General features: G+C 45.0%; 1 pseudogene; it reads left to right on the plus strand.

Annotated features, from left to right (window-relative positions):
* Positions 1-2765: 2765 nt before the first annotated feature.
* Positions 2766-39026, plus strand: LOC124076174 (E3 ubiquitin-protein ligase RNF213-like; annotated as a pseudogene).
* Positions 39027-72089: the final 33063 nt, after the last annotated feature.

Raw genomic sequence — 72089 nt, forward strand, 5'->3', positions numbered from 1 at the left:
GATACACCCTATTCCCAGCAGGGTACACTCTAAACCTGGACCCACCCTAATCCAGCAGGATCCTCCCTAAACCCGGATCCACCCTGGTCCTTGAGCTTAGGTTGATACCTTAGGTCCTTGTCTTAGGTTGATACCACTGCAATTGGATCATACCCGTCACTGACTACCGGTCCAGCATACAGCCATACTTGTGGATAGGCCTATGTACCAGTGGGGGGGTGAGGTTCTTTCCCTCACCTCTGTTGGCCCCCAAATTTTAGACCATCACTAGCAGAAGGGAGGAGGATACAGAAATGCCACGACACCAAGCCAATTGACAGCTCCTTTGGAAAAATTTCATCACTGGTGACACCATCAGCAAAGATATGCCAGCACTACCACAATTCGCTGCACCAAACGATAGTTCACAATGCATACAAGTGATACATTGTGAACATCTAGAGCATTTGGGCCCCTGGGTAAGGGTCGCAAAATAACCAGGACACAGGGGATGCAGAGCAAAGGCAGCAATTGCAACTGCATGCTGAGGTTTATTTGCAAGTTCCTTTTATCTACTTCTTCTAACAAAGCAAGCAATTCTTCAATATCACATTACCCACATTGCCCAAATATCATGCCTCAGCGGATACACAGAGCTAAATTCAGATCGTTCCTGTTTATTTGATAAGTACCCTCTTAAAGTTCTTTGTAGACATTATCTAGTCCCCTGAGGATGCATTTGTTTCTTTAGAATGTACTGTTCCCAGGATAAGTATGCAGGAAGCTTCTTCCTCTTGGTCAAACCATGCAGAACTTGTGACTTGCAATAAGGGGAAGAGAACTTTTCCTCCTCCTAATTGAGGTTTGCCTCAGCTGATCTAAATCACAACCACAGCTCTTGCAAAATGTCAGGCCTGAGGGAGCTAAACTCTGCACACTCAAACCCTAACAATTCCTTCCTTTTTCTTTTGTTTTTCTAAAACAGTTTTCCACAAAGTTAATATAGCATTTTGAGATGGTCTTATGCACATGCAATATATAATTACAAACAGGATAATAACTAAGCATAACACTATTCCCACTCCTCCAGCCATATAGGTAAGACTTTGAGCAATTCCTTTGGGATCTAATCCCTCTAACTGTTTTAAAAACAATTCAGCTCTGTGTGCAGCATCATCATGTTGAAACCCTTTTCCAAAAATTTCAAATATATCCTTTTGTAAAGCATCAATCATTAATTGAGCTGTTTCATTACCATCGAGATAATTTTGTATGGTACTCCATTCGTGTAAGCTTTGATTATATCGTACATTAGTTATACAGAAAGAAGTTGAATTCCAGTCACATTTTAATCTAATTTCCTGTTCTAAGGTGAGTATCTTTTTTCCTAACCAATTAACTCTCTGTTTTAAAATATCTATTTGAGTCTGAAGTCTAGAATCAATTTGAGCCTGGGATAGCCATAACTCATGCGAATCTTTATGCCATTCCTCAACAAAATGTTTTGTTTGTAAAGAAGTATGTAAAGCTATCCCTGAAACTGTAGCAACTGTAGTCACTGCAATAAGACTTAGAATTACAGCAACAACAACTCCCACAAACCGTTTAGTATGTTTTAACAATTGTCTAAAAAATTCCAAAACCAGAATATTTACAGGATCTTGGGACCATGGTCTTTGTAAATTTACAGGAAGCCAAATGTGAGAGTGCTGTTGTAACAGCACAATGGAATAACCAGAAGGAATAGAAACAGATGTATTAATACAGGTATACAATTTACAATTAAAGCATAAAATTCCCTCATCAAAAGTAACATTTCCAATTAAGAACAGGTATGGCATGGGCACACATATGGTTATATTATATTCTTTAAATACAGTAAAATTATAAGAAGCAGCAGATTGACTAGTCCCAGAGAAAGAGCCATTAGACAAAATTACAGGTTTAGTTGCAGCAGCAATTTTCCATAAATGTGTTTGTAAATGATGAGGGTACTGCACTGAAGCCAAGCGTGGATCAGCAATTCCGCCATCACCCCAGGCCATCAATTTGTCGTTCCGAATGGTGTCATTCCATCTCTCTTTCGGCGGGATTCTGTATGTAGAAGATAAATCACAAACAGTAATATTCCATTCTGAACAGTTTTTTAAGAACATCCTGTAAGGACCCCACATGATAATATTCTGAAATATGTTCCCAAATTTGCCTAAACATTCCTGCCATATGAAAGGGGAGTATCTCAAGTCCTGATAAGTAAAATCGTGGCACTCGGGGAACATAGGGCATTTTTGTTCAGTTATATCATCCCAGGTCATATTGACGGACCATGCAGACAACCGTAGTAAACGGGTTCGAGAACTATTACTCCAATTTCCAACTAGTATCCAATGTTGCCAATCTAATTGTAAGCAAGGAGGAACACCCAAGCATATAGGTTTACTGTTATTATTCTTATAAGTGAAATTAAATGATGTTACATCATAAATATTCATATATGTTAAATTGTTCCAAGGGGGAGATAAAAGAGCAGGAGAAGTATATAAGGTAATATCCATGTCACCCCAAGTAACAGGTTCCAGCAAAGGTGGATTGGGAATATAGGCCCAATAGTGAGTATTATTATTTTGTACCTCAGAAGCAGAAGACACTGTCAATAATGCACACATGGCCAGAAATAAATTTTCTCGGGTGCAACTCTTCCCTGTTCATTGCAGCACCTTTTGCCCTTCCCCACTCAGCTTTTTAATTTGACCCCACGTAGGTAAGGGAGAGAAATTAGGACGTCGATGACGTCAGGCCCCAAGATGAAGATGGCCATGCTGCCACCGGAACATCAAGCTCAGGATCTTGATTCCTCGGCTGGGGTAGTGGATAGGGTGCCCCCCTTGGTGCCGTTCTGATTGTGACGGGTCTGGATCCACCGCCCTGGGAGCCACTGCCGGTGTCCATTTTCTGTTGTAACATAAGCATAGCCCTTTCCTCTATAAAGTAAAATCTCTGGCTGCCATTCAGCATCTGCCACAATTTTTATCCAAATTGGTTCATGAACAATTTCTAAGGTTTTTTGCTCAAAATGCCATTCTGCTCTTGTCAATATTTCTCCTTGTGGAAGATTAAGGAAATTTAAAATAAATAAGGCTTGATGTAACAATGCTTTAGGTTGATTTTGTAAATGTCTAAACAAGTGCATATTTAAATCTGTCATTTTCCTCCTTTTTAATTTTTTTAATTTGTGTTTTAAGCGTAGCATGTACACGTGCTACTAAAGCTTGTCCTTGTGGATTATATTCTATTCCGGTTAGATGAACAATATCATATAATTTGCAAAAATCTTTAAAATTTTTACTAGTATAAGACGGACCATTATCAGTTTTAATCATAGCGGGAATTCCCATAATAGCAAATGTTTCCACTAAGTGTTGAATAACATGAAGGGTGGTTTCTCCAATTTGAGCGGTAGCCCACAAAAATTTAGAGTATGTGTCAATAGTAACATGAACACGAGAATATCGTCCAAACAAGGGAACATGTGTAACATCCATTTGCCATAATTCATTAGGTTGAATCCCTCTAGGATTTAATCCGGAAGGTACAATCCTAAGATGTAAAGGTCGACAAACTGGGCAATTTTTAATAATTTGTTTTGCTTGTTTATATGGAATCTTATATTTAATGTGTAAATGTCTGGCATTAGAATGAAACAGATTATGTTCTTCTTGAGGAGTTTTGAACATCACTAATTTGTCTACCTGAGCATTACCATATGTCAAAAATCGTGGTAATTTAGAGTGTGATCTAATATGATCTATAAATATGTGAGCATTACGAGCTTGTAAAAGTTTTTGTAAAGTAAGAAAAAGATTTTGTAGAGTAGGTTTATTAGAATAGACTACTGCAGTAAATATATTTTTAACTACTCCCATCGTGTATGCAGAGTCAGTAAGAATGTTAATATCTTGATTATCAAAATCATTTAAAACTTGAATGACTGCAAATAATTCATTTTGTTGGACAGATTGATAGTTTGTTATTTGAACCCAATATTGATTCTCTGTCCAATAAGCACTTTTAGTTTTTGATCCATCAGTAAACACAGTAACAACATTGTCTAAAGGATATTCACTAATAATATTATTGATTACAAATTGTTGACGTTTTAGCATGTCCCATAATTTGCCCTTGGGGAAATGATAGGAAATACCTTCGGTATATTCAGCCAACGCTATTTGTAGCATTTCAGTCATTTGTACCAAGTGAGTCCATTGGTCTTTAGGTAATGGGGTAATTATGTGAGAAATGTCATTGCCCGTCAAAGTTATACTTCTCTGTCTTCCTTGTTCAATTAATAATGCGATCTGGTCAGCATATGGCATAATATTTTTGGAGAATCTATGTTTTGTATAAATGTATTCTAAAGGAAGCTCATGCTGTCCCAGAACTGCAGTAGGTTATTGAAATGCATTTAAGATATAAAGAGAAATAGGGGCTTGCAAATCTATTCTCTGAAGGAATGCATTTTTAATGCGTTGTTCTACAAAGGTCAATTCATCAGAGGCTTCTTTAGTGATTATACTAGAGCTATTAAGTGCAGAATCTCCTTGTATCAATGAAAACAGAGGACCTAATTGATAAGTAGGTATCCCCAAAGAAGGTCATAACCAATTAATATCCCCCAATAATTTTTGAAAATCATTAAGTGTTTTTAAATTGTCTCTCCTGATTGATAATTTTTGAGGAATTATCTTTTGTCTAGTAACTGTATATCCCAAGTAATTGATGACATCCTCCTTCTGTATCTTTTCAGGGGCAATTATTAACCCATGAGGTTGAAAATAAATTGGCAATTTTTGTAATAAGTCATCAAGTTCCTGTTTATCAGGTCCTGAAAAGAGAATATCATCCATATAATGAGAAATATATAACTGAGGCCAATTTTTACGGATAGGTTTTAATGCTGCATCGACATAAATTTGACACATCGTAGGGGAATTCATCCTAAAGTGGACTGGGGCCAATTTTGGAGTTGGTGGAATGCCTGAGGCCTAGAACAAGGGAAATGCATGCCCCGCTGAGGCATCCAGATTGTCCTGGGAGGTGCTGTGCTGTTCAATGACATTGTGCAAGGGCCCTTGTTTCAGTTTCTCTTGAGACCCCTCAGTGCTCTTCTGCCCTGCCTCTGTGACCTGTGTTCTAGTTACCCTGCCTGGAGCCTTGTTGGTGGTATGTCTCCCCAGATCCTTGTGTTTCTCCATCTTGGTGCTTACTGTGGCTGAGGACCATGTTGTTCCTGCTGTCTGAATGGGTCATATCTTCCACTCTGGTTGGTTCCTTACTGCAGGAATGGCATCTGCTTGGTCACCTCATCACTTTGCCCAGATGGAGGCCCCAGGGTGGTTCTGTGAGCCTCGATGGGGGCAGGAATTGGCAGACCCAGGTTTTGTGGGTTCTGTAAAAGCACAAGTTGTGCAGCCCTCAGGGGCTCAGGAGAGGCCTCTCTAAAGAGGGGCCTGAACTGGAGTTACATGTGGTCCCTGGCAGATACCTCTGGAGTGCAAAGAGGGGCTGAGAGATGGTCAGGTCACCAGAGGCCTTGAGCCCCCAAAGGGGGTGGTTCGTCTTTGTGGTGGTGGAGGAGAGGAGGAGAGAAAGTGGCTGTCTGCACAGAGTTGCCAAGGGAAGAGGACTGGCTGGCCTTCAGGCCACATCCCTGAGGAGAGGGTGCCAGGAGTTTGCATTGCACCCTGGCTCAGGGTTCTCTGGAAGGTCTCTGCTCATGGGTCCGTTCTTCTCAACTGTACTTGACTGTTGAACTGTTTTCCATCTCCAGGACTGGGCACAGGCAGGTCTCTGTCAGCTGGAGATCTAGACTTAGAGCTCTAGGGAGTTCTCATGAATTCTTTTATTGTGGTTTCCTTCTTGCTGGGTTCACATCAGCAGCTGATGGGCCTCCTGGAATGGTTGTCTGATTTTCATAACATCTCTCCTGTTTAGGCTCTGCTTTCTGAGCCTTCTCAAACTTCTTGTGCAGCCTGGGCATTGAACTCTTCATTTCATCTCTCACATATATTTAATTTGAAGGCACTCTTTTTTCCTGTTTTTCCTTCTCCTTCTCCTTCTCCTTCTTTTTTGTAACAGGTATTGATACCAAAACGCTCTGAACTCTGAACTCAAGTGCACTTAAACACCGAGCCACATCCCCAGCCCTGTTTTATATTTTATTTATTTAGAAATAAAGAAATAAAAAATAAAATAAATAAAATATTTCTTTTTTATTGGTTCTTTTTAGTTATACATAGAAATAGAATATGCTGGCATAATTATAAAAGCATGGAATATAATTTATTCTAATTCAATCCCCAGTAATTTTCTTTACCTTAATTTTCTCCCACTCCCTGTTTCTTTCCCTCTACACTACTGATCATTTTGCTATTTACTTAAGAGTTTTTTAAAATTAGTATCTTGTGGATATACAGAATGGTGAGATTCAGTGTGGTACATTCATGGAATATTCACACAGGTATATAGGAAAGTTAAGTTGCATTCATTATACTGACTTTTCCTATCCCTTCCCCCTCCCTTATATTCATACACTTTTGTCTACTCTTCTGATCTTACTTTGATTATTTTTAATGCCCCCCTTATTTTGAATTAGTTTCCACATGTCAGACATAATATTCAACCTTTAACTTTTGGGCTGTAGCTTATTTAACTTATGATAGTCTCCATTTCTGTCCATTAACCAAAAAAAACATAAAATATTTTTTCATTATAACTGAGTAATTGTAACAGTCCATTGTGTACATTTACCACATTTTCTTTATTCCTTTGTCCAAGGGCACTGAGGTTGGCTCCATTGCTTATCTATTGTGAATTGAGCTGCTATAAACATTGATGTGGTTGAATCACTGTAGTATGTTGAATTTTTTGAGATTGCATTTTTTTTGGTTCTTTTTAGTTACAAATGACAGTAGAATTCAATTTGATGTAATTGTATAAGCATGGATTATATCTTTTTTTGGTGGACTGAGTAATTTCTTTTTTATTATTATATTTATTTTTTATTTGTTCTACTTAGTAGTACATGATAGGAGAATGCATTTCAATTTATCATACACAACTGGAGCACAACATTTCAATTATCTGGTTGTACATTGTGTAGAGATGCATCATTTGTGCAATCATATATGTACCTAGGGTAATGATTTCCATCTCATTCCACCATCTTTTCTACCCTCATAACCCCTACCCAACCTCCCCTTTGCCCAATCCAAAGATCCTTCATTCTTCCCGTCCTCCCCCCATCATAGATCAGAATCCACTAAAGGGAGAAAACATTCCACCTTTAGTTTTTTGGGATTGGCATACTTAGCTTAGCATTTTATTCTTAAACTCTAACCATTTACATACAAATGTTACAATTTTATTCTCTTTTAATGCTGAGTAATATTCCATTGTGTGTGTATGTGTGTGTTTGTGTGTGTGTGTGTGTGTGTGTTTGTGTATACATGTATACCACAGCTTCTTTATTCACTCATCTTTTGATGGACCTCTAGGTTGGTTCCACAGTTTAGCTATTGTGACTTCAGCTGCTATAAACATTTGTGTGGCTATGTCACTATACTATGCTGATTCTAAGTCCTTTGAGTATAGACTGAGGAATAGAATAGCTGGGTCAAATGGTGGTTACATTCCCAATTTTCAAAGAAAACTCCTTACTGCTTTCCAAAGTGGACACACCAATTTTTAGTCTCACCAGCAATGTATGAGTGTAGCTTTTTCCCCACATCCTTGCCAATACTCATTATTGCTTTTATTCTTGATAACTGTCATTCTGATTGGGGTAAGATGAAATCTTAGAGTAGTATTGATTTGCATTTTTCTAATTACTAAAGATGTTGGATATATATATATATATATATATATATATATATATATATATATATATATATATATATATATATTTGTTGATTTATTGTATATCTTCTTCTAAGAAGTGTCTGTTCAGTTCCTTATCCCATTTGTTGACTGGGTTGTTTAGGTTTTTTTTTTTTTTTTTTGGTATTTTTTTTTTTTTTTTTTTTTAATTCTTTCTATATCCTGGAAATTAGCACTCTATCTGACGAGTGTGTGGTAAAATTTTGCTCCCATATCTCACTGATTGTTTCTTTTGCTGAGAACAAGCTTTTCAGTTTGAATCCATTTCATTTATTGATTCTTGATTTTCTTTCTCATACCTTAAGGGTCTTGTTAAGAAATTCGGGGACTAATCTGACATGATGAAGATTTGGACCTACTTTTTATTCTGTTAGGTACAGTGTCTCTGGTATAATTTCTAGGTCCTTTATCCACTATGAGTTGAGTTTTGTGCATGGTAAGAAATAGAAGTTTAATTTCATTTTTCTACAGAGGATTTCCAGCTTTCCCAGCACCATTTGTCGAAGAGGCTATCCTTTCTCCAGTGTATGTTTTTGGCACCTTTGTCTAGTATGAAAAACCTGTATTTATGTGGGTTGGTCTCTGTATCTTCTATTCTGTACCATTGGTCTGCATGTCTATTTTGGTGCCAATACTAAACTGTCTTTGTTATTATTGTTCTGCAGTAAAGTTTAAGGTCTGGTATAGTGATGCCCCCCACTTGACTTTTCTTGCCAAGGATTGCTTTGGCTATTCTGGGTCTCTTATTTTTTCAAATGAATTTTATGATAATTTTTTTAGTTCTATGAAGAATTTTATTGGGATTTTAATAGAAAGTGCATTAAAACTGTGCAACAATTTGAGTAGTATGTCCTTTTGATAATATTAACTCTGTCTATCCAAGAGCATGGGAGATCTATCCATCTTCTAAGGTCTTTTTCAGTTTCCTTCTTTAGTGTCCTGTAGTTTTCAGGTATTTCACCTCTTTTGTTAGGTCAATTCCCAAATATTTTATATTTTTGAGGCTATTTTGAATGGGGTAGTTTTTCAAATTTCTCTTTAAGTGGATTAATCACTTATGTATAGAAATGCATTTGATTTATGGGTATTGATTTTATATCCTGATACTTTGCTGAATTAATTTATTAGCGCTAGAAGTTTTCTGGTGGAATTTTTTGGATATTCTATATATAGAATCATGTTGTCAGCAAATAGTGATAGTTTACGTTCTTTTTTTCTTGTGCATATCCCTTTAATTTCCTCTGTTTTTCTGATTGTTCTGGCTAGAATTTCGAGGACTATGTTGAATAGAAGTGGTAAAAGAGGGCATCCCTGTCCTGGTTCAGTTTTTAGAGGTAATGATTTGAGTATTTTTTTCATTTAAAATGATGCTGGCCTTGGAATTAACATACATAGCTTTTACAATGTTGAGGTCTGATCCTAATATTCCCAGTTTTTCTAGTGTTTTGAACATGAAGGTGTGCTGTATTTTGTCAAATGCTTTTTCTGCATCTATTGAGATGATCATATGATTCTTGTCTTTAAGTCTATTGATGTGATGTATTACATTTACTGATTCCATAATGTTGAACCAACCTTACATCCCTGGGGTGAATCCCATTTGATCGTCTTGTACTCTTTTTAATATGTTTTTATATGTGATTGGCCAGGATTTTATTGAGAATTTTTGTGTCTGTTCATTAAGGATATTTGTCTGAAGCTTTCTTTCCTTGATGTGTCTTTGTCTGGTTTTGGTATTAGGGTGATGTTAGCCTCATAGAATGAGGTTTCCTCCCTTTCTGTTTCATGGAATAATTTGAGGAGTACTAGTATTAGTTCTTCTTAGAAAGTATTGTAGAACTCAACTGAAAATTCATCTGGTCCTGGGATTTTCTTTGTTGGTAGGCTTTTGATGGTGTCTTCTATTTCCTTGATTGAAATTGATTTAAAATGTGTAAGTCCTCCTGATTCAGAGAGAATAGAACATATGTTTCTAGAAATTTGTTGAGGTCATCGAGATCTTCTGTTTACTGGAGTATAAATTTCAAAACACTTTCTAATAATCTTCTGTATTTTAGTAATGTCCATCATGATATTTCCTTTTTCATCATGAATTTTAGTAATTTGAATTTTCTCTCTCCTTCTCTTTGTTAGCCTGGCTAAAGTTTATTAATTTTATTTATATTTAAAAAAAACATTTTATTTTGTCAACTTTCTGAATTGTCTCTTTGTTTTAATTTTATTGTTTTCAGCTCTGATTTTAATTATTTCATGTCTTCTACTAGTTTTGGTGTTGATTTGTTCTTCTTTTTTAATGGCTTGAGATGTAATTTGAGGTCATATATTTGTTGACTTTTTATTCTTTTAATGAATGAGCTTACTGCAATCAACTTTCCTCTTAGCACTGCCTTCATAGTGTCCCAGAGATTTTATATGATGTGTTGATATTCTCATTTACCTCTAGGGATGCTTTTAAATGCTCCTTCATGTCTTCTGCTACCCATTTCTCTTCTAATATCATATTATTTAGTCTCCAGCTATTGGAGAAGCTTTTTTTTTAAAATTTTATCATTGATTTCTACTTTCATTTCATTATGCTATGATAGAATACAGGGTAGTATCTCTATTTTTTGTATTTGCTGAGAGTTGCTTTGTGGCCTAATATATGGTCTATTTTAGAGAAGGATCCATGTGTTCCTGAGAAGAAGATGTATTTACTCAATGATAGATAAAATACTCTTTATGCCTGTTATGTATAAATCATTAATTATATTATTGAGTTCTGTAGTTTCTTTGTTTAGTTTTTGTTGGTGAAACAGGTGTGCTGAAGTCATGCAGTATGATTGTGTTGTGATCAATTTCTTCTTGAAATTGAGAAGGTTTTTTTTCATATACATAGAACTTCCATTGTTTGGGGCATAGATATTTATGATTGTTATGTTTTGTTGATGTATGGTTCCCTTAAGCTATATCAAATGTCCTCTTTACCTCTTCTTAGTAACTTTGATTTGATGTCTATTTTATCCATTAGTACACGGAAACTCCTGCTTGTTTACCTGGCCTATGTGAGTGGTATGTTTTTCCCCCATCCTTTCACTTTCACCTTCAGTATGTGAATGTCTTTTCCTATGAGATGAGTCTCTTGAAAGCAGCATGTTTTTGGATTTTTTAAAAATCCAATCTGTAAATCTATATCTTTTGAATGATGAGTTTAGACCATTCACACTCAGGATTATTATTGATACATTGTTTGTATTCCTGGTGATTTTGGTTTATTTTTGGTTTTTAACTTGACTTGGTTTCTCATTTGAGTGGATTTTCCTTTAATGTAGTTCCTCCTTTTACTGATTTTCATTGTTATTTTTTATTTCCTCCTCATGGAACATTTTGTCAAGAATATTCTGTAGTGCAGGCTTTTTCATTGTAAATTCTTTAATTTTTATCATGGAAGATTTTTATTCTGTCATCAAATCTGAGGCTTAATTTTGGTGGGTACAAGATTCTTGGTTGGCATCCATATTCTTTCAGAGCTTGATATATGTTGTTCCAGGATCTCCTAGCTTTGAAGGTCTCAGCTGAGAAATCTACTAAGATACGAATTCTTCTCTCCCTATATGTAATCTAAAAATTTAATCTTGTGGTTTTTAAAATTCTATCCTTTATCTATATGCTAGACATTTTCATTGTAATGTGGCTTGTTGTGGATTTCTTGTAATTTTGTATATTTGCTTTCCTGAAAGCCTTTTGTTTTTAATTTTCCAATTCATTCTTCATGCTTGGGAGATTTCCTATTATTACTTCATTGAAGATATTGTGCATTCATTTGGTTTGTATCTCAGTGTGTTCCCCTATCCCAGTAATTCTTATATTTGGTCTTTTTCATGTTTTCCCATCATTCTTGAAAGTTCTGTTTACAGTTTCTCACCATCTTCACTGTGTGATCAACTTTATTTTCAAGATTAAATATTTTGTCTTCATTGCCTAAGGTTCTGTTTTCCAAGTATCTAGTGTACTGTTGGTGCTTTCTACTAATTTTTTTATTTGGTTTATTGTTTCCTTCACTTCAAGGATTTCTGTTTGTTTGTTTTTTTCCCACAGTCTCCATGTTTTTCTTGAAGCAAACTTTTGTTACCTGTATTTCCTCTCATATCTCTTTGGTGGAACAGTAAACTGTTGTCTGTATTTGCTCCTTTAATTCATTCTTTGCTCTGCAGATCATTTTAATTATGTACATTTGGAATGGAATGTCAATGGAATCTATTATTGTATCAGCTTGGTGTGTTTCAAGCACTTTCCTCCCTTGTTTCTTCATGTCATCCATGTGTCTTCCTCTCTGGCAGTGTGGATTTGAGGTATTATAGTTTCTAAATTATAATCATGTAGTGACCCTGCCTACTACCAATACATTGCCTGTAGGAACCTGGAAGATGGTCTTGTTGGTCCTGCCTGTTGTCACTAAATGGAAGCCAGGGGAAAGCCACCCCATGCATTGGTAGATGGGGCCATAGAATGGTCACACTCCTCCTTCCGTGGAGTGGGCTGAGATCACTGTTGTCTGCTCCACCTCCTTCTGTGTGGCAGGAAGGCTGAAGTCACTGTCATCTGCTCCTTGTATTTTATTTAGAGAGAGAGTCTCACTGAGTTGTTTGGAATCTCGCTTTTGTTGAAGCTGAGTTTGAACTTGTGATCCTCCTGCCTCAGCCTCTAAAGCTAATGGAATTACAGGCATATGCCACCACACCAGCACCTTTCTTTCTATTTTTTTTTTAGTTGTAAATGAACACAATACCTTTATTCAATTATCTTTATGTGTCGCGACCCCTAGCCCGCAAGGAAGACACAACTCAGGAATCTTCTTTCAGCAGTTTATTCAGGCCCTTGATATTTCTTCTTCTCTCTCTCGGATGCCCCTCCCAGCCTTAATAAAGCATCTCAAGCCCCAATGCGAAGCTGCCATGTGGAGCTTTCTCATAGGGTGGTGAAAAACCACGTGCCAACTCTCCCAAATAAGGAGTTGTTTGTCACAGACCACAGCAGAGCCAGCGCCATCTTGTAATGGCGACCATAGTCTGCAGAAATGGCAGAAGTGGCTCACCACAGTTCCCCCTTTCTGTTTTCTTAAAACAATACAGGCGAGGGTAGAGGTCCTATCCCACTGTGCAGAAGTGGCTGCATAGTATGGCTCAGTCCTAAGGAGGGCCCTTCCCCAGATCTGAGGCCATATCAGCCGACGCCTTTTTTCGTGGGGCGGGGCGTGGACGCTTCTAACCCACATGCAATAGGACATGCTCTCCTTGAGGTCCACGTCAAGGATCACACAAGTGCAGTGCCTTGCCTCGCATCCTGTATCGTGATGATGGTGGACGAAGGGGATAGCTGAGGCTGAACTGTGGCTGTTTATAATGACAAACAAGTTGACAGCATCCTGAAAGAAAGGCATGGACTTTAAGGCGATAGAAAAGCACTAGTGTGGAAACCCATCTGCGTGCAATGGCAGTAAGACCGGCAGAGTGCAAGGGCTTTCCAACACTAAGAGAATAACAAGGAAAGTCATGTCGATCCCAGTGCAATGTTATAATAACTTGGGGTGTAACGACCATGTCAAAGGTTTACTGTTTAAGATGCGCAAGCCAGACTTGAGGTGAGTTGCCATTTTCTAAAGCTGCAAGAGCTTGTATGATCATAGCCTTATCGTGAGCACTGTGGGCCTTAAGGCGACAGAGAAACCACAAACAGAGGAACATACCGAAGCAACACACTGCACCAAAAATGCCTACCCCCACCCACTCTTTGAAGAAGGAAAAAGCAGAAGATATCCAATCGGTGAATTGACCCAAAGTCACGGGATCGACACGGGTACTGTTCAAGACAGCTATCTGGGTTAGTTGAGACTGGATCATGTCTTCCGCTGCCATGGACCAATTTCAGGCCAAATATTCGCCAATGATGCAGGAGGCATTCCTGGAATCATTAAATCTGACAGAGGTTATGCATAAATGTGCACGTTGGTCAACACAACCCAAAAGCACCAAGTCAGCCAATTCTTCTACCTGAGCTTGGAGTAAATCTATTCTTTGGTTGGCAGCTAAAATCCCTGACAAAATATGTTGATTAATTGTATTTTGGGATTCAAGTATGGTGGAAGTTTGTTGAACAACTTGATTTATGGTGGCAGCAGTTTTTACTTTACTGGCCATGGCCACTCCGGCCGTAACTGCTGCAGCAGCAGACACTGCCACAGCTGTCACTATAGTTGCCATAATTCCAAAATCCCTGCGGACTCTAAGTAGCTCAACAATGGGGAATTTATCTGGGTCCGCAGTGACTGGGATTGGGACAAAAGTTGGAATTTTCATAACCACTGCTACAGTCCAAGAACCATTCCAACACTCAGATAAGAGACAGGTAACATTAGAACAATCCAGCATCCCCAACGAGGTGTCATTAGCCAAAAAGAACAGGAACGGAGATTGGAGACAGACTGCTGTGGAGGGTAATGTAGCATTAGATAATTGTGAATTATTTGCAGAAATTTTAAGCCTCCTACCTCGCTCTGAGTCTTGGGTACTGCCAGAAACATTAAACAGCCACCTTTGGACTCCTAATATTTCCCTGGGGAAACACAAGCACGGACTAGACTAGCCCAATCTGAGGGAGTCATGCAAAATCTAGTAAGTCCCTCCACCTGAGTGAGAGTGAAAGCGGCATCTATGCCATAAGTGTGGACAGATTCTGCCAAGGTTTTAATTATCTTAAAGTCTAAAGGCTCATGATATCTTCCCCTGTTATTGTCCTGAAATACAGGGTATGCAAGTCCCATATCTGTATTAACTGTCCTCCAAACTTGTGCATGAAAAGATCTCCCGGAACCTTGGCTCCCCCCCACATACGGAGGTGGGGCAATCGGCACCATATCTTCTTCTAGATATTCTACCTCCTCCTCCTCAGAGTTTTGTTGACCGATGTTAACTCCCTTCCCCTTCTTACAGCAGGCCTGTGTGCCCTGTGTCTCCTTTTTCTTCTTTTTCATTTTTATCTTATGTAGTTGTTGTAACAATATATCAAGGTCCTCAGAACTCTCTGAGTCGCTTGTGTTCTCAGGCGTTTTTAATTTGGTCAAGTCTGGGTAGAGCCTTCTCCTATTTTTATCTTCAGGCTCTTTTGCCTTCTCACTACTGTTACTTTTAATACTCTCTGCCACTTCACTACATGATCCTTCAGATTTTTCCTCATGCAGTTGCTCAAGAATAGCTTGACCCTCACTCACAGCTTCCTGGCATTTACCATCTGTTATACGTCCTCTGACTAACTTCCAAAGTGGTATAACGCCACCCTCTAAGGTGCCTTGCTCACGAGCGAAATCTAGATCTTTGCCTAATTTATCCCAACTAGGTACAGTAAGGCTGCCCGAAAATGCAAACCACGGTGCAGCGATATCTATCTTCTGTAAAAATCTCTGTAAAGTACTATGTTTCACTTCCAGGCCCTTGGAACGTAACAGGCCATCTAGGGCCAGGAGAAGCGGACTTGAAGATGCGGCACCCATGACACAACAACAAAAGAAGCACAAAAAACAAAAGCGAAATGACACAACAAAAGAAACACAGAAAACAAAAGCGAAAGTAGAAGCGAAAGTACACAGTGCAGCTGCAATAAAATGTAATGCTCTCTCTTTCTTCACAGAGGAGCTGCCCCGCTTTGGTCGCGGATCCCACTTACCTGGGACTAACCCCGCTTTGGTCGCGGATCCCACTTACCTGGGACTAACCGGTGCACCACCCCTGACTGCTGAAAGTTCTGGTTCCCGGGTTTTGGCACCACTTGTCGCGACCCCTTGCCCGCAAGGAAGACACAACTCAGGAATCTTCTTTCAGCAGTTTATTCAGGCCCTTGATATTTCTTCTTCTCCCCCCTCGGATGCCCCTCCCAGCCTTAATAAAGCATTTCAAGCCCCAATGCGAAGCTGCCACGTGGAGCTTTCTCATAGGGTGGTGAAAAACCACGCGCCAACTCTCCCAAATAAGGAGTTGTTTGTCACAGACCACAGCGGAGCCAGCGCCATCTTGTAATGGCGACCATAGTCTGCAGAAATGGCAGAAGCGGCTCACCACATTTATGTATTACTGAGATTCAAATCAAGTGCCTCACGTGCTAGGTGAGCTTTCTACCACTGAGCCACAACTGCAGCCCCTCCCTTTTTTCTTTAAAAATCCATTTATATACTATGTTGTTGTCATTTTTCATGGTTGAAGTATCTTATATTTTGGAGATTATTCTTATTTTTAAAGATTTTTCTTTTCCTTGCATAGTTTTCCATTTCATCCAATTTGCTTCTCTCCATTGGCTTTTCCTCCTTTATTTTCTTTATTGCATGCTAAGGATGAAATCTAGGCTTTTTCCTTTTTTATGAGGCACTGAGCATCAAACCCCATGACTTACACATGGTAGGCAAACATTCTACCACTGAGCTACATAAGCCCTATTTTGAGTTTTTGTATGTTCCCCATTCTAAAGCTTTTTCTATTCTGGTTGGAGATTTTTGTTTGTGTCTATTAAGACAGTCACCACAAGTGGATTGATAGGCTAAGGGCTTCTGGGCCATGGCCTCTGAGGCTCTGTGGCTGCCCTTCAATTGACCTGGTCCTTGAGGGCTTCTCTTTCGGTCTGGTCACTTTTGCAGCCCCTGCCTGCTGCCAGGCTTCTGGATCTGAGAGGGAGAGTAGGAGGGTGAGATCCTCTACTCCAGTTTCCTGCCCTGGTGGTGGTGTGGTCCTCTTCATCCTTAAATTGAATACATCATGTCCTTTGTAACTACTCAAGACAGGTATATGTCTAGAAGTGTCCTCCATGCCTGAGAGCCCTTCAGGTGGTCCTTCCTGTCCCTTGCCAGGCAGAGGGCAGCCTCCATGGTGAGGTGAACTCTCACCAACTGCTTCTTTAGCAGACTTTGAACACACTTCCTGTTCCCTCTCTGCCTCCTCCAGTATATGGTGACCTTAGAAACTAGTGTCCTTTATTACCAGGCACTTGTGCTTGGCCTGGCTGAGCTTGTCTGTGTTTTCAGGCCCTTGGAGTATCATTTGCCACTGGCGTGGTTATCTTTCTACTTTCCAGTGTGTGTTTCTATTGGGCTCCTTTTCTACTCTCCTCATTCCTGCTGGTTATCATCTTTTAAAAAGCAATTTCTAATATGTCACTGGAATTGGGTTTGGGAGGAAAGGAGATGGATATGTGTTTCCAACTGTCATTTTCACACAAGGGATTACAGTCTGTTATTTATCATGAAAACTGATGAATGAGCCCACAGCATGGTGGAGGGGAGAAGGGATGAATTCTTCCTGTGACAAAAATCCCAGCAATGATGTTCACTTAGTTTTCTTAAGGCAGTGATTAGAAGTAATGGGAAAGTAAAATAAGAAGCTATCATGACTAGCAGTTTAACTTCTATGCTTTCTTGTGGTTTCCAAAGTGGATTTTGGAGAGATTGAAGCAAGGCACCTGGAAGACCTGAATTGCAAAAGACTGAGTGAAACCATGAATGTGAGCCAGCTGGAGTCCTCAGCCTGTAAACAGATAACACACTACAACCTAGGCCCTGAGGTCCAGGAAATGGCTGAAAGGATAGACTCACTGACAGACAGCCACATCTTCCAGATCTTCTGGGAAGAAGCCACAGATTTGTTGAATGATCCCATAGGGAATATGAAAGGTGACCTCTTGTGCTTACAGAGGCCTATGAGTACTTATACTCACCTTGTTATCAAAGGTTCATGAAACTATATCAGTATCTGAAGTTAAGAGATGTCACCTTGGCAGAAATTGATGTCATCTTCAAAGACTTTGTAGATAAATACAATGACCTGACTTTGGATCTCCAGATCATGTGTGAAGTACACCCTCAAGCCCTGAAGGGCTGGATATCAGAGCATGTTGAGCAGATCAAGGAGTACCATAGCCTTCACCAGGCAATCAGCTCTGCCAAGGTTATCTGCAAGGTCAAAAAAGATTTTGGTTTGACTGGTGACTTCAGTGTTCTTTACACTTTAGTAAACTTTATTAGTTATTTGCTGGGGACTCCTCTGAGGTGGGGGCCTACCTCAGACTCCTTGGAAGCCCCAGGGATTCTGGGATCAGCAGTGTGGCAACCTCTTAAAGGCTCTGTTTGGGCTGCACTGAGGCTGGAACATTCCATGGCCTGCATTTTTACCTTTTCTTGAGTGTGAATGTTACTTAACTAGTGAGTTTTCTTAGGTCGATATGAGAACCAAGAATTTGGAAGAGAGAAACCATCCTCTTTCCAGAGGAATCTTATTTCATTAGGTTATAAAAGCGCAAAAGGAAATATTTTGTCAATTGTCCAGGTACCTTTCCTAGTTCCAACAGGAAGTACCAAGTGCTACATTGCTTCCTTTGTAGGTCAGGCCTGTGTTTCTCCCTCCTGTTCATTAGCCTCACATTTTTAAGGTGTGTGTGGCTATGTTTAATAGAGACAGGCATGATAGTGCTTAAAGTTTAGCAGAGTGTGGGATTGTCCATACCTAATCTTGAAACTTTCAGCAAGTCTGTAACTCTCACAAACAGAGAAGCCCGGATCTGGCAGGGCTGCTGTGCAGAACAGGTTTCAAAGTCCTTGAAGGCTTTGTCATGGCACCGAGGTACTGTGGACAGTAGCTTCTGCAGCATAGCAAAGAGGGCCATGGAAGTCATACTATTTTTGGTGCAAGAGTGTGTCACACTCTTGCTGTAGCATCTTCTTTTCCAGGCATGTGGGAAGGCAGTCATGGGTAATCTCTTGTGTAGCCCTCAACAGAGCTTCATCTTGCAGACTGATGACTTTGAGGCCACCTGCCATGAAAGACTGGATCAGATCATCTTGCAACTCATCCAGGCCAAGAAGCTGCTACAAGACATCGGTTAGCCCCACTGCCAGTGTCTGGAGAAGCTGGCCCTGCAGAAGGAGCTGGTCAGCTGCCTGCATGAGGTTCTGGGAGGTACAGGGTAGCTCAGCTTCAGGTGTTTGCCAAGTTTTGTTCCTGAACTTGAGGACATTCCACCTCAGTCACGTGTGTGTGTTAGGTGGAGGGCAGTGTCTGCTTCCAGTAGTTTGCATCAGGACAGCTTTTCAGAGTTCTGGTTAAAACTCTTTTCTTTGCTGCTCTCTCCATCTTTGGATGCTGGCATCATTTTCTTCAGTATCTTGACTCCTTTTGTGCCTTCCAACTCATTCTTCTAGAATACTAGACAAGCTCTTGCACACAGGGGAATGTTGCTGCAGCAAGCTTGCAGAAGCTGTGCATTTCTCTCCCAGTCTAGGTCTGGGCAGCCTATGTGGTTGTGTAGATTAGATAGATGGTGGGGGAGGAGAGGTAAGAAAAGCCAAACATATGGAGCAGGAGCAGCACTGATGCACCACAGAGGCCTGGAAGGATACCTCCTGCTAGAACTGGGGCTGAGCTGGCTCCAGCTGTCATCCAGATCTGTACTGCTTGTATTCCTGAGTCTGCTATGATGTATACCCTTTGTTTGGTAATTAACTCGGAAGAATTATCTCAATTTTTTAAAAAATAATTAATTATACACATATTATTTACCAACTGAACATGTTTTTGTTTAAATGATGATGTTTGTGAATTAAAGGAAATAAGGTGCACGCAAGCCTAGTACAATGCCTGGGAATTATTTGTTAAAGGTTAGATGTTGGTCAGTGGTGTCATCATATCCTGCAAAAAAAAGGTGTCCTGGAGTCCTAACTGAAGGCAGGAAGTGGTAGTAGGCCCTAGATGTTTACTTAGTGTCTACTGATGGCCTCAGTAAGGATCATGCCCCAAGTATGAGTTGTGCAACATCGTGGAGTGGTCCTCTGCAATTCCCCTTTCTGTCCCAGGCATCATCGAGCTCCAGGTGTTTTTTGGACCTCGCCTTCATCTTGGCTGAAGAAAATGACATTGATGTGGACTGGGTGGTCTGCTTCCATGATGCTGTGCAGGGCTATGAGTCCCTGCTGTATAAGCTTGACAAGAAGGCAAGCTTCAGCTAGTTCATGGAACTGCTGAAAGAACTCTGGAAGGCTCTGCAAAATGACCCTCACCTTCCCAGTAAGCTGGTGAGTCTTGTTCCTTGTTCCAAGACATAGTAATCTTGCAACCATGGGGAACTTCTGTGCTTTGAGGCCATTTAAATTGATGTTGAAAACCAGCTTTTATTCATGAATGGAAATGCTTTCTTTGTCTTGGGTTGGAAGAGAGCTATGGAACTGCATATCAAGAGCAGTATCCACCCTACAAGACAAGTGTGAAAAGAGCACAATAGGAAGTTTAAAATAGGGTGTACAGTGGTTTCCTCTGAATGGTAGTAATTGTCTTTTATTTTATTAATTTGGGTATTTTTAACAATTGATATTGATTAATTTTATGAGAAAAATAAAAACATTTAAGTAAATTGTCTTTACCAGAGTCTGAGTTAACCTTCATTACATAACTCACCCAATGAGCAGAGATGTCCAGAGGCCTGCACTGGCCTTGGGACAGCTGGTCCTGCATTTGGTTGAAGGGTAGGGAGATGGACAGAGAGAGCAGTTTTCAGTTTGTCTGCTAGAAGCTCACATTCTCTTAAAATGTTTCTAAGTTTTTCTGGTCATACTCAGGGACCATGGCAGGACATTAAGAACTTAGGGCTCCTGTTCAGTCAGGCATCTCTCCTCAGAGGGCCTTTGCTCTGGGAACCCACCAGAGGGCACAGCCTGTAGTTATCTAACCAATCATCCATAAGTGCAGGCCATGTGCACTCCAAGTGTCAGCTAGGAATCTGGCACCATTGCAGCCACAATGAGTGGTCAGTGTCCTGGGGTACCAGGAAGGGGTACCTGAGGCAACCTCAGGAAATGGGCAAGAAGTTATGCCTAGAGCCCTGGAAGAGAGTGGCTGGAGTTTGCCCAGCAAGAGCAGAGGCATGAGGAGGACAGGAAGGAAGACAGTCATTCAAATTTTGGTCCATGTTCTCTGCTTTTGTCCCAACAGTGAGATTCTGCCAGAAACTTGGATTGTCTGAAGACAGTGAAGGAAAGCCATGGGTCCATCAAGCTCTCTTCCCTGTCCCTGGCCACAGCAATCAACAGCAGAGGCATCTATGAGATCAGGGCATCCACAGGCAACCAGAAGGTGAGCCCTCCCAGATTCTAGGTATGGTGTTGGTGGCAAGCACTGGCCTGCTGCAGAGTCAGCATTTCAGCCACCAGAAAATTGATTCTAAACATGTTCTATCCTAGATATCCCCAGATGCCATTCTGCACCTGATCCTCCCTGGGGGTCACAGTGGCCTGGAGCCAGATCGCTGCTATACATTGGAAGAGCTGAAGGATTTTTTAAACAAACTGATGCTGATGTCTGGCAAGAAATTCCACAAAAGTATGGAAGTGAAGAGGTTTTCTGAGGTGAGCAGGTGCCCCTGTTGCCTTAGGCTGGGCATGCTTACTGCCCTGATGCCTGCAAAAGGAAACAGGCAGGGGTTGGCCTCTGGTGGACAGAGTGGCTCCAGAGATTGTGGAGCTGGTGGGTCTGCAGGATGTACCTTGCCTGGAGCCACATCTGAGGTGGGACAGCCCCTGGAGGCATCAGCTACTCCTTAACAGCATCAAAAAGATCCATCACTACTGTTGGTCAATCCACTGCATTTAACAGGAGGTGATCAGGTAGATAGTCTTTAAGAAGAAATATGAATGGCTTCATTTACTCTGTAAATTGGTAAAATCAAACATCTCAAGTTTCTAATGGGCAATCTTCATCAAAACTAAAGTAACGAAGCCAGGTGTGGTGGCACATGCCTGTAACTCCAGCAACTCAGGAGGTTGACACAGGAGGATTGCAAGTTAAAGGCCAGCCTCAGCAACTTAGTGAGATCTTGTCTCAAAATAAAAAGGGCTGGAGACATAGCTCATTGGTAGACTACCCTGGATTCAATCCCCAAAAACCTGAAGTAATTGTTGACACAGGTTATTGATTTATATAATAGTCTCTATCTCATGTAAAGGTTATTTTCTTACAGTTTATTTGCACTTTACAATTGACATTTTTCCCCAGTGCTGGATAGAAAGCCAGGGCCTAGCACATACTAAGCAAGTGCTCTACCACTGAGCACAGACCAGCCCACAGTCTATATTCTTATCTGCCACCTGATCTCTCCCTGAAGGTGGCTGCCCTCTCCCTAGGCTGATCATGCTTCCCAGTGACCCTATGGGAGGAGTGAACCCAAGTTGTTTGAATTAGAACTCATGTGTGTCTAGATTGGTATGTCCCCCTGCAGTAGCTCACTGTGACATCTGCCTTATGCCCCTGTTTCCCCCAGTTATTCTGCCATGTGCAGTGGCTTGTGCAAGCTTTCCTGAACCTATATTCTGTGAGAAACATGCTGTTCCAAACCTGGACTGCCAACGTCTACTGCTGCCCCAGGAATGGCGTCTCCATCTGCATTAACTTCCACTTGGAGTTGGTAAGCCAGCTGACAGAGAGTGGGGATGTCAACCAGCTGATGGAAGCCCTCTGTAGGCAGATGGAGCACTTCCTAGATGACTGGAAGGAGCTGGTGAGCAGGAATTACAGGGAGCAATTCTACCTCAACTTCTACATGGCTGAGCAGCTGATCCACCTGAGCACCGAGCTCAGGAAGCAGAGTCCCAGCAAAGCTGCCCTCATAATGCTGTCCTTAATCAAAGGCAACTGCACCCAGCTGACATCATAAGGGCCATCAGGGGTTCAATGAGGCCATCAGACACTGTGTGAGGACAGTGATGGAAGAATTACCACCATTGCAATCCTCTAAGATCAGCCTGGTGACCAAGCTGAGGTATATCATGGAACAGTCCCTGGAAAGCATGAGTGTCTTTCTGCATTGCTACATGGACCTGGAGGCCCTGGGCCATTGTCTGGCTTACCTGGCCAGAATGGGTGGGCCTCCTGTGGAGCGGTCTCTCCCTGAGGGCCTGCAGGCTGGCCAGCCAAACCTGGTCATGTGTGGCCACTCTGAGGTGCTGTTGGCTGCCCTGGCCATCTACATGCAGGCCCCAGGCCATCCCCTGCCCACCTTCAATGAGGTGCTACTCTGTACCCCAGGGACCATGTTTGAGGAGGTGGCCCTGCTCTTGCACCATGGCCTGGCCCCAGTTTCCTGGGGGCAAAAGGTCTACAGCCTGCTGTTCACAGACTAGTTGAGCTACGAGGTGGCCTGCCAGGCAAAGGCCCTCTCCATAGCCTGTGCACACAGTGTCCCTGGGAGGACTACCAGCTGGTGCTGGTATGTGACATCAAAGGAGTGCTGTCCCCTGCCCTCAGCTTTCAGCCAGCACAAAGTACACCTCATCCCCCAAGCATCCCTCCATGCCATCCAGGCCTGCTTGGCACATCACTACCGGGTCCCAGTATAGACCTTGTCAGCAGCAGCTGTGTTCAGAGACCAGATGTGTGTGGGGATCATGGCCTTGGAGAGAGCAGGAGTTGGTAATGAGAGCCCTGGGGTGGGCAGGCAGTTTCTCAGGGCTTCCTAGTGACCCCTGCTTCTGTAGCAGTGGGCACCTCAGATGACACCCCTCTTCAGGTGGGAAAGTGAGTCTCAGGAGGGTCTGACTCCCTGCAATCAGTGCATCCCTAGATTTTTTTCCACCCAGGTAGCAATTCCTGGGAGCCCTGCTCCTTTCCTTGTGTGGACTTCTCTACACTTTTTTCCTGCATAACCTCCTTTGACCTCTTCCAGGTCATGTTGAAAAACCAGCCTCTGTCTCAGAGCAAAGCCTGTCCAAGGAAAGGACATGACCTTTGTCCTTGGAAAGACCCACAGAGTGCTCCTAGGCACATTCCCACCCTGCTAAGTGGTTTATCTACAAATAACAGGAGAGATCTGCTGTGCCAGGTGTCCCTGACTCAGTCTGGCTAGGTGAAGACCCATAGTAACCTCCTAGAAGCCACCAATCAGCATGAGAAATACCTGGGGTGCCAGATGACCCACCCAGTAGTTTATGGTGTTGGGAAACCATGTAATTCAGCATGAACACCCCTCTTGGCTTAAACCAATCACTTCAAATGAATCCCCCTTTTGTAGCAACCAATCACCCCTACCCAACTTGTTCCTGCCAGTGAATGTGCTAATCATATTTTAGAGTTGTTATTTGATTTTCCCACGGTGTGTGATGATTTGCTAAGAGATGCTAGGATATATGTGGGGGTCCTGCCTTCTCCAAAGAATGTATAAAACTGCTGCAAACCCTGGGCTCAGGGCCTCTCAGTGTCACCAGTTGCTGTGTGCATGCGGAGGACTGAGCTAGCTCGCAATAAACACCTCTTTGCTGTTTACATCTATTTTGGTCTCTAGTGGTCTTTTGGGGGTCCTTAATTTGAGCATAACAGTGTTAGTGTGAGCAGAAGAGGCACAGCTGCTCTGGCTCCAGGAGAAGAGTGTCTTTGTACCTTCCCTTTAGTCAGTGTTATGGTTCCTTGGAAAGAGGTGGTGACTTCCATTCTCTTGACTTCAACCTGTGAGCATCACTGTGCCCTTTCCAGACACAACCTGCTCTCTCCTCCCCCAAGGAACATGCCTATGCTTTTACTTTATTACACTTCCATCACTGTCATCATGGAGAATGTGAGGATGCTGGGTGGGTGACAGCTTGGGACTCTGGCTTCATGGTGGAGTTATCTAATATGATGTTCTGTTGCATCAGTTTTGAATTTTATAAAGAGAAGTAACTTTTTAAAATTTTTTAAACTGGGGATTTACCCCAGGGGTGCCCTACCCCAGCCTTTTTCATTTTATATTTTGAAATATGGTCTCACTAAGTTGTTTGGGGCCTTACTAGGTTACTGAGGCTGGCCTTGAACTTATAATCATCCTATCTTGGCTTCCCAAGCTCCTGGGATTATAGGCATGTGCCAATGCTCTTGGCAGAGAAGTAACTTCTAATCTATCTGAATCTGTTCTTCTTGTGTCCAGAGGCTTAGGATCTAATTTCCTTGTTTTAACATTATAGGGAAATCTCTCTATGTGAAGAGACTGCATGAAAAACTTAAAAAAGAAATTCATCAGTGAAAAGGTGCCTTTAAAGATTGTTCAGTTGACTGACTCCCAGGTGGATGAGGGCCAGGACCTGGGCTCCCTCCTGTTTTTCTGGGATGCTCAGCATTGGAAAACGCCCATGATATTCCACTTTGATGTGACTGCTTCGGTAAGTGCCCACATGGCAACTGAATGGCTACATCATAAGTCTCACATTCCCAGGGCCCCATCTGCTTCTCCTTGTATGAAGAGTCCCTTCCTTATTCACTTGCCTGTAGTCAGTACCCTTCTCTCAAGGAAGAAGACAGAAGGGTGCTAGGGTTTGGGAGGAATGGTTGGCAATTGTGTATTTTCAAACCCATGCTTCTCTGTCTTTACTAACAGACTGGAACTTGGGTCTTTCTTTTCAAAATCCTCATTTTGCAATACCTAATGGATATGAGTGGGAAAATGTGGCTTCAGAACCCATGCCATTTATATATCGTTGAAATTCCAGAAGGAAACTCAGTACTGCCAAAAAGGTCTACAAAGCTGGTATCTACACAGGGCATTTGCAGGTGGTCATGGCACATCTTTGATTCTGTGGCCTGTAGCCTGTGTTGACACACCCTGATTGTTTTCCACTTTCACCTTAGGGGAGCTATGAATACATGTAAGGGAAAATGCATGCTTGGACTTAAATCTTAATGATATCTATAATGATGATACTCTCGTGTTGATTGGTAGCATCTTGGATTTGTCTGGATATGTCAGATTGGTCCTATGTCTGGGTTGAATCCAAGGTGTTCTGAGTATAGGAGATTCCTCTGTTGATGACCACTGTCTCCCTTTTTTCTAGTTAGGATGGCATTGAGACTTCATTCATGGAAACCTGTTAGCTGAGACTGCATGAAAACCTGAAAAAAATAGTTTAACAGTGAAACTGTGCCTTTTGTTGCACATGTGTTCATGCATGGTGGAGAGATCAAGCCACAGGATTGGAAATAGCTTTCTGGTTCATAATACAGCTGCCATAGTTGAGCTTCTGTAATGCTCTAACATGCAGATGCCAGTCTCTGTGAACAAGAGGCTACAGAAAGCCACATGCATTCAAGGGACTGTTTTCATAAAGGCCTATGCACAGGAGACCACATGGAGGGTTAACACATATGGGCTTCTTTCAGGAAAACAAATTTTAACTTCTATTTATGTCTCTTCTTTGCAGAATCCACATATACCTCAGTTCAGTTTTTTTGACATCTTCCCCAGAGTCACCTGCAAACCTCCCAAAGAAGTGACAGCTATGGAGCTCAGCCCTGAGAGGAGCTTCATAGAGCCTGGAATGGATGAGAGAGAATTCCACAGTGCTACTTTCCAAAGACCTTTCCAATATTTAAAAAGATTCCATCAAAACAAAACCTAGACACATTTCAATATCAAGAAGATTCAGAGGAGTGCATCCAGCACCTTTTAATATATTGTGGAGTCATAAATCCCTCCGGGTCTGAGCTCCAGAACATTGTTTTGTTCCTCAACTCTCAGCTCAAGGACTGTGAGGCCTCTGTGTTCTGCAATGCAGACTTTCCTGGAGATATACTACAGGGCTTCAAGAACTTTGTGGTTACCTTTATGATTGTCATTGCAAGAGACTTTGCTACACCAACACTTCATACTTCTGACCAAAGACAAGGGAAGCACACAGTCACCATGGATGGGGTTGATGAAGAAGAACTTGCCCCATTCACTCTCTAGAGGAGGTGGGAGTCAGAGCCTCACCCATATGTGTTCTTCAATGGCGACCATGAGACCATGACATTCATAGGTACCATCTCTGGCCCAATGAGAATGACAGCATTGATGCCATCAACCATCTCAATGGGGAGATAATCAGGAAAGATGTCATGGCAGAAAAACTCTACAGGGAGTTGTTGCTTCAGGGGGTTTCCTTCAATGTTGACTTTGATAACCTGCTCAGATATGAGAAACTCTTGAGACTCCTGCCAGCTACTAGGAATTCCTCAGGCCCTTGTCCCTGATGAAACATATGATCTTACAATGGAAAACATGCTCAAGATTCTGGCCATTTAAATGCGGTTCTGGTGTGGGATCCCAGTTATCATCATGGGAGAAATGGGCTGTGGGAAAACCAGGTTCATTAAACTCCTTAATGATCTGCAGCACACTGATGCCTGGGATAAGACCATAAAACAGGTCAAGGTCCATGGAGGAACAACTGCAGCCATGATTCACTCCAAAGTCTTAGAGGCTGAGAAAACTGCCTTATCCAATAAGAACCAACACCAGTTAGACACCATCTTGTTTTTTGACAAAGCCAACAGAACAGAAGCCATAAGCTGTATTAATGAAGTCTTATGTGACCAAACTGTGAATGGACAGTCCCTGGAGGAGGACTCAGGCTTGCACATACATCATAGCTGCCTGCAATTCTTACAGGAAGCACTCCTAGTAGACCATCTGCCCTTTGGAGTCAGGTGGTTTGGGATACAGGGTCAGTGCAGAGGAGACAGCAGTCAGGCTGTGCTCTATTCACCTCAGGCAGCTGGTGTACCATGTCCATGCCCTGCCCCTGAGGCTGATTCCTCTAGTGTGGAATTACAGGCAGCTGAATAACACTGCTGAAAAGCTCTACATCCAGCAGATGGTGCAGAGACTACTGGAATACATCAGGATCAGTGAGGATGAGACTCATGTGATCACAGAAGTGCTCTCTACCTCTCAGAGGTTCATGAGCAACACTGAAAGTAAGTGCAGTTTTGTCAGTCTCTGGGATGTGGAGTGCTGTGTGAAGGTGTTCACTTGGTTTCATGGCCACAGCAAAGTACTGTTGGTGAAGCTGAACACCTTTCTCTGTGAGATCAGTGTTAGAAAAAATAATTTCAGGTGAGACCCCATCTTCTGGTCTCTAGTGCTGGATGTGGGGGTCTGTTACCATGAATCCCTAAAGGAGAAGGAATCCTACTGCAGAGCCATTGGCAGGTATTTTCCAGAACCATATGATGACAGCAGGGTCATCCTGGATGAGATAACACATGCACAGGATCTTTTCCTGAGTGAGATGCCTCTGAGAAAAAACATAGCCAGGAACCTGGCTCTGAAGGAGAACTTCTTCAGGATGATCAACTGCAGTGAACTAAAGATACCTCTCTTCCTGGTGGGAAAGACTGGCAGCTCCAAATCTCTTTCCAAGACCATCATGGCAGATGCCATACAGGGCCAAGCCTCACATTCCACTCTATCCCACAGCCTGAAGCAGGTCCACCTGGTGTCATTCCAGTGTAGCCCCCACTGCACCCCACATGGCATCATGAACACCTTCAAGCAGTGTGCTCACTTTCAGCAGGAAAAGGACCTGCAGCAGTATGTATCTGTGGTGGTGTTGGATGAGGTTGGCTTGGCAGAAGATTCCCTGAAAATGTCCCTGAAGGCTCTGCACCCACTGCTGGAAGATGGGAGCATTGAAGGTGATCCTCCCCCCCACCAAAAAGTTGGCTTCATAGGTATTTCCAACTGGGCCCTTGACCCTGCCAAGATGAACCAGTATAGTTTGTGTCCCACAGCAGCCCCAGTGAGAAGGAGCTCATAGAGAGTGCCAGAGGGATCTGCTCTTCAGGCAGCCTGGTGCAGGACAGGGTCCAATGGTACTTCGCCCCTTTTGCCAAAGCCTATGAAACAGTGTCCAGCAGGCAGAACAAGGAATTCTTCGGGCTTCACAACTGCTATAGCCTCATCAAGATGGTCTTTGCCACTGCCAGAGCATCTAACAAGAAGCCTTCTCCACAGGATATTGCACAGGCAGTCCTTCAGAACTTCAGAGGCAAAGATGACATCCCTTCTTTGGACATCTTCATGGCCAGTTTACCTGAGGCCGGTTGCGTGGGAGAGGTCAGTCAGCACCCTGGAACTCATCAAGCAGAGTTGGGGAAGTGGAAGAAGCTGAATCCCACCACTTGCTCATACTGACCAAAAACTACATGGCCCTGCAGATCCTGCAGTAGTCATTGTTCAGTGAGGACCAGTAGCCTGAGATCATCTTTGGTTCCAGTTTTCCCCGGGACCAGGAGTACACCCAGATCTGAAGAAACATCAACCAGGTGAAGATCTGCATGAAGACAGGAAAGATGGTGGTGCTGCTGAACCTGCAGCACCTCTATGAGAGCCTGTATGATGCGCTCAACCAGTACTACATCTACTTCGGGGATCAGAAGTATGAGGACCTCGGCCTTGGCACCCATGATGTCAAGTGTCAGGTCCACCTTGACTTCCACCTACTTGTCATCAAGGAGAAAAATATGGTGTACGATCAGTTCCCCATGCCCCTCATTAACCAGCTAGAGAAGAAATACCTGAACCTCAGCTCAGTGCTGCAGGGGTGGCAGAAGTACATCGTGCAGTAGCTCACTCAGTAGGTGGAACAATTTGCTGATGTGAAGGCCCATCAATTCCTTGCTGGGCACAAGTACAGCCCTGCTGATGTCTTTATCAGCTTCCACTCCGAGGCCTGTGCCTCCATGGTGCTGCAGGCTGTGAAGAGGCAGGGCCCTGGGGACCTGATGGAGGAGATGTACCACAGGGTGTCTGAGGAGGCCAAGCTGATCCTACTGTACTGTGCCACACCAGATGCTGTGGTGCAGCTGAGCACCTCAATTTTGGGCTCATTTGTGGCACAGGGGCTGTCACACAAATACTGGAACAAGCAGTAGCACCACTCCTTTGCAGATTTCCTCCAGGCTCATCTTCACAATGTGGACCTGGAGTGCCATGCCATCTTCGCAGAGGTGACTGCCCCCACAGCCTTTCCTTTTTCTCTTTCATCCATGAGCCCTCTATCTCCAGTGCCAGAAGGTCTCAACTCTGTTTAAAGCACTCTTCAGTCTGGGAAACCCAAATGTCCCTCCATGTTAGGCACAATGAGGATAAGTCCATTTTGGCCTCTCTCACATGTTTGTGAGCAGAGCTCTATTCTGAGAGCAGCACTGAGCACAACATTCAGTTCCCAGGATACTGGGCCCACCTGGGATATAAGTGATTGGCCTGCTTCTCATTTTTGGACAGACTAAGAGTAATGGACAAGGATGCCTCCCATTCAGATGCCCTTAGTGTCATAGGTGAAAGTTGTGCAGCCAGGTGGGGGAATGAGTCATAGTTAGTTCTCCTTAAAAGACATCTCCTGGGCTGGCCATGAAGGCTGACTGGGTAGATGTCAGAGGCAGAGGCCTTCTTGAGGCACAGGTGTTGAGTCTGAATCTGCATCTGTGCAGAAGTCTCTGTGCTGACAGAGCTTGAAATTCAGGCTGTGAGTGCCAGGTTGTGGAGATGGGATAGGTGGAGAGACATGTGGAGGGGCTTGTGGACAGCCTTGAGCTTGACCTTGACTGCACAGAGAGGAGTTATGAAGGAAAGTGTATGTAGACATGCCCTAATGGCTGGGTGATGGAAAGACAGTGGAGTAAGAGAGTGACATTGAGAGGATAGATCTGTCAGGAAGCTTCTGGCATGGTGCAAACTGCAAATGGTTAGCAGGCAGTGTGGCTGGGCTAATCATCAATTCCATGGAGGGGTGGCAGGAGGTGGAGGACAGCCTTCCTGAGCTCATTGCAGCTGTGTGCCATCATCATGGAGACCCCAAGAAGGAGCAATGGGTTTGGGAGCCAGTGGTAACATCTGTTTTGGATAGGTTTGGATGTCTGCTGTGTTGTTGGATGTAGGAGTATGAAGCTTGTCAGTAAGGACAGGTCTAGAGAAGAGGTCTGGAGCCAGGTGGAGTGGCACATACCTGTAATCCCAGTGGCTTGGGAGGTTGATGCAAGAGGATTGAGAGTTCAAATCCATCCTCAGAACTTATGGAGGCCCTAAGTACCTTAGCAAGACCCTGTCTCAAAATAAAAATTAAAAGGAAGTGCTGGGTTATTGCTCAGTGCTTAAACCCCTGCATGGTTCCCTGGTACCAAAAAAAAAATGAGGTCTGGATTGCTGAGGTCCTATGTGCCTGGGAATGTCTTGGTTTTCACCATGGGATATGGTCCATGGCAAAGAATGGAAAACTACTGAGGGGAAGGAGAGTTGCCAGTGGCTAACTCCATTTGATAGCATGAAGTCAGATTACAAAATGTAATGGCATTGTGCTGAGCCCTAAAGGATCAGAAGGCTCTCAGGAAGGGTCCAAAGCTGAAAGAGAGACATTGGAATCTCATAAGGAGATAAAGGCTTCTTTTAGTCAGGCCAAGTCTTCTTTCTGCCATCTGTTGACCCTGGAGGTCCTGCTTGCCTCAGCCACTCCTTGTATATAAAAACTGCTCTGGGTTGGACTTCTTTCTGTCTGAGTGCCCACTGGCCCTTGGTTCTGACCCGGTGCTCTGTGCCCATGCTTGAAATCCAGCTGATGACTTGTGTGCCCATGTTGCATGCCCATGGCCAGATGCCCTTAGTGTCATAGGTGAAAGCTGCACAGCCAGGTTGGGGCATGGATCATAGTTGGTTCTCCTTAAAAGACACATCCTGGGCTGGCCTTCTCCAGACTGCTGATGAACTATGACTGCGAGGCCCTATGGGTAGAAGTGAAGGGCTTGGCCCTGAAACTTGTGATCTTGTCACTGCAGCAGTTTGACACTGAGTACTCATTCCTCAAGGAAGTTTGGTGAGGTGTCATACCTGCCCATTACCCTTGCCTCATGCCCTGGGAATGTGGTGTTGCATGCCAGAGTGTGGTAACCACCAGTAAGGAACTCTGAGTACTATGAGAGGGCCATTGCTCAGCCTCCTGATATGCCCCTCTGGCCCCAGTTGTAAGACAGTCATGTCCATCTGTCTCCTGAGCATTGTGTGGCCCTTTCCTTCTCCAGTGGATTGCATCCTCACCTTGTGGAGGGAGACCCCACCTGGATGCTGGGTTCTGCATGGCCTGTGATTCCCTTCACTTTCTGGAGTGTTGTGATCCATGTTTTTTGTTTGTTTGTTTTGTTTTGTTTCACTTGTGCTGGGGATTGAACCCAGGGCTGCCCTACCACTGAGCCACATCCCCAGCCCTAATAGTTATTATTATTAATTTTGAGATAGGGTTTTGCTGAGTTGGTGATGCTAGCCTGGAACTTGTGACCCTCCTACTTTAGCTTCCTGAGCAGTGGCTGCCCATTTTTTTTGGACAGAGGACTCACTTGGGTGATTCCTTTTTTCAGGATAATGTAAATTGTTTAGAAAATTGCTTTATTTTAGTGCCTGCTGGAATGTTACATAATTTTTTTAGCCATCATTGCCAGATCCCAGTGCCGGTGAAGGCAAACATAAAACCAAAATACAGCTTCTGCAATAGCTATCACAACAAACTGTATATACTGATGCATCAATGAATAATAACTCAACAAGTAATGCTCAATCAAGGAGTTCAATTTACTTTGGGAGGAAATGTACATATTGATGGATTCCTCTGCTTTGAACTGCTTGCAGAACTTGACTGGACTATGTATCACTTGTATGCATTGTGAACTATCTGTTGGTGCAGCAAATTGTGGTAGTGCTGGGGCATCTTTGCTGATGGTGTCATCGGTGGTACAATTTTTCCAAAAACAGAGGTGAGGCAAAGAACCTCACCTCCCACTGGTACAAAGGCCAAATTTGGGGGCCAACAGAGGTGAGGCAAAGAACCTCACCCCCCCGACTGGTGCAAAGGCCTATCCACAACTATGGCTGTATGCTGGACCGGTAGTCAGTGACAGATAAGATCCAATTGCAGTGGTACCAACCTAAGACAGGAGACTGAGGCCTTGAAGTCAGCTCATCCAATTACAGGTAAGGACCATATGTAGTATTGGACAACCTAACAGGCACGGTCCCTAAGCCACATTGCTTGTTGTTTAATTAAACAGAAGGGGGTAGAAGTTGAGAGCCACAGCCAGTCAGAATGACACCTGGCATTTGCCAGAGGGAATGTTTGAAAGGTGACACCAAGCGAACCATTGAGATGATGATTTGAGTTAAGCTATATATAATTGCTGTGATGCTGGATTGATTGTATTGTATATTTGACCTTTACTGTTGGGTAATGGGGTGCTTTTGCTGCCTTGGGTGCCTGCTATTTGGAGTTCACTTGTGCTACTTTGGAGTTCTCATGGGGATTCCCAGAGAGTTTCCATTGGTTGGGGAAGTGCCAGAGGAGGGATTTCCGGTGTGGGGTTTTTCTGGAAACACTGCATTGGGTGGCATTGGCGGAAAAGCACGCGTGCAGTGCCGGTGAGAACTGAAATAAAGTAGTTTCTCTTTGAACCTACAAGGCTTTGTGGCAGCTCGGTTATTCATGCCCAGCCAGACTGCGGCAACAAAACTCTCTTGGATGAGGAGCAGAGCATCCAGTGTGGGATTCCATGGAGGTAGGGCCAAAAGATGAGTGACTGTCTTTAAGTAGCTGCACACGCAACATGAAACAAGAAGAGAACAAGCTCTGCAGTCTGAAGGAGTGGGTGGGGAGAGAAGCTGCAAACCAGGATGTGCTCCAGGAGGCTGGCACCTTCAGGTACTATGAGCAGTGGGCAGTGCAGGGACCTGCTATACCGTCTCAGGGGAAGGAGCACACCAGGTGTATTTTTCTCTACCTGAGGAGGACAGAGCTATGTTTTTGCTCCAAGATTCCAAAACAGACCTGGATGGTGGTCATGTGTGGTTGTTGGCCATGCAGGTTGTGGTCCTGGGGTGTTTATTGACCACCTGGAGTTGGTCATGGAAGATTGTTGGCCACCTGAATGGTGGTCATGGGGATTGTTGGCTTCCTTTCTGTGCTTTTGTGTGCTTTACTTTGTTTCATTATAGAGAACTTAAAAAAAATATTGTTCTCATAGGATGTTGGCCAGAATGTCATAAATAGCAGGCAGGGTTGCCATTCATGGTTATTAAAATTGAGATGGTGATGTGCAGATAATTAACAGAAATTATCTTCTCAGGCCTACTGCTTGAAGTAACAGAAAGTACAAAAATAGGACCCAGGAGTGTCATTTATTATCCGTGATCCTTTTTCTACAAAACTGTAACCTTTTTTTCAGACTTGAGACAACCTTTAAAGAGCCTTGCTATGGGGACAGGAGGTTTGCTCAAGGTCTCAGATGGAGAGTCTAAGGGTCTGAAACTACCTGTTGGCAGGGTGATATTAGGCCAATGAGGTCCTCCAAGGTCCCTCCAGTTCAGCTCTTCTGACCCCATGGCTCCAGGTCTGCTGCCTCACGTGGTTCACAGGGGGAATGTGGGTGATGGCAGAGTCCTGGGTGGCCAGGGCCCATGGGTGCTTGCTTCCTCAACACAGGAGCTTTACCATTTTGAGTTCTCTCTGCAGTGCTCCTTGACTTCTTTCCTAGTTACACCTTCCGAAGGAAGTTTGTGAGCCCAGAAACTGAATATGTTTTTGTCTCCCTGGATGGTCTCCCTTTCCTAGCACATGTCCAAGCCATGTTCCCATCGCCCCTTTGTCACTGTTGCTCTGGTCTTACTGGGTTTGCCAGCCTCCCTTTTCACTGCCCCATGGTCCACAGCACCTAAGACCAGTTTCTTCTCCATGGTCACCAGCAACACCCAAGAACAACTGGACCTGTTTGCACTGTGCCTTCAATGCCCATATCTGGGGCTGGCAGACCCTTGGGAAACTGCTGCTCTGTCACAGGATGTTGTGACACTTCACCAGCACTGTGTGTCTCAGACTTAATGTCACATACCCTTGGGGCTAGATAGCTGGCCTCCTTGGAATCCTTTCTGGCAGAAGTCTTCTGGTTTTTAGTTCATCATGTTATATAGCCTGTTGCCTTCATTTGATTTTTAATTCTCAAAGTGTTTCAAATTTGGTCTCCTGGAGACCCTCTGTGGTGACTGCATTACTCTGGAGCACTTTTCAGGGCTCTCAGCTGCTCCAACCCAGGGCCTTTTCACTGCCTCCCCTACATCCTCTGTGCATGTTCTAGCCTGGAGTCTTAAGACAAGGGATGTCGTTGACTAATGGGATGTTTGTTTTCTCAGTAGATATTTTTAAATTCACTGTAGAATCCTTTTTATTGTATACTCAGAAAAAATTTCCCTACAAAGGGCTTCACTTTCTTTTTCAACATAAATATTTATTAATTCTATCCTTTACCACAAGAAATTGTGGCATTTTTCATTATGTAAAAATATATCATTTTAGCATGAACGTGAGATGTAGCTAATTCAATCAATTAAGCACTGTCAGTCTAAAGTACTCAGGGTTAGTTACAGAAACACCTTTAAGAAAAGCCAAATTCTAGATAAACATATTTTCTTTTTTTTATTTTTTATTGTTGGTTGTTCAAAACATTACATAGTTCTTGATATATCATATTTCACACTTTGATTCAAGTGGGTTATGAGCTCCCATTTTTACCCCATATACAGATTGCAGAATCACATCAGTTACACATCCATTGATTTACATATTGCCATACTAGTGTCTGTTGTGTTCTGCTGCCTTTCCTATCCTCTACTATCCCCCCTCCCCTCCCCTCCCCTCCCCTCTTCTCTCTCTGCCCCCTCTACTGACATTCATTTGTCCCCCTTGTATTATTTTTCCCTTTCTCCTCACTTCCTTTTGTATGTACTTTTGTATAACCCTGAGGGTCTCCTTCCATTTCCATGCAATTTCCCTTCTCTCTCCCTTTCCCTCCCACCTCTCATCCCTGTTTAATGTTAACCTTCTTCTCATGCTCTTCGTCCCTACTCTGTTCTTAGTTACTCTCCTTATATCAAAGAAGATATTTGGCATTTGTTTTTTAGGGATTGGCTGGCTTCACTTAGCATAATCTGCTCTAATGCCATCCATTTCCCTGTAAATTCTATGATTTTGTCATTTTTTAATGCAGAGTAATACTCCATTGTGTATAAATGCCACATTTTTTTTATCCATTCATCTATTGAAGGGCATCTAGGTTGGTTCCACAGTCTTGCTATTGTGAATTGTGCTGCTATGAACATCAATGTAGCGGTGTCCCTGTAGCATGCTCTTTTTAGGTCTTTAGGGAATAGACCAAGAAGGGGAATAGCTGGGTCAAATGGTGGTTCCATTCCCAGCTTTCCAAGAAATCTCCATACTGCTTTCCAAATTGGCTGCACCAATTTGCAGTCCCACCAGCAATGTACAAGTGTACCCTTTTCCCCACATCCTCACCAGCACTTGTTGTTGTTTCACTTCATAATGGCTGCCAATCTAACTGGAGTGAGATGGTATCTTAGGGTGGTTTTGATTTGCATTTCTCTGACTGCTAGAGATGGTGAGCATTTTTTCATGTACTTGTTGATTGATTGTATGTCCTCCTCTGAGAAGTGTCTGTTCAGGTCCTTGGCCCATTTGTTAATTGGGTTGTTTGTTCTCTTCTTGTCTAATTTTTTGAGTTCTTTGTATACTCTGGATATTTCTTATTTAACTTTGTCTGTATCAAATTCAGTTTGGTCTCTTCATCTTTATTGTATTTTATCTATAGCTACATTTTTTTCTTAAAATATTTATTTATTTTTTTTTAGTGAAGTTGGTCCTTATTCGATTTGTTTTTAGAAATTTGTAGGCTTGTTCTGAAAAAAATTTTATAAAATGCAACAAATATTTCTTCACCTTTTCAAGGCACTAGTTACTATTACTAGATGTAAAATTAAGTTCCATCCATCCTGCTTATAATGTTAAGACAATTGCATTTGTGAGTCTCTTATACTTAAAAGTGATGGAAACTTCAGTTTTTAGCCATGGCTTATAGGCTAGAAAGTTTGTCACAGAGGAAGGAGGTGTCAAGAACAGCACTGGCTGTGATGCTGAGTCACTGTCCCCTGTCCCCTGTCCCACCCCTGCTGCAGACATACCCTTTGGAAGTGGGTCCAAAGCACAGTCACCCCTCTGCTGTCCAGCATGATCTCTCTCATGGAGCTTCTGATAGGACCAGACTCACCAGCCTGGGCAGCTGTGGATGTATATTTTTAGTAACAATAAGCTGTTGAACATTCTGCTTGTGATGAATAATATAAGGTGAATTAAAATCCACACAGCACCCTCAGCTGCTCTCCTGGGCTTGAGAACATAGATGCTTCTTTCCAAGGAACGTTTCACCAGCTCCTTCTGCAGCCTAGAGGTTGTGGCATCCTGGGAGGACTTTGTCCTGTCTCCTCTATCCTCATTTTCTCCTCTCAGGGCACCTATGATAGTTCAGAAAGTCATGTTGGATTCTGTGTGCAGTGGGGACACTGCCCTTTGGAAAGAATATGTCCTTGATCACACTCATGTTCCATTATACTGTTCCCTATTGTGTGGGGCCTCCCCAAGCTTTCTGTTCAGATTGCAAGGACTTCAATTCTGGAATGTAGGCCAATAAGATGCAGGAGAGAGACAGGCACAGGCCCTAAAGACCTGGTTCTGCCTGAGGCTTTGGGCCCCTCCTAGGCCCTGCATAGGTGGCCTGCCTTCATTCTGTCTGTAAACAGGGGTTATGAGGTAGCCCTCCAGTTCTTTTTCAGCAGGATCCCTGGCCATAAAAGGAGACAGAAACTGTCTGTGCAGCCTTGTTTTATTTTTATATGTTGCAGGGGATGGAACCCAGGCCTTGCACATGCCAAGAAAGCACTCTACCATGGAGCCACCCCTGGCACACAGCACCTTCACCTCTTGTTCACTTCACCTAACTGCAGATCCAAGAGTGAGATGTTTACCATCATGGGGCAGAACCATATGAGCCTTCCTGAAGGTGCTTGTAACAGTGTCCCCTTCAGCTGGATAATCAGGGACTATCTGGAAGAGCTCTGGGTCAAGGCCCAGTATATCACAGATGTAAAAAGTGAGCATTGCTCAAGATTGGCCTGATGCAGACTTTACCCACAAAGACACTGCCTGACCATTAGCGGGCAGACAGCAGCTATCACCTAGTAAATTCTGGGACTTGTAGTTTTTACACTTTGCATGTGGAATAGGCTCAAGTTCATGTCCTGCCTTCATTCTGAAATTTCTTCTGAAGGAGTGAAAGTTTCTGGGAGGTTAGAAGCCTTTAAGTCACACCATCACGGGAGCCTGTGAGGTGATTTAATGGTGCACTGACCAGCAGTATGGTCAAATGGAGCATGTTCCATCAGGGACAGGGCTTGCTACCTGCTGCAAGTTGAGCATTCCAATCCTGAGGCTCAGACCCAGGAAAGGTCGCCTTTAAGCTTTCTCAGCAAATACTAGCAATGAAAGGAGAGTGTCCCCTTCTTCCATGCTAAGCCATTGGTCTCTCCTGAGTCACACAAGCTAGAGAGTGTGTGCTCTGCTCTCACATGCTGGGGGCTGAGTTTGACCATGATCATTCTAGAAAAGCCAGTGAAGTGCTGTGTTTTTGGAAGTCATCTTTCACATACATGTGAAAGCATCTTTTCAAAATTTACTTAGAGAACCATATATTCCAAGTGAACTTGTTTTCTTGGGTCTGTATTCTGCTGCTTGTCCTAAACCAATGTGTAGTAGTCTGTTTCCTGCTGAGAGGGTGTTTCTTCATCTGGAGCAATGCCTTACAGAACCCTGTTGGTCCAGCAGAGTGTGCAGCTGGGAGCAAACTCCCCATCTGCTGGAAGGCAAATCTCTCTGATTGGCATAGTCTTTGACCCCAGCCCTGATGAGCAGCCCACTTGGTTCCGATTTCCTGGGAACGCAGGGTTATTGGGGCCCCATTACAGCAAACAGACATACAGCACAATACTTAGACTCCCTCGTATGTTTTTTTTCCTGTTGGGGCTAGTGTGGCCTAAATTGAACGTTGATCCTGCTTTCCTTTCTGTGTCCCCTAGTTTATACATCTACCACTCTCTAGTCCCATAAGGCAGCCAGTGTCACTTTGTCTCTGAGTCACCCCCAGGTGCTACACTAGCCTGTGGCTCCTTCCTAGGGAGCAAGCTTTTCTTAGCTTATGGCTTTAATTGTCTCAATCCATTCTGGCTTTCTCCCTAAAGGACAGTCAGATAAGTCAGTAGAAATCTTCCAGCAGACTACCCTGGGCATGTTTCTTGCACAGCTCCCTAGGGATCTACAGCAGGACCTGGTTCAGTGCTATTTAAGGAGTTCCTGATCTTGACTATGAGAGTGTCTACCTGGGAGGAGCTAAAGGCAGGTACCTACTCAAGATCATGTGTGGAAATTTCATGGTATGGACTGGGAGCAAACATGGGAACTCAGCTTCTGAGAGCTAATGCTGCTGTGTGGGAGAACAGAATGAAGCCATGCAGGATGCTAGGCTCAGAATGTCCCCTGAGCAGCTCAGAACACATGACCAGTCCTTGTCCCTCCCCAAAGCCTCCAGAAATGGGGCATACTAGTACCTTAAGAAGCTCTCCAGGCTCCTTATAACACTCTCTTGAAATTGTTGAGTTTCTCTTGACAAAATTGTTGAGTTTCTCTTGACAAAATTAATTAGCTACACATGTAGCTAACCTCTTAAGGTAAAAATAATAAGTGAAACTCAGTGGAATGGTTGACACTTTTTGTTTCTGGAGCTGGGGAGGAAACCAAGAGCCTCAGACATGCTAGACAAGGCTGACTGCAGAGCTGCAGCCAAGCCTGAGGTGGAAACTCAGCTGCCTGGCAGTCACATGCAGCACAGAAAAAGAAGGTAAAGAATGTGAGAGAACATACTCTAGCCAGCATAATGAAATGTTAGCAAGGTGTTTCAGGGACTGAGCAGAATATATCTTATTTTTAAAATGGGTAGATATTATTATTCAGCTGTACAGGGCATAGTTGTGCAGGCTTCTAGAAGGCTTTGCTCACATGCTCAGCCCCACCAGTCAATCAAGAGAAGATAAACAGTCTTCAGATGCCAGTTGTGCCTGCTCATCTGGCAAAACTGAGTTTTCCAAAAGAAGGGCAGGCTTACAGTCTTCCTGGGCAGGTGCAGAGCAGTGGTCACATGGCATGGTGGTTGGGAAACCTGCTCCCTGCAGCTGCTCACCATACCGTGAGTATCAGCCAAGTCCAGGCAGGTGCTCACAGCAAGGCTTTTGATATTTGTTTCTGATCAAGAAGAATTAGAAACAATTTATGTGTCCAAATAAATGAAGGAGGGACATATTAAAGTAGGACAATTTTAAAATAGTTGTTTGCAACCATTGAAAACAATATTTTCACAGAAAATGAGTGATAGAGGTATTCTTATAATCTAATCCTGAGTGGAAAAAAATCAGGAACAGAGTGATTCTGATTTGAGGATGATTCTGAGTAAAGACACAGCTAGGAAAATGGCTAGAGGCTGTATTGAAAAGCAAGTCAGGAGATAGGAAGTCTGGCTTGTAATTTTCTTTCTCGTGATTTTTGAATAGTTCTGATTTCCCATAGGAAAACATATTTTTATGATTTAAAAATACGTATTGAAAGATTTTCAAAACCCAAATTTCTGCAGACGGTCCTGTGGCCCTGTGTCTGTGAGCTTTGAGCAGCCTCAGGGAGGCCTGAGGATGGGCTCTGCTTGCTGTGGATGCACCTTGCCTATCGGCATTTCTGGACCCGGCTGCACAAATTCTCCAGAATAGTGACCATCCACCTGCATGTTCTGCAGAGCCTCACTGAAGCTGCACAAAAGCATAACATGGTTGGCAATGAGTTGGGAGGGAGGCGCAGGCCCTGGTCTGTCCGCAGGAGCACAAGAAAAGACACTTCAGGGGCATGTGCATCAGCATAGCTGATTTTGGGAACAGCTGGCTAGTGCTTCCTGTATCCCAAGACCCAAAGGAGCAGGTTAAGAACCTAGAATGCAAGGACACACTGCCCCTGCCAGAAGCTCTGGCCTAAGGAAACCACAGCCAATGAAACAGGTGGGTGGAGAAGCAGGGGCCCTGTAGGGTCACATGATTGCTCTGCTCTTCTCAGACACTAGATGTGTTTGCTGCAATGACTTGTGCTGAAATTCTGACAAGAGACAAGAGACACCCTAAAGCCAAGTCCCCAGGCCTGGATGCAGCTGGGAAAGAAGCTGTTCATACCACTGGAGCTTGTCTGCTCAGATTGGTACTTTCAAGATAACAAGAGCACAGCCAGAGCTGTCACTGAAGAGGTCAGGTGAGACCCAGAGCCCAGCTCACCCTGTCATTCTTGGCCTGTGCTCATCAGTGGAATCCAGGTCCTGGTACAGTTGGCAGGAGGGTAAGCAGGTGCTCCTGCCATGGGAGGGGCTTTTTGTGCACTCACTCTGCCCTTGATGAACCATGTCAAGTGCCAGGCATCTTGTTAGGTGCTGGAGAAACAGGAAAACCACATGCAGGATGGCCATGGTGCCCCAGGGCCACAGACAGGCAGGTAGGTTATTAAGCTGCACTTTGAGAACCACTTTGGTGGCAGGGAGCTATGAGAACAGACAGGGGCAGGCAGGGCAAGCAGAGCGGCAGGCCTTCAGGGTTGGGGAGGGTCCTAACCTGTGCTGGGCCATGAGGGTCAAGAGGGACTCACCGTGTGCAGGATTATGAGAGAGTGGGCACAGTGGCAGTACCTCACATGCTGAGGTAGCAAAGTGAGACTCCAAGTCCTGCCTGCATGGAGATCTGGGGGAGTGCTGAGGACAGGGCTGGTGGATAACCTTTCCTGTCAGCTCATCCTCCTGTGCTGCCTCACACCTGCCTTCTCATCCCCTCCTACTGCCTCAGAGTCCTCTGTTGGAGCAGAGTGTATAACACCCTCTTTTGACAGAACCCAGTGGAATCAGGTTTTCTCCATTGCACTCTTTGTGGAGCACATGCTTCTGGGGACCGAGAGCCAGATTCCTGAGCTGTGTCAGCTTGTGACCATGTATGTCTTTCACTAGACAATGTGAGCACTGGGCACTTCTCTTGGTGGAATGCAGAGTTTGGGAGCCCACTCTGCCCTCACCTGCAGGTCAGTGCTGGGCCCTCATCCAGTCCCATGGGGGAATGTGGCTCATCAGCCGGCCATTGCATAGCTAAGCTCAGTTCAAGAATTTGCCCTCCCTGATAGCTGAGTCAGGGCATATTACTTAGGGATAGAAATGACTGTACAGAAAGGGATTTCTTCAAGAACTTGCTTGCAGATGCTTTGCAAGAGCTGAAGGATTAGGCTCCACCAACCTCCAGGATGACCTAGAGCAAGCCAGTAGCCTAGCCCTTGGGGGCAAAGTCACCACCATACTCGGCAGGATGACAGTGGTGTAAGAGAGTGCCACTGGAGCTGGGACATCAAAATACATGCTATCCATGGGACCATGGAAACAGGAAACTACTGAGCCTCTGCTCCCAACACCAGATAAAGCCAATGATAGCACAACCTTTGCCCCTCAGAGAAAGCCACCATCTCTGTAGCCAGGCTAACCAGTAACAATGGTCACTCAGCACAACAAGGTTCCCACCTCTTTCACCCCATGACCTAGGCTAGGGTAATTGTTTCATGATCTCATCCCATGGGTGGAATGCCATTGCCCTCCAAAGTGCCCACTGTCCGGGTGTATGAGAAAGGCATCCACCTTCCAGCTGCTGGTCTTTGAAGCCTGTTCTTGCTGTCATAGACTGGAGAGAAAAAGAAGGGAGTGGCAATGCCAGGGATGGAACCAAGGGCCTGATGTATGCTAGGCTGGCTTCCTGCCACTGAGCCTTACCTCAGCTCCTGCACACAGTGCCATTTAAACACAGTCCAGCAAGCACACTTTTGCACACACACACACACACAAACACACACACACACACACACATACACAGAGAGACCAGCTCATATTTCATGGCTCTAAACTAAGTACCTTGGCCTCATCTAGTTGAAAGGCATCGAGAAACTGCTTGCAGAGTGTGCTTATGTACCATGAATCATAGAGGGTTTTATTTTTCCCTTGAGAAAAAGCAAAAACAAGTTTTATTACTCTGCTAGCAAAAATGAAAAACAAGGGACTCCTGTCCCAGAGGCATCCTTGACCACTTTCTCACATGGCCTGGACACAGTTCTCTCCAAATTTTACTGTCCCATGCAGCACCCTCAGACCTCTGGGGATGTACTGGCCACTCATCCAGGTCCAGTGTGGTCTCTGGTGGTCAGGTAGCCTGCTAGCTGACAGATGGGTCTTCTGGTCCTGAGAGCAAGCATTTGGATGTTTATAGATGGTGGGAAACTTTTTCCCCAATGAAATTACTTCAAAAACTTCGTGGGTTTCTGGATCACTTTCTTCAAGTCAGATCCCTGTGCAAATAATCACAGCCACAGATGGTACCCAGTTAGTTTACAAACTTAAAGTCTGTGCTGTACACTGGCCTCTGCTCTGTGTGTCCCCTCCAGCTACAGAGAAGACACAGGGCCATTCATTGGCTACCTGATGCCTGGGAAGGGTGCTGTCATGCATTGATCTTTGCTACAAGTTTCTCTTCTCTGGCTGGAAGGTGAGGGATGCCTGGGAACTCCAGTCAAACCTCCTGCAGGCAGCCACTTCAGAACTCCCTCCTACAGTTAGCCTATACATCCTGGGTATTGGTAAAAGCTGAAAATAGCCAGCATGTGATGGGTATTTGAGTCTTCTTGTCAGCTCTGACGGGAGAGTTAGACATTGCACACAGAGGTAGCTGTTAGGCAGGTAGGCCAGCTGCAGAGAAAGATGCTAGGGAGACCAATTCTTGTGGCTCATGCATATTTTCTTTAGGTAACAGGGAACTGGCTTTCCCTTCTGTCGTATCCCTAATGTTCCCAACTACCACCCCACCACTGGGCCACTGATGCTTTTTTAAAAAAATGTGCTAAAATACACATTACACCAAATGCACCGTGTAACCACTTTTAAATGTATGGTCAGTGGCTTCAAGCATAGTGGTGTTACACAGCCACCAGATCCTGCTCCAGAGTGTCCTCACCTTCCGCACCCAACAAGGACTCCCCAGCCCCACTCCAGCCCCTGGAGATCCCTGCTCTACTTTCTGTCACTCTGACTGCCTCAGGTACCTCACATAAGTGGAATAGCTCAGCATTTGTCTGGCTTGTGTCACCTAGCATGATGTTTTCAAGGTTCATCTATATGGTGACATGTGTCAGCATTCAACTTTCTTATAGCTAAATAATTAATGCTACTATATTGGTGGATACTGAGTCTGTCCACTTATCTGTTAATGGACACTCAGGCTGCTTCCACCTTCTGCATCTTCTGGCTGTTATGATTGCTGTGAACTTTGGTGTTCATCAACATTTGAGATCTGCTTTAATTCTTTTGGATATATACCTAGAAGGTGACTCACTGTATCAATTTATTAAATTCCTCTCTCTCTTTTTTGGGGGGGTAGGTGCTGGAGATTGAATGCAGGGGTGCTCCACCACTGAGCTACATTTCAGCCCCTTTTTAAATTTTGAGTCAGGATTTGGCTAAGTTGCTGAGACCAGCCTTGAACATGTGATTCTCCTGCCTCAGCCTTCTTTGTTGCTGGGTATGTGCCACCTTGCCTGGTTCAGAATTTTGTTTTGTTTTGTTTTGTTTTTTAAATAAGGAACATTTAGCTTATTTTGAATACATTTATTTATTTATTAATTTTAATGTGGTGTTGAGGATAGAACCCAGTGCTTCACACATACTAGGCAAGTGATCTACCACTGAGCTACTAACCTGGTCCTCAGAGTGTGACTTGCCATAATAGCTAGTTATGTTGAGCACCTTTTCTTGTGCTTTTTGGGTATTTATGTATCTTTGAAGAAATGGCTAAGTCTTTTGTCCATTGCTGAGTTTGTTTGTTAATTAGCAAATCAAATTTATCAGGATAATTAACACACATCATTTCCAAGTATGATAAATTCTTGGAATTCAAGGATAGCTCAAAAATATATATAAATATCATCAGTTGTATAAGCTAAACAATAAGCTCTAAATGGTAATTTCAATAGGTATAGAGAACATTTGACAAAATGTATGATTTAGAAAAAATATAACCTCAGCAAAGTAGAAATAGGGAACAGTCTTTACTTGTATAATGCCCAGGGGACTACTTCCTATAGGAACATCTGTACTAACATTGATACCACAGGTTACCAGTGACAAGTTCTGCTTCCTCAAATGTTGAAGTTTGAACATTAGAGAAACATGCAGAGGCAAGTGTATAGAGCAGGGTTTATTTAAAAAAGGGATAACATAGACTTCTCCCAGGAGGGACAAAGGGGGCCATAGCAGGTATCCTGGTATCCCAAGAAGTGAGGGTGTTCTGCCTTTTTATATGTCCTAGGCTTCCTTTGTTCTCCAGCTCTCTTCTCCCTTATCTCTCTCCTTCCTGTGTAAGTGACAAGGCTCAGAAGATGGATGGCCAAAAGATGAGATGCAGATGGGCTGGGGGAGCCAAAGCAGAGTGATTTAGGCAGGAAGAGAGCTTAATTAAAACTCCCTATAGGGAGGGACCATCCCTAGGACCAGTTACCTTAGCAACAGGTTGGTACAGGGAAGGTTATGTTGATAAGGGTGGAGGAAGTGTTCTGAAGGAATTAACATTTCAATACCTCCATTCTCTGGATTGACCCTTGCCTATCTGAGTGTCTAATTCTGGCTTCAATATTATATCTGACCACAAACTCTCAGAAACAGCCATTAAATCATTAAATTCACTATCCTGCATTGCTGAAGATGTGCATTTCTAAATAAATGTCCTGGAGACACTTTGATTTATTTTGTGGTGCTTAGGTGGAACTCAGAGCTTCATTCATGCCAGCATTCCCCAGCCGAACTTCCTGTTTTTACTGAAGCAGACGTATGCTAGAGTATTAGTACAGCACTGAAAATCACTTTCAGAATTGTGAAAACCCAAATACATATTACATACCCATTATTGGAAACAGGTATCTGAATTTTCATGGGTGCTGCCATACAGTGGTTATGCCAGTGATCTGCAGGGTGTTTACACAGGCACAGAAAACCTCAGAGAAGCTTAGGAATGTGATTACCTGGGAGCCAAGGGGGAACTTGACCAGAAAGGGCAGCCTGTGTTGCCACAGCTGGATTTATATGTGCTGTTGCTTTAAAACATGATCTAACCAGGGGTGGCAGCACACACCTAAAGTCCCAGCTCCTCAGGAGACTGAGGCAGGAAGATGGCTTGAGTCCAGGAGTGTGAGAACAGCTTAGACAACACAGCAGTAAATAAGTAAATAAATAAAATAAGACCTAAAGCCAATATTAAAAAATGCAGAGGTCTCTCAGAGCTTAATGGTATATAGGTTTCTTTGTTTCCTTTTCTCCTTTTTGGTACTGGGGTCCAAACTCAGGACCTGGCATTTTGCCAGGAAAGTACTCTACTACTAAGCCACATCTGCAGCTCACCTTTCATAGAATTTCATTAACAGGTGAGAAGTGTTTGAAAGGGGAAAAATGAAAAGATAAAAGATTAAGGGAATTCTGTGACTATTAGTGGCCAACTCATGGTCTTTACCTCCAAGTATGGTTGTCCGCTTTGTGTGCTCACCTCAGTGACAGGCAGCACACACTCAGACCTGCCCAAGCTGCAAATCTCAGTCCCTTCTTGGATTCCTCCCTTCCCTTCACATCTTGTCTGATGTCATCTTCATATTTTCAGCTTCTTAAATCTTGCTGGAATCTGCCCTCTTTTCTGCCTCCCCTTACCCCCTTCCCTGTCTGTTCTGCCATCTCTGCCTCTGTAGGTTACTAAGGCAAATGGCCATGAGCTCCCCACCCCAAATCTTACTCCTTGATACCCAAGGCTAGGAGTGACTTCTTTAAAAAAAAGTGGGATCATGTCACCATAAGTCCTCTTAACTGGACTTCAGTGTCCTTCCTGTAACCTCAAGGTAAATCAAGTAAACACTTATTGACAGTGGCTTGAAGCTCTTTGTGATCTGTCCCCTGTTTGATATGACCCTGTAGGCTGGGCTCCCACCACTACTATCCTTCCCACACCCTATTCCCCACACCCACAGCCCTCTCAGGTTGGCTTTGCCTCCCTCACATACAGTGCTGTGCCTGGCCAGCTGGCCTTTCCAGGCACATTTCCTCTCCTGGACTAGTCTTCACCTGGCTAGCTCCCAATTCTCTCTTAAGACCTAGTGTAGACTTGCTTCTTTCACTGAGTCCCCTGACCCCACAAGTCAAGGAGTGGCCCCCTGCACCCTTGTCTTGGTCCATTTGAGCTGCTATAGCAGAAATTTTCAGACCAAGTGCCTTATAAACAACAAAAATTTATTTTTCTCAGTTCTGGAGGCTGAAGTCCAAGAGTCCTGCTACATACACATTCTCTAGAACCATCCACCTCCCACACCCCATTTTTATTATTGAATACTCCAGGTCTCTTGGTGATAGCTCCTAAATCACAATTTCTACTACTCTTTGGAGGCCGGATTGTCAACTTAACACACCTAGGAGAATTGATTCCTCTGTTAGCGTGGAGGGCTTACTTGTCTCTTGGCCTTTTCATCAGTAAATTGGTAAGAAACTTAGCTGTAAATTATCCAAAGTGGGGAGGGTCCACTCTAATGGTAGACAAGAGAAACTGATTCTTAGTGAAGCCAAGCAGGCTGGACTGCTGAAGCATACAGATGGCTTTCCACAGGGACCCAAGGGGCATCCTGTGTCCCCATAGGATTATGGTTGCTGCTTAATTAGAATTTCTCCACACAAGCTCCAAAAACCAGAGAGCAAGAAAGGAAAGCCCCCTCTCATTTCCCATGCCCATCACATAAGATGAGCCTATTACAGATTTTACTGTGCCCCCTGGGGGAAATGAACAGACCAGGCTGCAAAGTAGCTCAGGCCAGGGAGATGAATTAAAAGAGAGTTAAGAGCCCTGCACTCATGTGCTGTAGGCAGAGGTTTACCTATATGCTCCAGAGCAGAGGTTGACCTATATGCTCTACCAGGTTATAACCAGCCACCCTCTTCCACTGTGGGGTAGGGTCTTTTGGGTTTGAAACAGTCTCTTTGCCAGAGAAGCCTAAGAAAAGGAGCTGAACTTTAAAAGCTTTCTGGGTTGTTCCCAGTCATTCCAGAAAGCCCTGTCCATCTGAGCCCTCTGTCCTCCATACCCACACCTCCTAACATCATGTGAAAAGTCTACAGAGTCAGTTCATCTTCTGTCCTTGAAGCTGCACGCTGGGGTGCACTCCCCTCCTCCCTCTATGTCTCTAAGTTATCCTGTCCCTGCAAACCCCTATTCTCTCAGATTTCCTAGCTCTGAGGGCATGCCCAACTTATTAGATTATTAGAGGTCTTTTCATAAAGTCAGTGTGGTAACCTCATTGTCATAGCCTCCAGGAGACCCGGTTTTTCTCGTCTCTTCCAGTGTCCACATGATGCTGCCTTCATGCTAGTGCCTTCCAGTGCCTTGTCTTTGAGCCTCCAGAAGCCTATGCAAGTGGTGGAGAAGTCAGAATTAACTTACAAGAAGGCCAGGAGGGAAGGGGCAAGCAGGAGTGAGGCTAACCACCACCCTTAGAACAGCTCCTGGGAAAAGGAGTTGGGGATCCTCACACATACCAGGTCCCAGGTGAGCACCTTTGAACTGAGAGCTCACCTTTGAACTCAATCCCCACCACCATTTTTGGGGAAGGTTATCTTGTCACTTCTTTCAAATCTTTTACCTTGCATATCTTACCCATGGGTGAGGCAGAGAAGGAGGCCATGGGTGGGGTAGAGATGGGAGGTTTGTTTTTGGCAGTGAGAAACAGGGCAGAGAAAATGGAGGCAGGAAGCAGGTGGCCTCAGGTGCCTGCTGGCCTGCATGCCTGGTGGCAGGTGGTGTATGAAGAGAGATGAATGGTTGGCCTCATGGCCTTCCAAGAGTTGCCCTTCCTGGTGGATTTGGTGCAATGGCCATAGAATCCAGGCCTCATGCCCCCAGGTAGATGCCTCATCTCAGGGCAGTAAAGTGGCCTCTCTGCTTCAGCCTGGTCAAAGGGCGAGGCTCCTGTGAGCCACCAATACCCAGAGCCAGAAAAGAAGAGAATTTTCTAAAAACCTGGACCCCTGTGGCAGTTCTACTTTGTGCTGCCCCAAGGACAGCCAATAGTGAGGAGTGAAGATCAGCTTAGCTGACTGTGACTACCCTGTGGCTCTGTAGGTCCTCCTTGTGTGTAGAAATTTGATGCTCTACCATCAAGGTACTCTTGCTCCCAAAAGAGGTCAGGGTGGGTGCTGGGAAGGACCAGAGAGGGCACTTCCAAACCCATGGCAAGAGCATCTGCTGCCAGCAGGACTTTGATGGCTCCTTTCTGGACTCATTTTCACCATCAGGCCATGAGACACAGGACAGATCCCCCACCCAGAGAAGAGCCCCCTTTTTACCCCACCTTCACTGCCTACCCTCCTCTTCTCCACAGTGCCCTACACTGGCCCATCTCCAGGACCATGGTCCAGTGCCAACCTGGCCACTGTGAAAAGTCACAGGGCCTGAACTCAGAGAGCCCTACCCTCACTACCATCCATGAAATGGACAGAATGGCCTCTTTCCATAATCAGGACTGTGGATGAATAGACTTTGGTCCAGGAGGGTGCTGAGGTTGATGGTCATCCTGGCCACTGCCCTTGGACCCCATGGCCCCAAAGCCAAAGGGTAAACTCATATTGACCTGGATGCTAGTCTTGAGAGCAGCAGACTGCTCCTGGGCATGGAAACCCAGGCCATAGGAACATATACATAGGCCTGAAGGCAGCAGCAAAGGGGAGAGGAAAAAGAAGATTGCCATAAAATGAAAGGAAGAAGAGGGTGAAGTGTTGTGAGCATGCTAATTAGGCTGCTGGGCCTGTAAAGGAAGAAGGCTTCCTCTGCACCAACCTCACCAATGAAGTCAGGGCACAGAGGGTCTTGAAGTCTGGGCCCTGAGTGCTCTGCAGGTCTGCAGATGGTGAGATTCTGTTAATCCCTCATACTGTGCCCATCTGCAGGCTTCATGGCTTACTGCTAGCCATCCCCACTTCACCAGTTCACCCACCTCTGCCAACTGCCAAGCTTTGGAGTGGCCTGCTACCTTGGTGTCCTCACAGAGCTGCCCTGTGCTGGAGTGGCCAAGAAACTCCTGCAGGTAGATGGGCTGGAGAACAGTGCCCTGCACAATGAGAAGGCAAGGAGGGCTGGACAGCCTGAGCTCAGCCAGAAGGTGCCTGTAATGGCCCTGGGGATGGGAAGGATTGTTCAGCTACCTTCTTTCTGCATACCTCTGTGTGCCTAGATCCTGGCCTGAAGTAAAGCACACCTGGTGTTTTCTGGGTGCCTCCCTCCATGAGGCCCTGGGTAGTGCATCCCAGCCTGTAGCTTACAACCCCTCAGGCTCCTGGACTCCTCCCTCTGCTATGATTAGCTCTACCATCTCCACCATTGTGCTGCTGCCACACTCATATTTGTTATTGTAGATTTTGTTCTCCAGTCACCCCCATGCCATCCCAGCTGCCTGTCCCCCTTGGGTGCTCGCCTAGCTCAGCCTCCAGACCCTGCTCATGGTACTGCCTGTGCTTTGGACTGCTGCTCCTGCCTGTGACTACATCCACACCCTTTCTCACTCCTGCATCTCCCTCCTCTGGCCCTGCAAACTGAACTGGGAAGGTGACATTAACACTATGGATCTTCAATTGGACAGCAAATTCCAAGAGCCAAGACCCCATCTCTCCTTTCCACCAGCTCAGGAGCCTGTGTGGAGCACTCACTCCATCAACATCAGTGGAGGGTGCAGAGGTCCAGACTCTACCCAGGCCAATGTGATACACTCTGGGCTCACCTTCTCCCTTCCAAAGGAAATTATTGAGGTTACCCACACATGCACGATTTCCTATTAGGAGAGGAAGCAGAAGGAATGTAAAAGCTCAGTCCTGGCCATAGCCTGTTGCCAAGGTGGCCCGTGTGCCCTAGCCCACTCCTCTACTTACCAGTGCTGTGTTCCCAGATGAGCTGCTGCCCATCTCAATTCTCGTTTTAAGGTCAGGCCTTAGACACACTTAAGGCTGTCTCAGCAGATGGCTTTGCTTGGGTACAGTATCCATCCAAGATAGAGCCCTTCCCTTTCCTGGCTTGTAACTAGGTTTTTAAGAGAAAGAGGCTCACATAAGCCCTTCAACAAGGAAAGAAGTTTTTTTAAAGTTTTCTACCCATTTTCTAGATTTAGCTTCTGTGGCCTGAAGGAGATGCTTTCCTTCTCTCAGGAGGCTCCAGCACTATCTTGGGAATGGTAACTGGCCTGGACCTTCACCCTACTCTGTGAGGTCAGAGGCAGTGCATGCACTCGCACACATGCACTTCAGACCCTCTGCTGTCAGCACTTGCCCACTGTGCCTGGGGACAGGCACTGGGAAGGAGCCTAAGGGCCAGGAGTCCAAGAGCTTCCTGCTTACACTCAGGACCTCATCAGAGCCTTTAGCCCCTGTGGCTGGCCTGGACCCAAGGGCATGTGTCCCATATTTCTCTAACATACCTTTAATGCTATAGGCCCTGATGAGATACAGCCTTAGCACCAAGCTTCTTTACATCTCTGTGGGCCACAAGATGAGCCTGGAGACATCCATGCATTTAACCTGATGCTGCTGCAGGTGCCAGATTCCAGAACCCTTTTACCAGGTGGGGTCCAGCACATTCTCCTAAACTTCTCACCATTTGTCAGCTCAGTTGGGGTCACAGAGCAGTGGTTTGAGGACAAGATGGCCCTGGGCTGAGGACAAGCCTATGAGCCCCTTGCTGGGGAACCTGGTGTGTACATATTGGTCCCTAGAGGCAGGAGTATAGACAGGAGGATGCAGAGTTCTCAGGAATTCTATACTGAGAATTCCCTGCCTGTACTTCAGAAGCCACTGTGCCCGACACTCAGCTTCTCCTTTACTTCAACCTCCTGCACCTGGGTACCAGGTTTTCTGGAAGATCATTTGGTGTTATCTCTGATGGCAGGATGCTCCACTAGTCCCCAATCAGGAGCTCAGAAGGAGCATTTCTTAGCTGAGGACCCATGCAGGAACACTGGGGGAAAGCACCGAGGAAGACTTATGGCATCAGGAATTCCAGGGTGTGGCTATACCAGGTAGTCAGCACCTAAACTGGTGCTCAGAGGTCAGGGGATCAGCACTCTAATGAGCCAGTTGGCTCAGCTGAGAGGAACTCAGCCTGCAGCTGAGCACATGATGCCCACAGCTCACTTTCACATTCAGTTATGATGAGGGGATGCCAGTCACATGGCAGTATGTGTTCCACAGAAGCCATAAGGTGAAAATCCAATGGAAGCCATGATCAAGAAGATATCTGGCTCAGGAACAGCATTTGCAAAGGCCCTGGCTCAGGTAGGAGTTTGATCAGGCAGCTCAGCCAGATGATGGGGGGTGGGTGGTGTATAAAGCACACAGGAGCCAGTTTGTATCTTAAGCTTTCATATTGCAGACCTCACTGCAGGGACTCAGAAGCCAGTGTTCAGGGCTTTCAGATCTGTCTTTTTGGGCAGCAGCTCCCTGTGTACTACCAGGCCCTTGGGCCTTTGGCAGGAGTTGGGGATATGGTCTATACATGCCTTCCTCAGCACAGCCCTGGAGACTGCTGAGAGATGGGGCAGAGGGACCAGAATCCTCCCCTCTCTTTCTGCTAGTTCTGATCTCCCAACTTCTGGGCCTGTTGCCTGTACTGTGTGGATGGAGGCAACCACCAAGCACATTCTTTTGAAAGTGGGCTTCAGCCCTGCCTGGGCCTGATTGCAAGTGTGCAGAATGACCTCTAGGTGGCAACAGCAGCCTGAATACCACCATGGCTGTGTTCCTGGGGCAGCTTTGCAAAGAGGTGGTGGATGAGTGGGCTTGTGGGTGTCCACTAGCAAAAGCCTCGCTCTCTCCCATCCAGGATGTTGCTGAAGTCTTAGGCTCATGGGCTGTCTAACCTGAGTATGTCCCCATCCCCAAAAGGCCTTTTCTCTTCCATTCTTTTGCAGTGGCCTAATGAGAAAAAATTCAGGAGATTATTTCAGAGGCCCTCAGACCCAGAATTCTGGATTTTGCTATCACAGACCTGCTGGGCAGGTCTCTGTCCTCTTCTCAGCTTACCAATGAGTGGCCCCTGTTCTTGTAGCTGAGGTGTCAGCCACATGAAAAGTACTTTGTCCACCTATAAATAGACAGGGTCATGTGCCTTGAGCTGAAGAAGAGCCCACCAAGTCCTGAACTCACAAATCAGAGAAAAGCCCCTTGCATCCAGAAGCCCATGTCCCTGTACCTCCTGGGATGGGTATGGGTCCTGCAGGCCTGGCATTTTCTTTCTGGGCCCTTTGGCCTCTCAGCCCTCCTAGATAATATGAGAGATGGTCTTGGAGTTTAGTCTCCCTCCTACTGCTTGGTGGACACCTGGTCATAGATACTGCTGCTTTGCCACTGCTAGGTGCAAGTATTCCTGCCACACTGGGCTACTGCCTGCCAGATGCTCACTGCCCACCTCACCTATTTCCCCAGTGAAGCAGAAGCCATTTGAGGATTAGCTGCTGCTGTCCATGAGTCATGTGATCCCAAAGCTAAGCTAAATCCATCTGAGCCAGGATCATGTGGGCTTCTTGAGGCCATGGTCCCAGTCGGGATTGTGCCCTGTTCCATATCCCTTCTCCCCAGGGTCTTTCCCAGTCTCCACCTGTGACACACAAGCCCTCTTTCACTCTTATCTCCTTGCTGAACTTTCTATAAATGGCAGGAGTCACAGTTGGAATGACAGTCTTTGGGAGTCTGCAAAAGAGAGTTGAGTGAAGTCTTCAGACTTCACTCATGTGGAGAGCTGCTCATATAGGGAGGACCCTAGGACCCTCTTCATCTGTTTCAGAGCCTCAACACTGAGGTTCTTGGCATTCTTGTCACCCACACACCAGTGGCTGTTGTTCGTAATATCTGGAAATCTGGGCCTGAGGTGTGAGGGTATCACAGACCTTTGGTCAGGAAAGTTGTGTCCAGAAGTCTGGCTCTGAATCGCCATCACATCTTACCAAGCTCTGTCTCCTTCAGGGTGACATCTGCTCTTGAGAAAACATTTGCAGGACTCTGGGTCACTTCAGGCCATCTGCACAAGTGCAGGAGAGGTGAGCACTAGGGGAGGCTCAGGCTGCTCACAGGTGGCTGCTTTCAGTGGCCAGCCTATTTCTGCTGCAGTGTTGTGGCTATGAACTGGCCAGGAATACAGGAGAGGTCTCTAAAGGGGGAGGAGAGTGAGACAGACTCCTGGATTTTTGGGAACTCTCTGGAAATAACTGACCCCAAGCTTGTCTCCTTGCAGGGTTATCCCAGCTTCTCATGGTCCACTTTACGTTCAAGGGACCCTGCCTTGGGTTTCACAGAAATGACATGGCCTCTGGTAGCTCTTCACAACTAGCTATATCACATTCAGCCTGGCCCTCTTTTCCTCATCTGTGAGGCAGCACAGTAGTTCTGCTCCCAGGTGTCACAACACAGTCCTGTTGTGAGGACTGTAGATGGGTTAGCAAAGCCCAATGGCAGCCTCACCACGAGGCAGGTACTGGATTGTATAGCTGAAGAAATTCAGGCCCAGTATGTTAATAAGCGGCAGCACAGGCTGTGGCAGCACAGGCTGCAGTGACATGCAGTGACAGCCTGGCTTCCAAGCCCTATTTTGGCACTTCTTACTCCCTGAGAGAAGCTGCATGAACACCATAGCTCTTCTGCTCATTCCACTCTTTTGAATAGAATCCTGCTTCCACCTGCTCTGTCTTTTCTTTCAGGGTTCATTTCTAATTTGTGCCCCACCAGCCATAGTGGGCCACAGTGGGTATCCATGCTGGTGTGGTACTTAGGCCTGGACAGCACAAGACATCGAGAGCTGTTCATCCTCTGTGATTATTTCCCTTCTGTTCTCATTTCCTGGTGACTATCCCTAAGCCTTATTAAGCTGCTTTAAGAACTGAGAGATAGGCCACTGGGACTGCCCAGCTTCACAGTTGGAGCTGCCAATCTAAGTGCAGGGTGGGCCTGTCAAGCTCTGGCCAGATGCATCCTCAGGCCTTCCAAGGACCACACAGTGTCTTCTGGGCTATCTCTGGCGTTTTATGGTAGCCCTTTCTCCATGTCATTACCAGGAACCAGAAGGCACAGAGTCCTAAGACAATAATGACAACAGCAGAGGCCCCAGGGCAGGCTTGGAGGCTCACAGGAAAAGCAGGGCCAAGCAGAGTGGAGAGAACTGAGTGCTGTGAGCACTTGGACTGCTGACTTCCCACTCCAACCCCAGGAAAGTAGCTATGAGGACCTCACCAACCAAACCACAGGTAGAGGCCCATCAGAACATAGAGGAGGATCCTGGACATGCCCATTGGAACAACTAGTATGGCCAGTGGAAGCCTATCCTATCCAGCACTGACTGGTAGATGTGGCCACACTGCCCCAATAGGACAGACCTTCCCAGGGCCAGTTCCAGACCAGAAAGTGTATGTGAAGAGGATTTATGTTCATGTGCACAATGGACCCAAAGCTGTGTGAATATCAAAGCTCTCCTGCTCAGTCCATTCTTTGAATATAAACCTGCCTTGACCTGCTCTGTCTTTTCTTTGAGGGTTCATTTTTAACGGGTGCCCCACTAGCCATAGTGAGCCACAGAGGTGGTTCACACTGGTGTGGCCATGCTTCAGTACTCATGAGTCTGTCCTCAGCCTGGAATGAGGCCAAGGCATGGGCTGCCAAGGGTTCAGAGGATGCCAAACAGGAAGCCAAGTGAGACCCCGTACCCACTGCCAGAGAGCTAGGGACACTCCTGCCACCCTCACCCAGAGGAACAGCCTCAAGCCCCATCTCCACTGTGTTGGGAAAAGTATAAACGGCAGCCATACCCCAGAGAAAAAACCCCAACATGGCGCCTAAGCACCTCTTCTTCCTACCTTCTTCTTTTCTGCAGTGGCGCGAAAAGTTCCCGCCAGTGTGAACTCTCCCACCGGCGCCAATTTCAAATCTCGCTGGCGGGGAACCTTAGCCCTAATGACAACTAATTCCTGGGCTCCGGAGCTGATATCTCAAAGAACTTGCCAATAAACGGGTTGCCTGCCATTTATCTAAACCCTACCATCTCCCCCTTAGTTCTATATAAGCACATTGCTTTTTGCAATAAAATTGGAATTCTCCCGGGGAAGTGTCTTTGCGTGGGTAATTCTTTCATTCTGGTGCCGTGACTCGGATACGGGTGAGCTCTTTCCAACAAGAGCCCCGTCCCCCGCTCCTCCGAGACACTCCGCCCTGGTCCGCTCTTTTCAGACTCGGCTGCCTGCACTCAACACTGATCTGGCGTGGTAAGGATCCCCTAACCCTGGCTCGCCAACTCCCTTCAGGCTATCGCTGGATTTGTGACCGTGATCGTCCGGACGCCCGGTGGGGACAGGGAATCTACCCCACTAAGACCTTTACTGGTTGAAGTGGACCCTCTGGTGATCCGTTTCCCTTTGGGGTGTGAGGCTTCTGAGTTTACAAGAGAGGCTCTGTGTTTTTTTCCCTCCTCCGCTGCCGCTGCCGCTGGCTAGAGTTGCTGTTTCCTGCAGGGCTGCTGTGTCTGGCTGAAGCTGCCTCTCTGCTCGGGAAAACTGAACTCCCGGCCTGGAACTGCGTTCTGCCGGAGCCGGAGTTCTGTTTTCATTACTGACTTGTTCCACTGCAGTCGAAAACTTTCCTGACATCAGGTTGCCCGTGGCTCTGACCCCATTGGGTCTCACAGATCGCACTTCACTGGTGATGACCAGGTAGTGCCCTCTGTATTTCCTCGCGACAGCTGGTCATTTTGGGGATACCCACCTGACCCCCGTTCGCCCTGGGGTTCCTGGAAGCCATTCCAGCCTGGGTTTTCTCTTTGTCTCTCTTGCTTACTCTTATTTTCTCTCTCTCTCTCTCTCTCTCTCTCTCTCTCTCTCTCTCTCTCTCTCTCTCTCTTCCATCTTTCCCTGTGACTATGGGCACCTCTTCGTCTATACCTGAAGCCTCACCTCTCAAATGTTTAATAAAAAATCTGGCCACACTCTCCCTCACACCAGACATCAAGCCCAAACTTCTAATCAAATTTTGTACCCAAGATTGGCCTACATATCCACTGGATAATGGCAATCATTGGCCTCCAGAAGGCTCCTTAGATCCAAACCTCCTCCGGGACCTTTTTAACTATTCCCAGCATCTGAAAAAGTGGAAGGAGATTCCCTGCGTTGAAGGTTTTAGCCTTCTCGCACAGGACCCTGCTCGCTGCTCCTCCTGCCCTCCCTCTCAGGTCCTTCTTGCTTGCAAACCCCTCTCTTCCCCTACTTCTACTCCTGATTTCACAGATTCTTCCTCATTTGACCCAGCAGATGAACCCCCACCTTATACCCCAGCCCCATCTGCCCCTTCGCTCCCACTATACCCTCCTCTTCCTCTGCCTGATTCCACAAATACTCAGCCTTCCGTTTCATCCCCCTCCTCTCCACCCTATTCTGCCTGCTCCACCTCCTCCTCCTCCACAGAGATACTCCCTTCCCCTCCCTCTCCTTCCTGTCCACCGCCTGCCTCTTTCAGTCCTCCTGTTACCAGGTCTAAGGGACTCCTTCCCACCCCCAAGACAATCGCACCCCTTCGTGAGGTAGCTGGTCCCGAGGGTGTCATCTGAGTCCACGTGCCCTTCTCCATGTTGGACATTACTCAGCTAGAGAGGAAGTTAGGCTCATTCACCACTGACCCCACCATTATATTCAGGAGTTTCAATGGGTCCTACAAGCAAATAGCCTCACTCATCATGACATCTACATGCTCTTGGCCAATACACTTCTCCCCGAGGAAAGGCGACGGGTCTGGGAGCTAGCCCAAGCCCATGCTGATGAAAATCATAGGACCAATCCTAACCACCCCACGGACCCTCATGCTGTCCCAGAGCAGGATCCCCTATGGGATTACAACACCCCTGAAGGCTTACAGTCTCATGACCTTTTTACATCCTGCCTCTTGGCGGGCCTAAAAAAGGCCACCCACAAGGCTGTTAATTTCCAAAATGTGCAGGAGATCATTCAAAGGAAGGAGGAAACACCTTCAGAATTCCTGGATAGACCAACCAAGGCCCTTCAACAGTACACAAACCTCGACCCAGAAACCCCTGATGGCCGTCATGTCTTAATGACATATTTTCTGGCCCAAAGCTACCCTGACATTAAAGCCAAGCTTAAAAAGCTTGAACAGGGCCCTGCTATTCCTCAGACCGAAATCCTCGCTGTCGCTTTCAGCAACATGATAGAGAAGATGAAAGTGAATGCCATAGGCAGAGGGCTGAAAATGCCAAATTCCAAATGTTGGCCCAGGTCATTCAGAGAAGGTCATCACCACGCCAGCCTAATAAGACAACCCCTGGAGCTTGCTTCAAATGTGGTAAGGAGGGACATTGGGCCAGGGATTTTCCTTCACAGAGGACACCATCCAACCCCTGCCCAAAATGCCATCAAAGGGGACACTGGGGGGCAGACTGCCCAACAACCCGGAAGGGAGGTTGGTCAGCTGCCTGGCAACCCCAGCCTCTCCTGGGCTTGGCAGAGGAGGATTGACAGAGCCCTGGGCCTTCCCTCCCGACTATTACCATCAAGACGCAAGAGCCTAGGGTCACCTTCCTGGTGGATGGAAGCTTCATTACCTTCCTCTTGGATACTGGTGCTGCTTTTTCGGTCTTGAGGGAGTATTGGGGTCCTACCACACCCTCAAAAACTCCTATTGTCAGGGTAGGAGGCAAACAGATTTTCCCTCAAAAAACCACCCCCTTATCATGTTATATGCAGGGATCCCTTTTGTCCTTCACACACTGCTTTCTCGTTATGAGCCATTGCCCCATTCCCCTTCTGAGAAGGGACATACTCTCACTATTGAAAGTCACCATTCACATATCACCCCACACCTCTCCTACCTCTCATTTCCTCATGATGTTCCTAGGGGCAGACACACCTCCTTCACGCACTCTTCCACAACTATCTAAACCAGTTAACCCTGAGGTTTGGGACACAACTACACCCTCTATGGCTAAATGCAGTCCTATTCATATTGTCTTACGGGACCCTTCAAGATATATTAGTCAACCATAATATCCACTCACAACCACAGCCCTCCTCGGATTAGAACCCATCATCCAGGATTTATTACGAAAGGGGTATCTTAGGCCTACACACTCTTCTTTCAACACCCCCATTCTGGCAGTTAAGAAACCTAACGGGTCCTACAGGCTGGTTAAAGACCTTCGCCTTGTCAACTCCTCTGTGGTCCCCATCCACCCGCTAGTGCCCAACCCTTACACCCTCCTCTCTCAGATCCCTGCCACTACTACCCACTTCTCGGTCCTAGATTTAAAAGATGCATTCTTTTCTATTCCCTTATCCATAGAATCTCAGGATATCTTTGCTTTTACGTGGACTGACCCTCACACCCGCCATTCTCGTCAGCTTACCTGGACTGTCCTCCCACAGGGATTCAGGGATACCCCCCATCTCTTTGGCCAAGTTCTTGCCCAGGACCTCACATCCTTTCACCCCACCTGTCCTGACTCTACTCTCCTTCAATATGTCGATGACCTTCTTCTATGTAGTCCCTCTTGGGAACACTCTCAATCCCACACCTCCCAGTTTCTCAATTTCCTAGCAGATAAGGGATATAGGGTGTCTCCCCACAAGGCCCAGGTTTCCCAATCTTCTGTCACCTATCTTGGTTTTCGTCTTACACCTGGGAAAAAGGAAATAACACTGGATAGGAGGCAACTCCTCTCTAATCTTCCAGTGCCCCATACGAAAGCCGAAATACTATCATTCCTAGGACTAGCAGGTTATTTTAGGGCCTGGATCCCAAATTATTCTCTTCTAGCCAAACCCCTGTATGACCTAGCAAAGGGACCCCCTAGTGAATCTCTTGCCTCCTCCCCCAACTACCACTTCCGCAGGCTTCAGCAACTTCTCCTAAAGGCACCCGCCCTTCACCTTCCTGATCTTTCAAGACCATTTCATCTATATGTCCATGAAAAAGGGGGACAAGCACTTGGGGTCTTAGGTCAAAACTATGGGCCTACATTTGCACCTGTGGCATATTTGTCCAAACAACTAGACACTACCATCAGTGGGTGGGCCCCTTGCTTAAGAGCTCTGGCTGCTGGACAAATTTTACACAAAGAAGCCTCTAAGCTGACTTTTGGGGCCCCTTTAACTATCCGCTCCCCACATCACTTGAAGGATTTTTAGCTTATAAGGGCCTTCAAACCCTTCCTCCATCCAGAGTTCTGTCGCTCCTCACTTCCTTTCTGGAAAACCCTAATATTACTTTCCTCCCCTGCTCTGCACTGAACCCTGCCTCATTGCTCCCAATGACTGCCATGTCTAACACACCAACTCATAATTGCTTGGAAACCTTATATGATTTCCTCCCCTGTCATTCTTCCATTTCTGAGGGACCACTCACCAAGCCTGACCTTATCTGGTTCACTGATGGCAGTTCCTTTAGGCAGAACAGCACTAATTACTCTGGATATGCTGTAGTTTCAGCCACTGAGATTATAGAGGCCAAAGCTCTGCCTTCAGGAACTACCAACCAGCAGGCTGAACTTATAGTAGCCACTCGTGCCTGCCTTCTAGCACAAGGCAAATCCCTCACTCTTTATACTGACTCAAAATATGTCTTCCATATCTTATTATCCCATGCTGCAATATGGAAGGAGCGAGGCCTACTTACCACCAAAGGTAATGTGATCACTAATTCGGCTCTTATAACCAATCTGATAGAGGCCTCCCACTTACCCACCCAGTTGGGAGTTGTCCATTGTAGGTCCCATCAGAAGGACGGCTCTCTTATCACTGAGGGCAATGCCAAAGCTGACCAGGCAGCACGAATGGCTGCTACCACTTCCAATTATGGCCCCCCTGGGGGACATATAATGGCCACTTTAGACAGCTCATCTGAAGCCCCTACTTCTTCCAGTAAGAACAAGGATCTTTTCAAGTTCCTTCATACTCTATTCCATTCCAATTCTCAGTCTTTAACCCTCTTTTTACAGAGCTTCTTCTCCCTCACCCCCTCTGACAAAGCCATGCTCCAAAATATAGCCTCTAATTGTCAGATCTGTCAGCGGACCAACCCTCATACTCCTTTAAGGCCCAAACCTTTCCCTTCCCACCAAGCCCGGGGACACATTCCCGCTGCTGACTGGCAGGTAGACTTCACCAACATGCCCACAGTATGGCACACTAAATACCTCCTTGTCTTTGTGGACACTTTCTCTGGTTGGGTTGAGGCATTTCCCACTTCCAATAAAAAGGCTTCCACTGTAGCTTCAATCTTACTGACAGACATTATCCCCGGGTTTGGTATGCCCACTTCCTTACAATCTGACAATGGCCCTGAGTTTATTTCTGGATCACACAAAAGGTCTCTCAAGCCCTCTCCTTCAAGTGGCATTTCCACTGTCCATATCGCCCCCAGGCTTCAGGGAAAGTCGAAAGGGTAAATCGTACTCTAAAGGAAGTCCTTACCAAATTGACAATGGAATTAAACTTAGAATGGGTCAAACTCCTTCCCTTGGCTTTGCTTCGAATCAGAGCTCTCCCTAAGAAACCATCTTTACTGTCTCCCTTTGAGATAATGTATGGAAGACCTTTTATACCCCCTGGGCTGGTCGTTTCACAAGGACCTCTCACCCGAGATTTGTCTTTGCCTCTCTTGTTTCATCTCCGCTCGGAACTCTGGAAATATCAGGACTGGCTTCTTCCGGACCCAGTCTCCTCTCCAAACACTCCTCCCTTAACACCTGGGAGTCTAGTCTATTATAACACCCCAGAGGAAAAAGGGCCTCTTGCCCCAAAATGGGAAGGCCCCTATCCTGTCATTCTCTGTACCCCCACCGCCGCCAAACTCTCCTTACCAGACAACCGTCTCACTCCCTGGATTCACATTTCTAGGTTGAAGCTATATCACCAGGAGGCCCCACCTGTTGACGACAGGACCACCCCAGAGGAACTCCAAGAATCACCTCCTAAACCTCCCCTTTACTCCTGCTCTCCACACCCATCTCACCCCTTTAAGTTGCGGCTCACACGGTGTTCTCCACAGCCCAATTCCTCTTAAAGAAGGCACAATGAGCTCTCCCAACACCCTAGTCCTCTCTCTCTGCTTGTTTTTTTGCTCTGCTTATTTTCTGTGCTCTGTCGGGACTGGCCTTTACCCTCCTCTCCTACCATGTATTTATTCACTCTTCGGGAACGATACTCAGAACATGGCATGCAGAAGGTCCGCGCAGTGGATGCAACTACTTGCTTCATCCACAACTGCACCTCTTTTTCCCTAAAATTGTCACCTTCAAGGACCTTCGTCCCTGGTAGCTGGAACTGGCCTTTCATTTGCTTCCTTTTTGATCAAACGAAAGACTATTGTCATTGGTGGCCTGAGATATATAATGGGTGCCCCTATTGGTCATGCAGGTTCCATGATGAACGTGGTAGCTATTCTTACCACTCACTTGGTTACCCTGAAGGGTGGACTTCTAGTTACCTAAAGTGGCATAAAGGCTCTTCATCCGATAACAATGCATGGTATACTTTAGATATACCTGACCCCAAGGCCAAACGTTGGGACTATGTTGAGTTTGCTGTCTATGCTCGGACAACCTCAGCCAGACCCCCAGGGTGGATGACTGTTGGCTGCACCCTGATTACGCCACCTAAAGCAACCATCCAGGTAGTCGAACACATCAAGGAGTCAGAATCAAAACTTCAAGATCTTATCCATAGCCCATCCAAAGAAGATTCAGAGCCTTCAACCCCCTTAGGCCCCCCTCCCACATGGCTCAATTTGCTACACGAAACTCTTAGATTATTAAACTCCACCCCTCTTTCTGTGCCTACATCTCAGTGCTTTCTCTGTGCTTCCCTTAGTTGTCCACTTCTAGCAGCGGTCCCATTAGCGGCAGGAAATATTTCAGCAAAAACCTACAATTTCTCTAAGAAAGGACAACCCCTACATGTGACATGTATCCCACTGTGGGAAAGTTATTCCACCAATACTTCATTTCCTTTCATCTGTTTCCACCTGCCAACAATGAATCCTTTACCCATTTGTTCCTTGAGATATAGCACCCCATTGAGCCCTGCGTTTATGCAACCTGGACATTTCCTCTGGTGTAACGGGTCTTTAAGTACCTCAACAATCAATGTCTCTGGCACCTGTTTCTTGGTTACTGTAGTTCCTCAGCTGTCTTTGTATACTCCCACCGAATTCCGGCAGCTGGCCCTACCTTCCCACACCCATAGGGCAGTCTTTCTGCCGGTTCTGGTAGGCCTCACTTTAACAACCTCAGTGGCAAGTCTCAGACTCTCTTGTGGAGCTATAGGTCATGCTCTATGGGCATCCAATGTCATGCAACAAAAACTGCAGGAAGCACTTGATACCACTGCTGAGTCTCTGGGCTCCTTGCAGCGACAGGTTACTTCATTGGCACAAGTGGCTTTACAAAACCGAAGGGCGATTGATCTTCTCACTGCAGAAAAAGGGGGTACATGCCTTTTCCTCAGAGAGGAATGTTGCTACTATGTTAATGAATCTGGGCTAATAGAAAAAAAAAATGTTGTTAAATTGCAGGAATTATCGACCCAACTGCTCAAACCCACTTCCTCTAATCCCAAAATGGGGTTCTTCCAATCCGCTCTTGCCACGTACTTACTACCTTTCTTGGGGCCCCTTATTGGGATGCTCCTTTTTTGTGCTCTCTTGCCCTGTATAATGAAGTTCCTTCGAACCCAATTGCAAAAAATTTCTAATCAAACTTTCAACCAGCTTCTGCTTAGGCACTACCAGCCTCTGATGACCAATGAACCCCCAACATCTCCAAGAGAACAGTTCACTCAGTGCTGAAGCTCACTACCAGGCACGATGGAATGCAACGGACATCAGACAGTGGGAGACAATGAGATCGGAGAACCTCTTAATCTGCCATCCTGGATTCATGAGTCTTTATGTCCTTCTAAGCTTCATCATGGCCCTTGGCCTCTTCTCTGTCAGTCCCCCAACATGGAACTTTGGCCAAAAATTGACCTTTGCTTTAATTTTTATCTTCATTCTGTTTTTATTCGCTCTGATCTTCTTCAGGTGCTGGTGACACCATGTCCAGGCAAAGCTTCCAGTATTTCCTAGAGTCTCTGTTACAGGACCAGTGGCTGATACCAACAATCTCCTCCATCCAGGACTGGTTCGATGCCATCGACAACTTGTGGCTTCAGGGAACTTTCACAGACTTCACCCCTACGGAAGTAGCTGTCTATAGCCACTGGGTTTTATTTCTGGCTGCCATGATATCCCCATACCTGCCCCCCGAGCATTCCTCCACTTCCCTTTCTAGGCCCCACAGCGCCCCCACACAGCAGGAAGCAGCCGGATCTGACCAACGACGTCCCACTTCCTAAGAAAATAAAAAGGGAGGAATGTTGGGAAAAGTATAAACGGCAGCCATACCCCAGAGAAAAAAACCCAACATGGCACCTAAGCACCTCTTCTTCCTACCTTCTTTTTTTCTGAGTGGCGCGAAAAGTTCCCGCCCGTGTGAACTCTCCCGCCAGCGCCAATTTCAAATCTCACCAGCTGGGAACCTTAGCCACAATGAGAACTAATTCCTGGGCTCCAGAGCTGATATCTGAAAGAGCTTGCCAATAAACGGGTTGCCTGCCATTTATCTAAACCCTACCATCTCCCCCTTAGTTCTATATAAGCACTCTGCTTTTTGCAATAAAATTGGAATTCTCCCAGCAAAGTGTCTTTGTGTGGGGAATTCTTTCACACTGTGGGAAGGCAACTATTTCCCTGCATATCTGGCCACTTCCTCTCTTTGCCTGAGTTTGAAGTGGAAACTGAGAGGAAGGGCGCAATGGATGGCCCACCTGTGACCTGCCTCATTCCCAATCCTTCATGTACCAGTTTGCCCCCCAGACTCTAGGCTCCCAAAGTGGAGTTGGCAGAGGGTAGGTGGCTGCAGATCCTCTGGGGCCCATTTCCCCAGTTCCAGATCAAGATGGAAGAAGGTAGTCAACAATGGAGAAGAGGAGGGAGGTGTGTCATCTTTAAAGAAGTGGAGGACAGTGAAAAACCATGTCCCTGAAGTGCCCCAGTCTATTCCCAAGTCACATTAAGCCCAGACAAGAATGTCCAGGTAAATGTCATCCTGAGGGACACTGAATCTCACACAGGGTATATAGGGCATACCAGAATTATCAGTAGGAGCTGCTTTTTTTTTTCCCACACAACCTAGGACAGCTGCTTCTTTGGATGCTGGTCGTGAAAGAATCAAAGCAGATTAAGGACTCTAACGATGTCAGTGCTGTGGCATGACAAGTACACCCCTCTCCCTGGATGACTGGCCTGTGTTGGGGGCACCATGGAGATGAAAATTTCCTCTTGTTTTCCATCTGCCAATGGACAAGGTATAAAAAAAGAAAGATTTGCAGGAGGTATACTGGGGCAGGAGGAAGGGGCACTGCCTGTCCAACTTGCTACCCTGGGCTTTCTCCATGAACAGCTTTCAATACACTAATGTCACTGGGCATGGTGGCACACACCTGTGATCCCAGCAGCTCAGGAAGCTGAAGCAGAAGGATTGTGAGTTCAAAGCTAGACTCAGCAACTTAGCGAGGCCCTATCTCTAAATAAAATATATAAAATGTCTGGGGATGTGGTTCAGTGGTGAAAAACCCCTGTGTCCAATTCCTGGTACCAAGATAAAAAGTACACCAATATCTTACATGACATATGTGCATAATACCTTGGGTCTCTCAGCAACCTGTCACATTACCCTAGTGTAGCTGGGCTGTGGACCAAACAAAAATGCAGCAGGGAAAGAGACTCTGCCACATGCTGGGCATGATGGATTCCTGCTGAGCCCAAGGGACAGCCCAACATATCCTGACTAGATGCAGCCCAGCTGCCAGACCCCTCATGCAAGGCAGTGTGCATTGAATGTCATAGCAATCAGTGTCAATTAGGGTTACAGTCAGGCTTAGACCTAGGGTTAAGGTTAGGGTCAGAATAAGGGTAAGGAATAGGCTTAGGGTTTGGGTTAGGGTTAGAGATAGAATGGGGCCTAGGGTTAGTACTAGTAATAGAGTTAGGGTTTGGGGTAGGCTAAGTATTAGGGTTAGGTCTAGGGTAGCATTAGGTTGAGGGTTGGCATAGGGTAAAGGGATAGGGTTAGAGTAAATGTTAGTGTTAGCGTTAGGGTTAAAGCTAGGGTTAGGGTTCAGATTAAAATTAGGTTTTGTGATAGGGTTAGGACTATTGCTAATGTAAGACCTGGCATTATGATTAGGGCTAGTTTTAGGATTAGGGTTAGGGCTAGGTTTAGTGTTAGGGTTAGGTTGAGGATTAGGGTGATGTTTAGAGCTAAGTTTAGTTTTAGAATCAGAATCAGGGTAATTATTAGTTGTATGATTAGCTTTAGGACTCAAATTAGGGCTAGGGTAAGGGCTAGGCATAGTGCTATGGTTTGGTTTAGGTTAAGGTTAGGATTAGAGCTGTAGCTCAGTTTTGCTTGAATGCTATGGCCATGGTGAGGATAGTTTTCAAATTAGCATTAGGATTAGGGCTACTGTTAGGGTCAGGTTTAGGTTTTAGGTTAGGGTTAGATTTAGAGTGAGGGTTAGATCTAGGTTTATGGCTAGGGCCAAGTTTGGGGCTAGGGTTCGGTATTGGCTTTCAGTCATGGGAAGGGATAATGTTAGAACTAGGGCTAGGTCAAGAGTTAGAGTTAGTCTTAGGGTTAGGGTGACATTAGGTCTAGTTTAGAGCTAGGTTTAGTATTAGGGATAGGCCTTGGTTTAGGGTTAGGAATTGTTTTAGGGCTGGGCATTGGTTTAGGGCTAGGATTAGAATTAGGATTAGTGTACTGTATGTTATTATAGCTAGGTTAAGGGCCAGGGTGAGGGTTCACTTTAGGGTTAGGCCTAGTGATAGGGTTATGGTTCAGATTAAGGCTAGGTTTAGGGCCAGGATTAGAGCTAAGGCTAATGTTAGGTCTAGAGTTATGGTTAGGCATAATTTCAGGGTTAGGTTTTTTGGCTATGTATAGTGTAAGTTTTAGGTTGAGTGTTAGGGTCATTTTTGGAGATAGGGGTATTTTTAGGGTCAGAGTAACTGCTAGGGTTTGTTTAGGTGAAGGTTTAGGGTTAGGGCTCAAATTAGGTTAGGATTATATTTAGGGTTAGGATAATGGATAGGTTAGGTTTAGGGTTCAGGTTAAGTTTATGGTAATGAATAGGGTTAGGGTTATGTTTAGAGTTAGGGTTATACTAGGATTAGTATTAGAGTTAGGTTTAAGGTTAAGGTAATAGATATGATTAGAGCTAGATTTAGGCCTAAGGTTATAGTTAGGATTAAGGCTAGGGTTAGGATTAGGTTTAGAGTTAGGTTAGGTTTAAAGCTGGTGTGAAGTTTAGGGTTAGGGCTACATTTTAGATTAGGTTAGGGTTGGGGTAGGGCTATGGCTAATATAAGAACTAGGGTTACGATTTGGGCTAGTTTTAGGGTTAGGGTTAGGGCTAGGTCTAGTGTTAGGGTTAGGTTATGATTAGAGTGATGATTTGAAATAGGGTTAGGGTTAGGGTCAGAGTCAAGGTCAGTGTTAGTTTTAGGGTAAGGGATAACACTAGAAATAATGCTAGAGTTATGCGTAGGTGTAGGGTTAGGTTTTGTGTTAGGGTTAGGGCAAGAATTAGGGCTAGGTCTAATGTCAGGTCTGATGTTACAGTTAGGTTAGTGTTAGGGTTAGGGCTAGGGCTCAGTTTTGTTTTAGAGCTACAGCTAGGTTTAGAACTAGTTTTAGGATTATTGATAGTTTTAAGGCTACTGGTAGGGTGAGGTTCAGGCTTAGGTTTAGGGTTATATAGAGAGTTATGGTTAGATCTAGGGTTAGGACTTGGGCTAGAATAGGGGTTAGGTTAGGGCTAGTGTTAGGGTTATGGTTAGAGATAGAGTTAGTACTAGAAATAGGTCTAGGGCAAGAGTTAGAGTTAGTCTTAGGGGTAGGGTTAGAGTTAGGGTTACGATTAACACTAATTTAGGGCTAGAATTAGAGCTAGGTTTAGTGTTAGGGTTAGGGTTAGCATTAGTGTTAGTGTTGGGTTAGGGTTAGGGTTAGGGTTAGAGGCAGGGATGTGGTTATACCTAGGTTCAGAACTACGGCGAGGGTTGAAATTAGGGATTGGGCTATGGTTAGGGTTCATGTTAGGATTAAGGCTAGGTTTAGGGCTAGGATGAGGGCTTGGGTTAGGGTAAGTTTCTTGTTTGTGTTTGGTTTAGGTTATGGTTTAAGTTTAGTGCTTGATTCAGCATTAGGGTTAGGGATTGGGTTAGAGTAATTAATAAGGTTAGGTTTATTGTTAAGGTTAGTTTTAGGAAATGGGTAGGGTTAGTGTTAGAGATCGGTTTAGAGTTAGGCCTAGGGTTAGCATTTGGATTAGGCTTATGTTTAGGGTAATGGATAGGTTTAGGGCTAGGTTTATGGTTAGGATTAGGGCTTGGGTTAGGGTTAGGGTTAAGCCTAGTGTTAGTGTTAGGTAGGTTTAGGGTAAGTGTTAGGGTTTGAGCTATGTTTAGGTCTTTGGCAATGGTTAGGGTTAGTGTGACATCTAGGTTTAGGGTTAGGGTTAAGTTAGAGGTAGTGTTAGCATTAGGGTTAGGTTGTGTTTAGGGTAATGGATAGAGTTAGAACTAGGGTTTGCCCTTGGTTATAGTTAGGATTAGGACTAGGGTTAGGGTTAGGTTTAGGGTTAGGTCTAGATTTATATTTGGGCAAGACTTAGTGTTTGAGCTAAGGTTAGGGTTAAGGCAAGAGTTAGGGCTAGGTCAGGTCTAGGGTTAGGGTTATGTTTATGCTTAGAGATAGGTTTTGTGTGAGGTTTGGGGCAAACATTAGGGTTATATGTAATGTATGACCTAGAGTTAGGCTTATGGCTAGGTCTACTTTTAGTGTTATGGCTAGATTTGGGGTTAGCATAAAGTTTAGAGATAGGATTTGTGTTACAGAAAGGGACAGTGTTTGGTTAGGGTTATGGCCAGAATTAGGACTAGGTTTATGTGTAGAGGTAGAGGTAGTGTTTGGGTTATGTTAAGGGTTATTGTGAGGGCTAAGTCTAGGTTTTTGTTTAGGTGTAGAGCTAGAGTTATGGCTAGATTTAGGATTAGGTTTTTGTCTAGGCCAAGTGTTAGGGTTAGGTGTAGGTAAAGGGTTAATCAAAGAGCTAGTGTTAGGGTTCAGATTAGGGTTAGGGTCAGGTTTAATCCTAGGGTTAGAGTTAGGGTCAGATTAAGGGTCAGGGTTAGGGTTAGGATTTGGGTTAGGGTTAGAGCTAGAATGTGGGCTAGGGTTAGAACTAGTAATAGTGTTATGGTTTGGGGTAGGCTAAAGATTAAGGTTAGTACTAGGGTAGCATTAGGGTGAAGGTTTGGCTTAGGGTAAGGGATAGGGTTAGAGCTAGGTTTAGGTATAATTCTAGGTTTTGTTTAGACTTAGGTTTAAAGCTAGGATTAGGTCTCAGATTAGATCTAGCTTTTCTTTTAGCACAGGGCTATGGCTAATGGAAGAACTGGTGTTACGATTACGGCTAGTTTTAGGGTTAGGTGTAGGGCTAGGTTTAGTGTTCGGGATACGATTAGTGTTATTGTGATGTTTAGAGCTAGGGTAATTGTTAGGGTGTGAGTCAGGGTAAGAGTAAGTTCTAAAGTTAGGGTTAGGACTCAAATTATGGCCAGGGTTAGGGCTAGGTATAAGCTTAAGTTTTAGTTTAGGTTAAGAATTAGTGTTAAGCCCATGACTCGGTTTTGTTTGAGTGCTAGGACTAGGGTTAGTCTAGTTTTGCAATTAGCATTAGAGTTAGGGCTAGTGTTAGGGTGAGGTTTATACTTAGGATTAGAGTTTGATTGAGGTTAGGGTTAGGTCTAGGTATAGGGCTAGGGAGAAAGTAGGAATGGGGTGGGGCTAGGTTTAGGTCTAGGGTTTGTGTTATGGTAAGGGATAGATTTAGAACTAGGGTTAGTGCTAGGTGAGAGTTAGGTTAGGGTTACAGTTAGGGTTAGGTTTAGGACTAAATTTGTGCTAGGATCAGCGCTAGGGTTAGTGTTAGGGCTAGGCCTATGTTTAGGGCTAGGGTTAGGGTTAGGATTAGTGTAAGGTATTATGTTAGAGCTAGGTTTAGGGTAAGGTACAAAATGGGGTTATGGCTAGGGTTAGGGTTAGGGTTGGTATGAAGGCTAGGTTTAGGGCCAGGATTAGGGCTGGGTTTAGGGCTAGGATTAGGGTTTGGTTTTCTGTTAGGGTTAGTGTTAGAATTAGTGCTAGGGCTAATGTCAGGTCTAGCTTTATGGTTAGGGTTAGTTTTAGGGTTAGGTTCATGGCTAGTTCTAGTGTAAGGTTTAGGTTGAGGGTTAGGGTCAGGTTTAGAGATAGCGTTATTATTAGGGTCACTGTCATGATTAATGTTTGAGTTAGGTTAAGGTTTAGGATCAGGGCTTTCATTAGTGTTAGGGTTAGTATTAAGGTTAGGGTAATATTTATGGTTAGGTTTATGTTTCAGGTTAGGTTTAGGATAATGGACAAAGTTAGGGTTAGAGATAGAGTTAGGGTTATCCTAAAATTAGCATTAGGGTTAGGGTTATGGTTAGGGTAATGGATAGGGTTAGAGCTAGGTTTAGGGCTAGGATGATGGTTAGGATTATGGCTAGGGTTAGGTTTAGGGTTAGGGCAAGTTTTAGTGTTAGGGTTAGGTTTAAAGTAATGGTTAGGGCTCTGGTTAGTGTTGGGATTAAAACAGGTGTAGGGCTCAGATTAGTGCTAGGTTTTGGGTTAGGCCTAGCCCTATGTTAGGCCTAGCCCTAACACTAACCCTAGGTTTGGGCTAGGATTAGGGGTACGAGTAACATAAGTCTAGGATTGTGATTAGGGCTACTTTTAGGGTTAGGGTTAGGGGTAGGTGTAGTTTTACAGTTAGGTATAATTTTAGAGTGATCTGAGAGCTATAGTTAGTGTTAGGGTCAGAATCAGGGTCAAGGTTAATTTTAGGGTTAGGGTAGGACTTGAATTAGAGCTAGGGTTAGGGCTAGGTGTGAGTTAGGTTTTGGTTTAGGTTAAGGGTTAGAGTTGGGGATTTAGATCAATTTTTTAAGGCTAGGACTAGGTTAGGGCTAGTTTTAGGATTAGCGTTAGAGTTAGGGCTAGATTTAGTGTGAGGTTTAGGTTTAGGGTTGGGGTTAGATTGAGAGTTATGGTTAGATCTAGGGTTAGTGGTAAGGCTAGGTTTAGTGCTAAGGGTAGAGCAAGTGTTAGGGTTATGGTAAGGGATAGAGTTAGAACTAGGAATAGGGTTAGGGCGATAGTTAGTGTTAGTATTAGTGCTAGTGTTAGGATTAGGGTTAGGGCTAAATTAGGGCTAGGATCAGGTCTAGGATTAGTGTAAGGATTAAATCTAGGGTTAGAATTAGGGTTAGATTTAGGGGAAGGGTTGGGGTCATATCTAGGTTCAGATATAGGACAAGGGATAAAATTAGGGATAGGGCTAGTGTTAGGGTTTGGGTTGGGATCAAGACTAGATTTAGGGCTAGAATGAGAGCTAGCATTTGTGTTAGGTTAATGGCAAGAATTAGGGCTAGGGCTAATATCAGGTCAAGGGTTATGGTTAGGGTTAGTTTTAGGGTAAGGTTTATGGCTAGGTCTATATTCAGAGTTAGGTTTAGGGTAAGGTTCAGGTTTAGACCTAGGGGTATTATAATGGTCAGGTCAGCTTTTGGGTTTGGATTAGGTTGAGGTTTAGGGTTAGTGCTCAACTAACTGAGGTTTAGGGTTAGTGCATTAGGGTTAGAGTTAGGGTTAGTGTAAGGGATAGGGTTAAGTTTTGGCTTCAGTTTAGGTTTAGTGTTCATGTTAGGTTTAGGTTAATGGATAGGGTTAGGGTTAGGTCTAGGTTTAGCATTAGGTTTTTGGTTATTGTTTGGGTAATTGATCAATTTAGAGCTATGGATAGGGCTAGAATTATGTTTAGGATTAGGGCTAGAGTTAGGGTTAGGATTATAGTTAAGACTAGGTTTAGGGTTAGGGTTAAGATTAGGATACAGGTTAGGGTTTAAGCTAGGGTTAGTGCTAAGGCTAGGGTTAGGTGTAGGGTTAGGTCAAAGGTTAGGGTTAGTGTTAGGGTTAGGGTTAGTGTTAGGGTTAGTGTTAGGCTTAGTTTTTTCTTACCGTTAGGTTAAGGATAAGGCTCATGGATTTAGTAAGTGTTAGGGCTAAGTTGAGGGTTC

This window comes from Marmota monax, unplaced genomic scaffold (genome assembly GCF_021218885.2).
Source record: "Marmota monax isolate L192 unplaced genomic scaffold, Marmota_monax_Labrador192_F-V1.1 WCK01_AAM20220418_F8-fsc00828, whole genome shotgun sequence".
In the NCBI taxonomy this organism is placed as follows: Eukaryota; Metazoa; Chordata; class Mammalia; order Rodentia; family Sciuridae; genus Marmota; species Marmota monax.